The sequence below is a fragment of the Trachypithecus francoisi genome, unplaced genomic scaffold, assembly GCF_009764315.1.
Source record: "Trachypithecus francoisi isolate TF-2019V2 unplaced genomic scaffold, Tfra_2.0 Lachesis_group0, whole genome shotgun sequence".
Lineage (NCBI taxonomy): Eukaryota > Metazoa > Chordata > Mammalia > Primates > Cercopithecidae > Trachypithecus > Trachypithecus francoisi.
This window is the reverse complement of record NW_022681453.1, coordinates 11,614,740-11,686,828: the sequence shown is the minus strand read 5'-3', so window position 1 is coordinate 11,686,828 and position 72,089 is coordinate 11,614,740. Positions and strand designations below refer to the sequence as shown.

At 36.3% G+C, this 72,089-nt stretch overlaps 1 long non-coding RNA gene across 1 annotated transcript; it reads right to left on the bottom strand.

Moving 5' to 3' along the window:
* Nucleotides 1–20,829: 20,829 nt before the first annotated feature.
* LOC117079906 lies at nt 20,830–65,762 on the bottom strand. The gene is made up of 3 exons (XR_004435650.1): nt 65,706–65,762; nt 35,716–35,790; nt 20,830–20,987 (listed from the first exon to the last, which is right to left on the bottom strand). It is a non-coding gene; the product is annotated as an uncharacterized LOC117079906 (long non-coding RNA).
* Between the last annotated feature and the right edge of the window lie 6,327 nt (nt 65,763–72,089).

The following is a 72,089-nucleotide window of genomic DNA, read 5'->3' as shown; positions in this document are numbered from 1 at the left end:
CAATTACCAGGAGCTACAATATAGCTAGCTACAGGAATATAACTTATCAATATTTACTTTTGCTTAAAAAATAAAGATTCAAATATGAAAATTGTGTACATCCATTTTTATAAAAAGACTAATATAAAAACTGAATATTGAAGGAAATATCATTATAATACTCTTTGAGAAGAGTGAAAATAATTATTTGAAAATAAATTATCCTGAACTTCATTAGATTATATGCAAGATAAAAGCATCTCACATAAAATATCTCTTAAATACAAAAATGTTTGCACTTATACAGATAGCCAAGAATTCATTTTCTATGGTCATGTGTATCCTAGTGTATTATTGGAGACTTGGGGACATTTGGAGGACGTAACAGATTATTCATTCATTCATTCTTCATTCAACTCTCATTCAGTGATTACTGACAAAAGGCACTGCTCAAGGCCATAGATTTATGTGGTAAGCAAAACTAACAATGTCTGTACCCCAAGGCACCTATATTCTGGTAGAGGAGTCAGACAAGAAATAGATAAATATATCAAAATAGTGATATATGTAATTATGAAAAATAAAGCAGGATGAGCAATGTATAGACAGGGGATACCATTTTTAGTCAACACTTTTAATTACCTTCAATGTCCAGTTCCCTGAATGTTAGCAGGGAATGGGTAGCAACTGTATTTCTTAGCTTCCTTATAGCTACGATTGGCCATTTAACTGCATCTTAGCCAATAGGACATGAAGAGACATGCTTAATAAAAGTCACTCTTCCTTCTCTTTTCTCCCATGGCCTCCATGGAATGGCAGAGCCTCCACATAGACTGGATCTGTATCCCTGAGAGATGGCTTGAAGAAGGTGCCTCCCTGTCGTAGATCACCTATTTCTCAAATGTCATAAGAGAGAGAGAAAAATCCATTTCTTTTCTGAAACTCTCAATATTGGGTTGCTTTTTTTAAATAGCTAAGCCTGTACCTTATCAAACAAATATTTTAATTAACAGGAGTGTGGAAGGGCTTTCTGAGCAGAGACCAAATGAACTAAGGAGACAAAGACTGTGGAGAGGCAGTATAGTACGTTAAGGGCACAGCATCTGTCCTAGTTTATGTTGCTTCCAAAACAAGTCCTGACATAGGGACAGGTACAATTTATCAGAGGTGATCCCAGGAAGCACAGATGAAAGAGTGAGGAATGATAGAGAATAAAAGAGACAAAAGGGTGCCAATAAGTGGGTTACCCTGGAAAGCAACAGGAGCTCCATCCCATTCGGAGCCCTCTGAGGAACTCCGTAAAGCGTACCTCACAATAGTCCCCCTGGAAGATGAGGGACCAGGGTACTTATCCACCATACCCATCCCCCATAGAGAGTTTCCTTTGAGGCATTAAAGATCTGGCAATTCTGAGCTTCCCTGCATGAGAGCTGAGCAAGCCTCTAAACAATAGTGAGATAAAGTTCTCAGGCCAACTAGCATAGATATCCAAGTGCCTGTGGTGGGAAGTTATAAGCATTCTGGAAATTTACCACCTCCACTGCAGATAAAATCAGAGGTAAGCCAAAGGACAATGTGGCAGGACATTAATGATCTGATACAATATCTGAAGCCAGACAGCTAAGATTCCTGTGAGAACAAGGACATATTGTTTAACCTCTCTCTGTCTCTTTCCTCTACTTGTGAAGTGAAGATAATTATAGTAACCATCTCCTTATAGACTTTTTTGTTTGTTTGTTTGTTTGTTTGTTTGTTTGTTTGTTTTGAGATGGAGTCTTGCTCTGTTGCCCAGGCTGGAGTGCAGTGGCACGATCTCGGCTCACCACAAGCTCCGCTACCCGAGTTCACTCCATTCTCCTGCCTCAGCCTCGCAAGTAGCTGGGACTACAGGCGCCCACCACCACCACGCCTGGCTAATTTTTGTATTTTTACTAGAGATGGGATTTCACTGTGTTAGCCAGGATGGTCTCGATCTCCTGACCTCATGATCTGCCTACCTCGGCCTCCAAAGTACTGGGATTACAGGCGTGAGCCACCGCGCCTAGCCTAGGCTTGTTTTATTATATATTAAAAGAGTTATTATGTATAGCAATTAGAATAGTGCTTATCACATTGTAAGCATTATTTAAATATTAGATTATTATCTGAGGTCAGAGCTCAATATATGTATTAAGCCTAAAACCATAATCAACAGATTTACTGTTGAATCCTCAATGCTTATCACAACCAGTATCCTCAAAGGGCTACCCAGAAAAGGTTTAAGATTGTCCAAAGATGAAGTTTACTATCGGGACAGTGATTGAATTTGATTCATGAATGGCCTATGGTATAATTTAAAAGAGTTTCACCAGCCTATTTTCTTGGGTAAGTAACTTCCACATTTTCTTAGATAATTTTCACATTTCATAGAAAGCTTAGCTATAAATAAAATTAACAGAGTTTATTTGTAAGTAGAAGAACATCAAGGACTTAGGCAGTTAGTTTTTAAAGAAACCATAAGTGCCAAGAGATTGTGCTAGCAGTTAAAAATGGTGTCATTTGAGACAGGACACGGTGGCTTATGTCTATAATCCCAGTTCTTGGAGGCCAAGTTGGGAGGATTGCTTGATGGTAGGAGTTGGAGACTAGCCTGAACAACAGAGTGAGATTTTGTCTGTATAAAAAATTTTTAAAAATTAACGAGGCATGCTGGTATGCACCTGTAGTCCTACTTACTTGGGAGGCTAAGGTAGGAAGACCACTTGAGCCCAGGAGTCTGAGGTTACAGTAACCTATGATCACTATGGCACTCCAGCCAACATGACAGAATGAGACTCTGTCTCTAATACATTAAAATTTTTTAAAATGGTGTCCTTTGAAATCAAGAATTGAGGCTGAATTTGAAGATCTTCAGAATACTCCCCAGACAACTTAAATGTAAAGAAAGACCAGGGAACTTTTGCTATGCCTATGGGAAAGTTAGAGTACTAGGAATAAGAAATGAGAGAAGGAAAAGTCAGTACTCCACACCAGGCAATTAGAGCCATCAATGAACCATAGAGAAAAGAATCCACTGAAATGAGAAGGGGAATAAATTGAATGTTTATTGAATGTATGTCTCAAAGCCTTGCATTTAGAGTTACAGAAGCACTTTTACTTAATCCTTACAATAACGTATTGAATAACAGTTATTAACCACTAAGTCATGAAAGTCAATCTCACTCCAAAATCCATTCTCTTATCAGACAATGTAAAGAGAGAGAAGGTATCATAAAATCCCTAATCATGAGCTGTGTACTACATCCAGACTATCAGGACAAACCCTTGAAGAATTTGCAAAAGAGCAACAGGACAAGAAAGATCTAACTCCAGGGCTGCCAACTCTAGTAATTTTTTTTTTTTTTTTTTTTTTTTTTTTTTGAGACGGAGTCTTGCTCTGCCACCCAGGCTGGAGTGCAGTGGCCGGATCTCAGCTCACTGCAAGCTCCGCCTCCCGGGTTTACGCCATTCTCCTGCCTCAGCCTCCCGAGTAGCTGGGACTACAGGCGCCCGCCTCGTCGCCCGGCTAGTTTTTTGTATTTTTAAGTAGAGACAGGGTTTCACCGTATTAGCCAGGATGGTCTCGATCTCCTGACCTCGTGATCCGCCCGTCTCGGCCTCCCAAAGTGCTGGGATTACAGGCTTGAGCCACCGCGCCCGGCCTCTAGTAATTTCAATTGTTTGAAGCAAGGAAGGAAATACCAATTGCCTTAGTCCCTCTATAAACAACATGATTAAGATTTTATAGTATTCCACAAGACAGAGAAAATAATATTATCCAACCAAATTACCACATAGATTTCATGTTCCAGAAACCCATTATGAGATGTCCTGCCAAGTGACAAAATTAGAACTGAGGTTCTCAAAGAAAGATGAGGTGGTGAAAACTTTGAAACTATGACTAATTTCAAATAAAATAATGATGAGGATAATATACTCCACATTGGCCTGGTTTGGTTTTATATCTAACTTACTTCAACAAAATATCAGGCTTGAACCACAAAGGAAACCTTAATTTTTAAATTTAAGTAGACTGCATAATATGGGCAAGCATCTTGGCTTTTTGCTTTGTTTTATTTTGCTTTTGCTTTTCAGTCAAAGGTATGCTGCTGACATTTACAAATAAATCTACAAATACACATCTTTGACTGATGTGTTTGATTATTTAGAACTATAAAGGTAATTGTTTACTTTGTTTACACTTTTTATTGTTACTGAGGTTTTTTTAAATTTAATTTTACTATTTATATACACTATAAATTTATTTCCCATCAGTGGGAAAAACATACACATAAATGAGTGAAATCAAGGTCTAAACATCTCTGGTAAAATATCTTCAAAGATGCTAGAGTAGAGTGAAGCTCCTGTGTTTTGTGTTTAACTGTATCCAATAGCAATATGGATTATCTCAACAAGCACAAAGTATAAAAGGGAAGTAATTTCCTTTCATACACTACCTCTGGGAAATTTCTCTGGATGGTTTGTGTGTATGTTTTAATTTGGCAATAAATATCCTGTTGGCATAATTCTCATCATCTGAATTCACTTTGCAGAGGGCCTAGCCCAACCTAATAAATATAGTGAATTTATTTTAAAAAATAGTATTACCTGGGTTTCTATTAACAACAACGACAAAAGGTTTATTGAGTTGAACTATATAAAATCACTGATATTGAGCTACTTTTGTTTCAAAATTACATTTTCATATGCTTCAGCCTAACATACTCCTGGTATTTTTACTGGTATAAGAATACATGATGGCCAGGTGCGGCGGCTCATAACTGTAATTCCAGCACTTTGGGAGGCCGAGGCGGGTGGATCATTTGAAGTCAGGAGTTTAAGATCAGTCCAGCCAACATGGTGAAACCTCATCTCTACTAAAAATACAAAAATTAGTTGGGCAGTGGTGGCTCACGCCATAATCCCAGCTACTTGGGAGGGTGAGGAAGGGGAATCACTTGAACCTGGGAGGCAGAGGTTGTGGTGAGCCGAGATCACACCACTGCATTCCAGTTGGGGCAACAAAGCAAGACACTGTCTCAAAAAAAAAAAAAACACACACACACACACACACACATAAATGATGCCCCCATTAACATCTCTACAACCCTTTAAGACTTTGAAGTATATTCTTGATTATAAAAGATAAAACACAAATATAATATGAGATACCATTATCTAAATTTTTTGGACACAGTAATAATGTTATTATGAATATTCCTCACATTTGGAGGAGCCGTTATGGGGTAAGGATAGGTTTAAAAAAACAACTGGTTTGTCCTAGAAAGTCATTACAACATTTTTATATTTTTATCCTTTGATTTACCATTGTTTGTACTTTGTGTTAAACTTCTATAGAATTATCTAGCATAGAAATTAGCTGATGATTGGCCGAATTCATCAATTCAGACCAGTCATTTTCCATCAGTATTCATCCCGAGGAGGGTTAAATTCAGTTTCTTAATTTGATCATCCATATCAGTGCTATAATCTTTACCAACAATACTGTTGTTATATTCATAATACGGCAGTAGATATAACTTGTGAAATAAGAGTCAAAAGATACTGGCTCATTACAAGAGTTTCACTCGGTCATTAACAATTAGTCTAGTCCACCATCATATTGTAGGACCAAAGTGACCTACAGTGACGCCACTCAGGTTTGCAGGCTTCCATTCAACCTTGCTAGGTTCCAAAAGCAATTTTACCATCATCTGGTATAATCGAGCTAATAGACAGTATCAATTCTTTTACTGAACCTCCCTCAAGGTAGTAATGTAATATTTGATTTATCTCATTGCAAAATATATCCACTCATTCCCTTACTCAGCTACTGTTACACCCTGGCTCTATTAACTGTTTAGTTTTGTCCAAACTTTTTCACTTTTGGAAGAGACATGAGATTTGGCCACCGTGCAGGTCCATATTGCTAACAGCAATAGTAGTCTAGTAAGTGTTTCCCCCATCCCAGCCCCCTACCATCCACTCTTATTTATTTAGGGTGGGATTACATAGTTACATAACTAGTGGGTTATCTCAAACACTAGGCAATACAGCTACATTTTTTACTGACCTTAATTTTGTCCAATAGGGTAAAGGTACGGCCCACCCCGTTAGGGCCTTAGGAATTCTGACATAAAGGCTTAAAGGTAGAGTTATTGTTTTTTGTTTAGGGATCTTTCCCACTTCTGGCACTCACAGTCACAGGTCTGTATCAGGTAAGAAAAAGGAAAGTTGGGGTAATGGTGGGGAGGTGGGGGTGGGGTCGGAAATAGTGTAGTCACACCAGCATCCTCTCTCATATCTTTCTCTCCAGATTCCCCAGAAAAGTATAATTTGTCTAGTGGAAACCCTCTCTTGGAGCCCCTCATGTTGAATGTGAAAACACATTCATGAAGATGTGTAAACCAACCTCTCTTGCTTTTACCCACCCCATTTCAGACAACACATTGTCCAACTGTCCATTCTAATTCCCTATTAAACTGCTACTCAGAAGATTCTATCTCTTGACCTATTGTTGGACATTATGAGCTGTAAAATGTGTTCCTTGGTCTGAAGAAATGTAACTTAGCAGTCAAAATTGGCTCAGTATCTTCTGTTCCAGTCCTTTTATAGTATTTTGAGCATTTGCACCCACCACTAAGTATGCAAAGCCTAGCCAGAGTGTCTATTCCTGTCAGGACTCATTTGGAGTCTCCAGGGCCTACCAACATCAGTCCTACTTGCCAGCTATGTGCAGGGCCTTCTCTCTGGGGACTCTGGCCCATAGCTGTTAGCAGTCTCTGTCTTTCTTGTTGGCAGACTGGACAGTTCTTATGTCAATTTCTTCCTCAGAGTGTGTAAAAGGAATGTGTCTAAGATTTGGCGGACCTCTGCATTGCTGCAGCCCCTACTGTCCACACGTTTCATGGATCCAGGTGGCCTCCTCGAGCAAGTATATCTAGGATATGTATTTGCCAGTTCCAATCACCTTCTGATCCTGGCGGGATCTTCTGATTGGCATCGATACATCCCACTATAACACACCCCTCAAATTCCCATGGTGATTTCCTTAGGGCTATGCTCCATACGTGTATCCCTTTAATAGACTAGTTTTCTATTGCCTCTATGCCTAACTATATGGCCAGGATATTGGCCATCACATATGACTCAGTAAAAACTCAAATATAGAGACAAATAGCTTGCAATTCCGCCTGCTGGCCTGTTATTTTTACCTCTTTCAACTAGAATATCAGGCTTCCATATAAAGTGTTGTCCACTCACATTGGATCTGCCAACAATAAACCAAGGGGCTCTTTGTTGATCAATCAAGAGCTGTTAATAGGCACCATCTAAGTGGCAATAGGATTTGGCAGGTCTTCAGGTGGTTTCAAAGTCAGCTCTAGGGGGAAAGATATTCATGGCACCTCCTTGAATTCCCCCACTAGCAGCACATTCCCATATAAACCATTTTCATTTTATTATGGAATTTTTCTAGGCCTTGTCTTCTCCATCAGAATGTTTCTTTGATATCAGTAAAGACATATGGGTATTTCAGGTTGCAAGATTATTTCATGCTTTTCAGACATAGGAGGCTTTAATTCAATTTCCCAGTTTGACCACCAGTATAGGGCTGTCTTAAATGGCACACAATAGCAAGCTAGTTGTCTCTCAATGGATATTTTTCAGGTCCAAAATCTCAGTGGTCATTACTAGGAGGCACTTGCAGGCTTTTGCCATAAGCCCCAGTCTGTGTTCCACACAGGCCTATTGTACTGAGAATGTATCCATACCAGCACTCCAGTTTCTGTCTATATTTCAAATTAATCAATTTTCTGGGTTCCCAAAAACTTATTGTTCCTATTTGGTATGTCCAATCAATATAGGAAAATGGGCAGATTGACATACCTTCTGTTTTACAATAAGTAAGATAAATATCCCCCAGTGATACAGAATATCCGTCTTTAATAATACATTCAGATAAAGGAGATGCAATTGCTCCACTTAAAGTCCATTCAAACATTTCGATTCTTATCTAACTTTTCATCTTTAGTTTATGTATTTATTTATTTATTTATTTTGAGACAGTCTTGCTCCGTCACCTACGTTGGAGTGTAGCAGCTCAATCTCTGCCCACTTCAACCTCTGCCTTCCAAGTTCAAGAGATTTCTCCTGTGTCAGCCTCGCAAATATCTGGGATCACAGGCGTGCACCATCATGAATGGCTAATTTTCGTATGTTTAGTACAGCCGGGGTTTTGCCATGTTGGCCAGGCTGGTCTCAAACTCTTGACCTCAAGTGATCTGCCCACCTTCGCCTCCCAAAGTGTTGGGATTACAGGAGTGAGCCACTGCGCCCAGCCTCCAAAACTCTTGAGTTGTTGTTGAGTTATAGAAATTCATATCTTCTGGATAGTAATCCTGTGTTAGACGTGATTTGCAAATATTTTTTCCTATTCCGTGGGTGAGCTGTGTTTTCATTCTCTTAATAGTGTCCTTTTTTTTTCTTTTTCTTCTTCTTCTTCTTTTTTTCTTAATAGATAAAGACTTGCTTTATCACCCAGTCTAGAGTACAGTGGCACAATCTTGGCTCATTGCAACCTTGTATCCCAGGTTCAAGTGATTCCCCTGCCTCAACTTCATGAGTAGCTGGCTTTATAGGTGTACTGCCATGCCAGGCTAATAATTTGTATTTTTAGTACAGAGGGAGTTTCGCCATGTTGGCCAGGCTGGTCTTGAACTCCTGATCTCACGTGATCTACCCACCTCAGCCTCTCAAAGTTCTGGAATTACAGGCATGAGCCACTGCGCCTGGACCCATCTTTAGTTTATTAACCATTGCATTGCTATATCCTCCCAATCTAACTGTAGGCAGGGTTAACACTTCAACAACAGGCTTTTGACCTATAGTACATGGAGCTTCTATGTCAAGGAATTCTAGACACGTTTCTTTTCTACCCCCTGGCCATTTTACTCATTCAGGTGCATATGGCCTTTGTTCCCCAGCTGGGGGTTGGGCTAAGGAATCCAGGCCTTCTCAATAGTCTTTAATCTTGCTTAGATTGTAGAACCATCATTCCAGGCAATTGAAGGTTAGGTTTCTCATTGTGATTATTTTCTTGTGGCTTTTTATACTATTCCAAACTAGGGTGAACAAAGAAAATTTGTTTATGGTCCTTCAATGTTGGAGACCAGCAGGGGTTCCCACTGGTCCACCCCACTTCCAAGACTGTTGCATTAAAACTTTTATCTTCATCCCATCAATGTCTGATTTATTCATCTAATTTCTTCATAACTATTTAAATATTTCTTTTCTTTTCTTTTCTTTTTTTTTTTTTTGAGACAGAGTGTAGCTCTATCACCCAGGCTGGAGTACAGTGGCACAATCTCCACTTACTGCAACTCCCATGTCCAAGGCTGAAGCGATTCTCCTGCCTCAGCTTCCCAATTAGCAGGGACTGCAGGCACGTGCCACCACACCCGGCTAATTTTTGTATTTTTAGTAGAGTTGGGGTTTCATCATATTGGTCAAGCTGGTCTCAAACTCCTGACCTTAAGTGATCCACCCATCTTGGCCTCCCAAAGGGCTGGGATTACAGGTCCGAGCCAGTAATCAGGCCTATTTAAAGATTCACCCATCATTTTAAACAAACTAACACAGGAACAGTAAACCAAACACCACATGTTCTCACTCATAAGTGGGAGTTGGACAATGAGAATACATGGACACAGGGAGGGGAACATCACACACTGGAGCCTGTCAGGGGGTTGGAGGCTAGGAGAGGGATAGCATTAGGAGAAACAACTAATGTAGATGACGGGTTGATGGATGCAGCAAACCACCATGGCAAGTGTATACCTATAAAACAAACCTGCACATTCTGCACATGTATCCCAGAACTTAAAGTATAATTAAAAAAAAAAAAAAAAAAGATTTCTACCTAGCTGGAATGAGTCCCTTGTCTCTTACCCCTTTGTTTTGCTCATTCTCTTAAAAATCATTCTGATCTTGTTTGTGATCTGTTGTTTCAGCATAATTATTTTACTTTGAAAGTAGCTCTGAGGTTATTGGCTATAGGTTAGACCAGCCAGAATCTAAGCATAAGGATCTGCCCTAACATGTTCCTTCACTTTTATTTTTATTTTTTCCTATTAGTAGGGGCTCTGCAGCCAGAGGCTGTGTTTGGGCCAGCCAGAATCTAAGTTTGGCCTAGTGTTGAGACCCACTCCAAACATTCTCCCTTACTTTTGTTTTCACTATTACTGATAGTCATAACTAAGGGATGGTATAGTTGGCTTTTTTCCTACTTTGAATTTCCTCATGTATGCAATGAACCAACTGTCTGGGAGTTGGAGCTATTATTTCAAAATTCCATTAATAATTTTTATCTGCAATAATGAACTGAAGTACCTCAGTAGTTTCATACCATAGCTGACCCTGTAGTCATCCAAGAAGCAAAAGTTTATTATCATTTGCCCTTTCATTCTTTCCCTTCCCAAGCCACATATTTCAGTGACTCAGGATTATTCTAGTGAATCTCACTTCTTCTGACACCAAATATCTATAGTGAGCCAGACTTCAAGATTTGGGGACACAGTTCTCTAAACTGCCAATTGTATATAAGACTTCTGACAGGAGTTTCCCAAAACCACCACCAGTTTTGATAATTTGCTAGAAGGACACATAGGACTCACTGAGAGCTATTATGCATACAGCTATGGTTTGAAACCGGAAAGGGATGTATTAAAATCAAACAAGGAAAGAGACACCCATAGAGCACAGTCTAGAGAGATCCAAACACAAGACTTCCATTGCCCTGAGGAAACATTACCCTCCTGGTATAAATGTGTGACAATATGCTTAGAGAATTGACAACCCAGAAAGCCCACCTGTGCTTCAGTGCCCAGACTCTTTATTGGAGTTTCATGACTTGGGCATGATTGATGGATTAATTGGTTGCCCACATGGTTGCTCTCAGTCTCTATCCTCCTACTTCTCAGCGCTCAGGCTGATATCACATGGTCCAAGAGGCCCACCATGGGTCACCTCATTAGCCTAAGCTAACAGGTATGGTCAGAAGTATCCACCACCAGTCACTTTGTTAGCATAAATTAGCAGATGTGGTTAACAAGGCTCCCATGAATAACAAAGACACTCCTATCACTGGAGATATTCCTAAGAGTTTAGAAATTATTTTCCAAGGGCCGGGGCCAGGACAAATTCTCTACTAAAAAATATACAATTTTAAAATAGATAATCTATTGAATTTCACCTTTGAAATTGTGTTTTTATGAAATTTTCACTTTTCTTTAGCCCTCTAGGGTACAAAAATATACAATTTTAAAATAGATAATCTATTGAATTTCACCTTTGAAATTGTGATTTTATGAAATTTTCACTTTTCTTTAGCTCTCTAGGGTACATGAATGCAGTTTCCAATTGGGTGTGAGACACACTGCTAGTTGACCATGCAGTATACGTTCAACCTTTCATCTTTATGAGCAGAAGAGAAAATGGAGAAATTAACACAGAAAAGAAAAATGCATAGAAAGAATAAACAAAGCCAAAAACATATTACTATTTTTTTGGGAAAACTATGGCAACTTTAACAAAGAAGAAAGAGAAGGAGAAGGAGGAGAAGGAAAGGGAGATGGAGGAGGTAGTGAGAAAGAGAGATAGGGAAGCTTAAATAATTAACTTTAACAATAAAAGAGAGACACAACAGATGCAGAAATTTTTAAAGATAATATAAAGATGTTATGAAGAGTTTTATGCCAGTAAATTTGAAAACTTACATAAATTGGTCAAATTCCTGGGAACTGAATTAAAAAAGAAAAGTGTTTGAACCCCTAGTGAAAAATCTGAAAAAACAAAAACAAAACTAAAACAAATTCAGATATGGCTTTTCCAGCAAATTCTACCAAACACTTTAAAAAAAGAATGAAAGAAAGAAAACCTACAATCTTAGACACACTGTGTCAACGTATATAGAAAAGAAGGAAACATTTCAGTAAGGCCAGCCCGGGTTCAAGGAAACAGGAATTTAGCTCTACCTCCTGTGCAAGGGACAGTAAAAAATCTGTAGCTCATCTTTAATCTACCACAAAGTGGTTTTCTAAAGCATTGTTACAAGGAGGAGAGTGTTACTGGATCCCTTCACGTCTAAGAAAAGAGCAAAGTAGACGTATGCTTATATACAGCAGTAGAAATTTAAACTCATGGTGTAATTTATTTTATTAATGGTGTTCTAAAATGAAATATTCAAACAAATGAAATGGCTAATATATAGCTTATGGAGGGTAAGGGGCCAAACTATACGTATATAGGAGGGAATTCAGTCTCATTCTACACGTCTTAACTTGTACTCTTATCATAATGGATTCTTTCTGTGCTTTGCTATCTTTGCCTTTGCTAAGTTAGCAAATTCTTTTTGGAAAAAAATGTGTGCATTTCCACATAAGAATACTTTTTATGTAAGTCTTTAACACGTTTACACAGATTTTTATTTTCTGTTTTAGACATTGTCTTACACACAATAGACATTCAGTATTTCTTACACACATTCAGACATTCAGAGAAACATGAAAGGGTCTGAGAAGACAATAATCTGCTTTGTAATTTATAGACAGCAATTAGGTCAAATAATTATAATAATGATGACAAAGAACAGTATCTGAGGTACACTCAAAACCTTATGAGGGTTATTTGCCAGTTTTCCTGTCTATTTCTATACCCCTTGATCTCCAGTGAATGTTTCTACTTAAAACTACACATTGTAAGCTCCACCTGCTGTATTTCGATCAACACTGTAAAAAATGAAGAGAGTCTTTTTGCTTCAAATTTGGTTTTTAGTTAATTATATGTATATGTATATGATTTTTGTTACCTTTTCTGTATAGAAATCAGGAGAATCGAAAATACGATGATGGTGGAATTGTGGTATGACATTTTTACTGACTACTACTCATAAAAGTTTTATCTGTGAGCTCTATGGGTTGTTCCTGGCTTTTGAAAATTTACTTTGAGGAAGTGTTTTTGGAAATGAATTGTAAGTATACAAGTATGCAATCTTACATATTTGCAACTGTCTAAAATGTTAGGATACTTTCCTTCCTCCTTGCAGTCTGGCATTCATCCATTCAAGACATTTTAATTGAACTCTTACAATATTCTTAATACTATGATAAGCCCTGAAGGTAAACTGTGACTAAAAATGTTGCCGGATAAAATATAGGATTCCCAATTAAATTTGAATTTTAAATAAACAGCATTTTGATACTAAAAATTATTCTATATTTATCTGAAATTCAAATTTAACTGAGTGTCCTGTAATTTTTTTATTTTATTTGCTTACTTGTTTGTGATAAATATGGCAGCCCTAGTAAAAATAAATATAGCCCCGATGTATTCTAATTAACTCTCCAGTTGGCAAGGAAGGCACTAATCAAATAATCCTCCAGATAAGTGAAAACTTGCAACTGAGATAAGTATGAACAAGAATAAATTCAAAGCTGAAGAAGAAGAAAATAATTGGAAGAGAAAACTGGTCAGAAAGGGGACTTCAAAGGAGACTTCTCTGTGGAAGCGTCAATGGATCCCCAATACAGCCGGAAGGAAAGAGATGCTCTGGCAGTTTTTCTTTAAATGACAGTTTTATATTCAACTTTAATGGTACAAGCAGTAGAAAGCCTAGCTGCTCACAGAGATGCAGAAAAGATTCAAAGCCTTGTTTCAGGACCCATCCACTGTCTTTCCCATTTGCCATCTGACTCATAATGAAGCCAGAGGCTGCAAGTTTTAGATGTATGCAAAAGTAGTACATTTCAATAGTCAATTCCAATTAATGTGGTTATTTTCTGGGGTCGGAGAAGGAAAGGTTATTTGTCCTATTAGGCCTCTGGCCTTTATACCTACCAGAAGTGAGAGGAACCATGCCTGTTCTTAAATAGCAGGGAAGACTTCTTCAGCACAGGCTGGTGGGAAAGATGCAAATCTATCTACGCACCTGGGAGTTGTCAGACAGGACTGTTGCAAGTGACTACACGCTGCAGTGCCTCTGGCAGGATTAGGGCTCTCAAACTTTCCCAGTGGCCCAGCTTGTGATTCCTTTTTGCTTTCCGAGTTTCCATATGCATGCAATATTTTAAAATGGTCTTGGGCAGTTTGTATTAATTACTCAGCTTTTGAATATGCTCATTGTTTATCATCACTATAATAACAGTCCTACCTCAGGTTTATATGTTTATGTCCATATATTTGAGTTTCCTTTAATTATCTTATTTATCTTTACGATGGCTGCAAAATAAAAGGGGAATGAGTGTTACTATACCAATTTTTATGGACGCAGGAACCTGAGCATAGTCTCTCTACATGAGTTGCCAAAGTCATTTTTCTGACACAATCCACAACTGGACTGACTGCTTACCTAGACTCTTAGCTTTGTCTGGAGCTGTATCAAGTTAGTTAGAAGTGCACAGTCCAAATTTATTGACTGAAAAAAAGAACCTTGAAAAGATAGCACTGACTGGCCACGGTGGCTCACACTTGTAATCCCAGCACTTTGGGAGGCCAAAGTGGGCGGATCACAAGGTCAGGAGTTCGAGACCAGCCTGGCCAACACAGTGAAATCCCATCTCTACTAAAAATACAATAATTAGCTGGGCTTGGTGGTGGGTGCCTGTAATCCCAGCTACTCAGGAGGCTGAGACAGGAGAATTGCTTGAACTGGGGGGCGGAGGTTGCAGTGAGCCGAGATCACACCACCACACTCCAGCCTGGGCAACAGGGTGAGACTCTGTCTCACACCAGTTAGAATGGCAATCATTAAGAAGTCAGGAAACAACAGGTGTTGGAGAGGATGTGGAGAAATAGGAACACTTTTACACTGTTGGTGGGATTGTAAACTAGTTCAACCATTATGGAAAACAGTATGGCAATTCCTCAAGGATCTAGAACTAGATGTACCATATGACCCAGCCATCCCACTACTGGGTATATACCCAAAGGATTATAAATTACTCTACTACAAAGACACATGCACACGTATGTTTATTGCGGCACTATTCACAATAGCAAAGACTTAGAATCAACCCAAATGTCCATCTGTGACAGACTGGATTAAGAAAATGTGGCATATATACACCATGGAATACTATGCAGCCATCAAAAAGGATGAGTTTGCATCCTTTGTAGGGACATGGATGCAGCTGGAAACCATCATTCTTAGCAAACTATCACAAGAAGAGAAAACCAAACACCGCATGTTCTCACTCATAGGTGGGAACTGAACAATGAGATCACTTGGACTCGGGAAGGGGAACATCACACACTGGGGCCTATCATGGGGAGGGGGGAGAAGGGAGGGATTGCATTGGGGAGTTATACATGATATAAATGATGAATTGATGGGTGCTGACGAGTTGATGGGTGCAGCACACCAACATGGCACAAGTATACATATGTAACAAACCTGCACGTTATGCACATGTACCCTAGAACTTAAAGTATAATAAAAAAGAAAAAGAAAAAGAAAAAGAAAAAGAAAAGAAAAGATGGTACTAAATACAGATAAGTAAGTCATAAAATATGCAGCCAATTACATTAAACTCATCAAAAATAAACTGACACATAAAACTATTTTTTAGATCCCACCTATTAAATTGTAAAGTTACATGATTGTCATTATCATGGTAAACAGAATTATTATTAACTGCAACACTTTAGATCCCAAAAGTGTCATATGCTCTCAATTTCACCAATAAATTACATGTATTAAAAATCTGCAAGTGTGGAAATAAGCAGGTTTTTCCTCCAAAGATTATTAAGTATTTTTAATTAGAATAGAACAGTGTATACCTTCACATTAACCCATGCCTGAGGAGATAGAAAATGAAAAAGAGGTGTATCTTTAATATCTCAGCCTCTTTTTATAGCACTTTATTTCTGAATAACATTATTTTTTATAATTATATATATCGTATTTTATTGTGGCTTAATTTATGTGCATTTGGCTTAGAACTGATGTACATATCAAACGTATAAACGATCTATGGATTTCATAGTTATATAATGCTGCATTTTTTTAAGCAAAGGCTTTATTTTTTCTAGGAAACTTTAGAAACAGTAATATATGTGGTCTTTCAAAAAAGCAAGATTTAATTTATTCCATTTTTTAAAGGCTAGAGAATTTCCTGCTTATTACTGGAAACTCTGCTATTGAAAGCCCCTCTTCGTATGTAGGTTTCTATCTTGTTTCTGAGGAAAATAAACAGGTGATTTCAAAAAAGAATGATTATTTGCAGGGCACTAAATGTCAAAAATGATTTTACACTTTTTAAAACTACCTATGTTCTTCAGTACTGCTCCAGACACTGGAGCAGAAGGAGCTCCAGGGCCTCCTCTGCAGTCAAAGCGACCCCACTTTTATCTGTACCAAGAAAGATTTCAAATAAAAAGTGTTCCCCTAAAAGAAGCGCCATTAAAAATTTCAGGGCAGAGGTATATCTCGCAGGTGCTATCAGATCACATGTGTGGCTTTTTCAATCTGCTCATGAGATAGGCCTACCAGACTTTGAAATTACTTCAAACTTGAGGATCCTTTTGATAATGAACACATCTGTGATTTATGAGAATGTGGTTGTACTTCAGATAGACTGTGATTTTTTTCAAAGCATAGTGTAGCGCTACTACCCACCATCTCTGCAGATTTTACAGAATTATCTGTGGCAGGATGCGGAAGATGCAGAGCACCTCAGCCCTAACTTTGTGACCAGCTAAAAGGGTTCCAGAAACTTTACATAAGCAATTCCAGTCAATCCTTACTGTTATCCTGTAACATATTTTGTTAATAATCCTATTACTATTTTCAGATCCTTCTAGAATTAAACCACTTCTGTGACTGGATGGTCGTGGAATCTGTGATATTTAACACTACTTCTCTCTTCCTACCACTTACACTCATTGCAAAGAACAGAGAAAGTGACTCAATTCTGAATAATTAGCTCTTTATAAGATATGCTGTCACTTAGGAAGAATAATATTTTAGATGTTTTTACGAATTCATAAGACATTTCTAATAGGCAGCACTGGGGTAATATGCTTACTAAGTTCCGGTTTTGTTTGACCTGCCAGAAGTAAATTGTTCCTGTAAAGTTTTAATAATCCATGACATGTAATTCAGGATTTTTTCTAAAGGTTGTCATTATTAGCACTTACATAAATCCAGAAAACATTTTAATATAAGTTAAGAGCCATTAGGACCTAGGAGGAAAAATGACTCTTAGGGCATTCCTGACACTCAGTGAGGATCTTTTTAAACAATAATTCCTCAAGACTAAAAGGCAGAACCCACTGCAGCCCAATGCTGTAGTGTCTACAAAAATTCTTTTCATCAGTTCTGCAGATCACAACAGAAGAGGTCTTTCTCACACAGAGACATCTATTCAGCTTGCTTAGCTTTTGATCTCCTTTCTTCAATTCAGATAGATTTTGTAGGAACTTGCCGTGTGTCACACTTTACCTTATAAACAGTAATGTATCTTTGGAACAACTCCAAAGAAACTATGAGAACATGCGAAATAGACTAGAGTTTATTTCAAGAAAAGTGCTTTGTAATTATGAAGTATTATGATACGTTGTATGCTGTAAACATCTGAACACATTCTGAAGTTGCAGATGTTCATTTCTTTGGAGTATGAGACTGCCACACTCACCTTTATAACTCATAATAATCCTGTAGATGTTAATGTTTACCCTATTCCGTTGACTATTATCTTCATTGAAGGTGTGTTTTCAGTCTGAGAAAAAAATAAAGATGACAAACCAGACATTTCCATTTTATATAAAATCATGGTGTTAAAATGAATCAACCATAGAAAGACATTATTTATAAAACCTCTGAATTGTTCTAGATAGAGATCCAAAAAAATAATAATAATAAGACAAGTCATGAAACTAACACTCAACTAATATTCTGAGGCCCAAAGAGAATTAAGTTGAGTGATTTAGGGTGCTCTATATTACATTTCTGTATCCATTGGATTTAGGTTTTTTGCCAGAAGTATCTATTAGAGGCAACTCTTGTGATTTCTTAGTTTTAGTAACTTGGGAATAGGAAAGCAGTAAGAGTAGTGGGAGATAATGTCAGCCTTGCTTAGAAATTCTAAAACCTAATAAATGGAAACAAAACAGTTTTTGAAAATTATGCCTAAGGCCAATTTTTTGATTATGAATGAAATAAGTAACTTTAGTGAAAGTTTTGTAAAGTATTCAAAATATTTTCTTCATGTTGGCTTCTTGAGAATTTACGTATTTATTGTTATTGTTATTTTACTCTATTTTTTGATTGCTGGTTTGTTTGTTTCCTTTGAATCAAGATTATATGCTGAATCTCAGTGATGGTAAGCCATGAGATTTAGAGAGCTATGCCACAAGCAATCTGATTTACCCAATTTACAGAATGTTTGCCTGTTTGCAGCAATCTGCCTCAATACTGAAGTTTAGCATACTTGAAAATTGTCAAAGAAATTGCAAACCTTTAGCTAAAAATAACCATTACACATTCTCATGTTGAAAGGTAAACCTGAGTATTGAAACAGTCAATAGTGCAGAGGAGTGTCTCAAAAATACTCAAACAGCCCATTCAAACAGTCCATTATTTCTAACTTTTCTATTCCTGTCATCACTACCAGTATCTCCCAGATGACAGAGCTTATAATGCAAAGGGTTAACTCCCTACATTGCTTGGTCTCTTAAGCAATCAGTTACTTTTCTTTTTTAGCTGTTTCCAAATTAGCTTAATCTTTATCACTTCTTTTTCATAATATTGTAATAGGCTAATTTTGTTCCCTGTCTATCCCTTTTGACCAAAGGGAAAAGTTTTGCTTGCTGATGTTACAGTAAATTTTCTAAAAAATAGATGAATAGATAAATGAAAGAAAGGAAAGAAAGAAAGAAAGATAGAAAGAAAAAAGAAAGAAAGAGAAAATGTTGTTTGAGGTCCTAATAATGTCCTCAGTCTAGTATTCGTACATTTTATCTATCCAAGCCTGACTCTGTGATCTTTACATTTATCATACCTCCTCATCTTACACTCATTTCTGTCTGATTTTTCTTGCTTTTGTTCTTACCTTCTACACCTTTGAATGTTCAGTTTCCCTCTATAATCAAAATTCTAAAATGCTAAGGTTCAAGTAGAGTTAATCTTCTCCCCGAAGCCTTCTTCAAAAATTTAAATTTACACTCAATAATCTTTTCTGTACTATTAGTAATTCCAGAACATTTTATGATATGGATAGTGTCAGTATACCTGATATTTACTAGTTTCTTGTATTTAAGTTAAATTGGGGATAAGCTGACTCTTGTATTTCTTTCTATTCCACAAATTAGTTTTCTAAATTACAGTTTATGACTTGTTTATAAAATCAGTTTCGTTCACCAAGAAGTTTATTTTTTCCAATGAAATAGATATGAATAGAAAATACCAGACAGTTATACATGGAGTAAAGATGAATATTGTTTTGCATCCCAATGTACAAATGTATTCTTTCACCATGAATCATATTCATAAATATTTTTTAAACTTTGCAAAAAGTACATCTACACTCATTCATTCATATGTACAGTTATTCATGCATTCAACATGTTGAGTATGCTGGAAAAATAAAACATAATAAAATAGTCTCTATCTTGGAGGACCTAGGATTCTCTTAGGATAAATTGATAGGTACACAAACAATTGGAGATGATGTGCCTAAATTCTGATGTACAGAGAACAGATAATTCTCTGGGAAGATGAAAGAAGTAATAACAGTTTCTTAAGTGTCTCCTGTTGGCACTTATTCTTCATTTTCCTAGTCAGAAATCAGCATAATACATTTTAATTAAAATACTGTAAAGATATTTGTTTAATGCCTAGTTTCTTCTCCTCTTTTAAATGAATTATACGGTTATTGACAAGTAATGAAGTTTAAATGAATTATATGGCTATAGACAAGTAACAAAGCTATAGTATGAAATTCTGTTTGGGCAGGTTGTAAAAATAACAAGCCTCTTCAACAGGCTTGAACTATTTTTTTAAATGATAGAGTCATACTTCAGACAAGCTGCATCTACTTAAAAGAAGCTTCTGTGGAAACAAACTGGGCTTCATAAAGTTCCTCTTTACACAAAATGAGAAAACTAACTCATAATAAATCAGCTGTCTTATTCTTTCCTCATATTACTGAAACAATATGCAAATATGTTGCAATATAATATAAAATTTAAACACTAGTATACATGTGAAATGCCATATTGATGCCTAAAAATCGTATAAATGAATAAAAAGTGATAAACACAACAGATTTAAAATAATTTAGACTGACATTCTATTTTAATATTTTCTTTCCCAAAATTCAGTGCTCTTTCGTTTGATTGGGTCCACATTAAGAGTTAAATAAAGAAAAGTTTTTATAAAAGGAATTTTAAAACACTTGAGAGTCTCTTCAACATAGCAAACATTAGAATCACAATCAAATTAAAAAAGAAAACAGTGGATTGTCATTCTGCAAATGTAAACAAAACATGCTACTGATTTCCAAATAGAGTGCTTTCTTGAAACCTGAAGAAATATGCCCCAAATGTGTAACGTATCTGTTCCTCTGAATTCTTACTACATGCATTTTAAGTAAGTGGCATTTTATTCTTTCTCCAGACTTAACTAATTTATGTCATTATTCTTCATTTGAATTCCATTAGAATTTTTTATATTTCCTACTTTCAATACATGGTTTTAAAGTTAAGGATCTTCACCAAACAGTTAAGTGTATATCCACATTGTGTTTCTCCACATGTTGCATTAACTGGAGCTTTTTTCTATGTTGTGCTGTATGACGCTTTTTTGTGCAACGCATTTCCAATGGCTTAATCACTCTATAAAGTCATGAGGAACTGTTTGCTTTATTTTGAGGAATCATGGTTCAGTGTCCAAGCCACTGGAGTCTATACCCATATTAGGAGGTTGATTGAATAACCTTAAAAAAAAAAAAAAAAAGAATTCTCTATTTTATTTAACTTTCTGAAACAACTTGAAATTTTATTAAATTTTCGGTACATTATGTTTAAGCTAATAATAGGTATAAGCTCTAGGAATGAAACTCCAGTTCATTCATTTTTCTTTCAAACAATCTAGTTTAATTTTCTGAGAAGTCCTGAGTTTCTCATAATTAATATTATTTGTGTGTGTATGTGAGTGTGTGTGCTACAGAATTATGAGAATTTTTTTTTTTTTTTTTTTTTTTTTTTTGAGGCGGAGTCTCGCTCTGTTGCCCGGACTGGAGTGCAGTGGCCGGATCTCAGCTCACTGCAAGCTCCGCCTCCCGGGTTTACGCCATTCTCCTGCCTCAGCCTCCCGAGTAGCTGGGACTACAGGCGCCCGCCATCTCGCCCGGCTAGTTTTTGTATTTTTTTTAGTAGAGACGGGGTTTCACCGTGTTAGCCAGGATGGTCTCGATCTCCTGACCTCGTGATCCGCCCGTCTCGGCCTCCCAAAGTGCTGGGATTACAGGCTTGAGCCACCGCGCCCGGCCGAGAATTTTTATATGATTGACATAAGCTGATTTTACAGATTGAAAGTATTTACTTCGTTGAGAATTATTTTCTTGGAGATTGTGTAGCACTTTTAAATGTAATTGATCTGTCTTAATTCTTATATCTCCTCTGACATACAATATATTGTTAGTTCACCCAGATCAAGACATGATAGCTAACAACTGTATAGGATTTTATACTTTCTTTTTTCTTTTTTACTTATTTATTTATTTATTTATTTATTTATTATTGGGTTTTATACTTTCAAAGGCTTATCTCATACATGAATACATTTTTTGATCTCCTAACAACCACGTGAAGTACACAAAGCATGAAATATTTTTGTTGACAATTTATAGATGAGAAAACTGAGGCCCAAAGAGGTCTTCTGACTCTAAATTCCATATTCTGCATATAACCTGAGTATATAAAATAGTGAAAAGTCAGGATTATTAGAACTGCCCATGATTACTGTCCATATGTTGAGATTTCTCTTTTGAAAATTCCATTAACTCAATCTCTCCCTTTAGAGCTAACCCTTATTTTCTCCTTTACCTCCCCACTCCTCCTTAGGCTGCCTGTCTTCGTGCTGCTCCATCCTGAATCCCGTTTCAGTAAACTTTGGGAACTCAGAGTAGTGAAAAACTCTGCAAAACTCAGTGTCAATCTAAAACCCGGAGTGCAAATCTAGTCAGGGAATGAATTATCTACAATGTAAAAATTCTAGGGACTGCACCAGGTGCTTTCCATCTGGTAATTCTTTTATTACATATAACAATCTCTGACAGATATTTTCAGCCCCACTTTAGGATGAGCTTAGATATAGAAATGTTAAATGACCTGTCAAAATTCCCCTGATATACAGGGAGGATTCTAGGATTCACCTCAAGGCCCATGTGACCTAAAACTTTGGATCATTCCACTACATCATTCGCTCAGAACATGCATGCAAGAGTGCTTGTTCTCGCAAGGGGGGTTTCTGAAGATAGCATAGCCTTTTGTTAGGTTGTTGTTTTGTTGACCTTTGTTCAAAAGCATAAAAACATTCAGCCTTTCTTTTAAAGCAAAAAGTTTACATCTGCTATTATTTTCACTTATGTAACTGGAAGACCTGACATATACAATGAGCTTTAGAAATTCCTGACTCAGACCATAGGAAAGGATTTGCTCTGAGAAGCTGTGCAAACTGTGGTTATCAAAGGGGATTGGATTGATATCAAAAGCAATTTGGATTACAACTGTCAAAAAAAGTCAAGGTTAAGCTGCATTACATGATATTGGCTTATAGATTGGCTATACTCCATAGATGACATATTTAATTCATGACAGTGTTTGCAACCCCTAAAATAAGAAAAGAGCATGCAAAACATAAACTCGTGGATAAGGACAATCAGGGAAATGTGAAGGCAGAGTAGAAAATGCTTGTTTAAAATTTCAGTAAGTATCTGTCTTTTGAAAAATGTTTTTCAAAATTTCGCACAATTAAAGCCACCTAAATTATTATTTAATTATATTTAGTTTTTAATGCCCAAAGTTTATAATTCATCTTTTTTAAAAGCAAATTATCTCCCCAATCTAAGAACACTCTTTAACTCCTATGTTTGTTTGATTTTCAGTCAGATATGTTCAATTCTAAAACAATTCAGAGTAATTTTGCTATAGATGAGTGTGGGAGATGGACTTGTCTACAACTAGTTGTGTTCACAAAATAAATGAACATTCCCAAGTTTACAGAGACACATATACAAGTAATTCTTACCTTAAGAAAATCAAATATATAAATGTTTGATTTAAAAAGCAGGCAAATCATGCCTTATGTTCACTATAGAAGGTTCTATTGCTAGTCTTTGTAACACAGATAACACAGATTTCAGTTATCAAGACAAGAGAGACATTTACAATGAAAACTGCCAGGTTCTAGGGAATTTTTTTTTTTTTTAAGAACATATATTCTTGATTATTGACTGCATTTTCTAGTTGCTTTAAATGAATCCTCTTCTATCCTTCTCCCCGCAAAAGTCGTATTCCTACCTAAAGTTCTAAGTAAATTTGGAAGGTATCTTTATATATGTGGCATTAAAATATGCACCAATTCTTCAAACTTAAAGTGTCAGAGAAAATGTTCTTTTCCACATAACAACAAAACCAAGAATGGGCTACTTTGGGTGCCAATCTTTAAAATGCATGGAACTTTTATAGTAGCCAAGAGGAATTTCCCTGAGTCAGACTGTTTCTCTCAGTTAATTGCCTTGGAATTATGAGCCTGCTTTTCCCTGCAGTGTAGAAATATTAACCCTTGCAATGACATGCTCATAAGCCAATTAATAACAACATCTTGACTCTTTGTGTTTTGTGATTAACCTTCACAAACCTAAAGGGGTTGAATAAATCTTTGAGATAAAGTAGTTTCCATCAAACATCTTAATCTACTGACAAATGGGAACTAAAAATAACTCTGGCATAAAAGTGTTGGGGGGAAAGCCAAATTGAGTCATGTTCACTAACCACTACAGATACCTTCAAAAAGATAACACACTTCCATATAGGATGCAACCAGAACAGCCCTACTGGTAAGGGCTGGGTGTTGTGGCTCAACCTGTAATCCCAGCACTTCGAGAGGCCAAAGTGGGCATATCAACTGAGGTCAGGAGTTCGAGACCAGCCTGGCCAAAATGGCAAATCCCTGTCTCTACTAAAAATACAAAATTAGCCAGGTGTGGTGGCAGGTGCCTATAATCCCAGCTACTAGGAAGTCTGAGGCAGGAGAATCGCTGAAACTCAGGAGGCAGAGATTGCAGTGAGCTGAGGAGGTCACTCCATTGCACTCCAGTCTCGGTGACAAAGTGAGATTCTGTCTCAAAAAAAAAAAAAAATAGACTGGTAAGAAAAAAATTTGCCATAAAGTTAGAAAATCATTTAAATATTCTAATTATAATACTATCAAAGCTTTTTTTCTATCTTTAGGTTTATTTGCGGATAAAATATGATTATAAGGGTTTGGTGCCAAGAATCTTACAGCAAAAGATTATAAAGAATCTTCTATGCAGACAAAAAACATAATGATCATTTTTTTCATTATTTTTGAATTTGCAATTTCAAAAACAATGTTGAGAAAACCAGTGTAAGATTTGTTTAAAAGAAAAGTTAGACTCCTGCCTCACACAAGATATAGTTTTTAAATCCAAATGGATAAAAGAGCTAAATGTTAAAACAAAATAAAAGATACATGCTATAATTATAAAAATATTAAAATGAAATATAGGTACACATATCTATAACTAGGGCTGAGAAAGGCTTTAAAACATAAATGCTAGAATTCATCATAAATATTTATCTTAAATTCATCATAAACTATAAAACGTTTGCTTCAAATAATGATTTCTTAAACAAAATTAAGACAAATTATAAATTGGGAAACAATATGTAAAACAAACATAAGAAAGGATAAATACTCATATGAAGAGCTCGTATGAATCAATATTATATAAAATAACAAAAAATAGAAAAATTTCAAAAGAACAAAAATGCAAATTGCCAATAAATGTATGAAAAGATGTTTAACCTCTTCGATAATAATGGGGATAAAATTAAAATAATGTCATATCTTTTTTGTTCCCACTAGATTAGCAACATGTAAAGTTGATAATATCCAACACTGGAGAGAAAAATGGACACTCTTACAAACTGTTGCTGGGAGTATCATTTGGTAAAACCTTTTTAGAAGGCAATTTAGGCCAGGTGTGGTGGTTCATGCCTTCAATCACAACACTGTGGGAGGCAAAGGCAGGAGGATAGCTTGAGCCTAAGAATTTGAGACCAACCTGGGCAACATAGTGAGACTCCATTTCTATATAAGAAAAGGCTTAAAAAAAAAAAAAATTAGCCACAAATGGTGACATCTGCCTGTAGTCCCAGCTGCTTGGGAGGCTGAGGTGGGAGGATCTCTTGATCCCAGGAGTGCAAGAGACCTTGTCTCCAAATATAAAAAGTAAAAATTTTAAAATAATGTAACTTAGCTAGAACATTGGACTTAAATTAAATTTAAGACCTGAAACTATACACGTCAAAGAAAACATAGAGACACATTTGCCTTTATGTATTTGGCAATGTATTTTTAAATATAACACAAAGACAAGTAACAAAAGAAAAAATAAATTGGACTTCATGAAAATTTAAAACTTTTGTTCATCAAAGGACACTATTGGCCAGGTGTGGTGGTTCATGCCTTTAATCCTAGCTCTTTGGGAGGCCAAGGTGGAAGTATCACTTGAGGCCAGGAGTTCGAGACCAGCCTGGCCAACATAGCGAAAACCCGTCTCTACTAAAAATATGAAATATTCACCAGGCGTGATGACACCCACCTGTAATCCCAGCAACTCAGGAGGCTGAGGCAGGAATACGTCTTGAACCTGGGAGATGAAGGTTGCAATGAGCTGAGATTGCACCACTGCACTCCAGCCTGGGTGACAGAACAAGACTATATCTCAAAAAAAGAAGGAAAAAAAGGACACTATTAAGAAAATGAAAAGACAACCCACCCACAGAATAGGAAAAAATATTTGTAAATCACATCTAGTGCAGTATTGTTGTCTAGAAGATATGAATTCCTATAACTCAACAACAAAGTAACAAAAAAAAAATTTAACAGGCAAAGGATTTGAATAGACATTTTCCAAAGAAGATATACAAATGTGCAAATGGCCAATAAGCACATGAAAAGATATTCAATATCATTAGTCTTTAGGGAAAGGCAAATCAAAACCACAATGAGATTCCATTTCATACTTACTAGGATGGCAATAATTAAAAATGAAAAATAGCTATTGATTGGCAAAGATTTGGAAAAATTGGAAACCTTGTGCACTGCTGGTAGAATTGTACATGACTACTGCAGCCACTGTAAAAAAAAAAAAATAGTATGTGTTTAACTAAAAAAGTTAAACGCAGAATTACCATATGACCCAGAAATTTCATCCCCAGGTAAATAGCCAAAAGAAATACTTGTATGCCAATGTTCACAGCAGAATTATTCACAATAGTCAAAAGATGGAAACAATACAATGTCCCTTAACAGATGAATGTATGAACAAAATGTGGTACATAGATACAATGAAATATTACTCAACCATAAAGAGGAATGTTTTGATACATGTGACAAAATAAATAAATCTTGAAAATGTTATGCTAAGTGAAATAGGCCAAACATGAAAGGACAAATATTATATTATTTCACTTATATAAAATATGTGAAATAGGTAAATTCATAGAGACAGAAAGTATAATATAATTGACCAGAGATTTAGAGAGAACAGAATGGGGTGTTATTTAATGGGTACAAAGTTTCTGTTTGGAGTGATAAAAACTTTGGAAATTGAGAGTGATGATGCTTGTACAATATTGAGGATGTAATTAGTGTCACTGAATTATACACTTAAAGGGGACTACAATTGGAAATTTTATATTATATATACCTTAGCATAATAAAAATAGTAAAAACTGTTTCACAAAAGACACTGTTAAAAGAATGGAAAGTCAAACTACAAAACCGGGAGAAAATGTTGGCATAACATATATCTGATAAAAGATGAGTATCCAAAATATAAAAATAATTCTTAAAACTCAGCCAAAAGAAAACAAATAAGCCAATTTAGAAATAGGCAAAAAATCTGAACAGATACATCACCAAATAATATATGAAGATAGAAAATAAACATACGAAAAGGCGCTCAGCATTATTTATCATTAGGGAATCACAAATTGAGAAAACAATGAGGCCAGGAGCAGTGGCTCATGCCTGTAATCCCAGCACTTTGGGAGGCCAAGGCTGGCGGATCACAAGGTCGGGAGATCGAGACCATCCTGACTAACATGGTGAAACCCCGTCTCTACTAAAAATACAAAAAATTGGCCAGGTGTGGTGGCGGACACCTGTAGTCCCAGTTACCAGGGAGGCTGAGGCAGGAGAATGGCGTGAACCCGTGAGGTGGAGCTTGCAGTAAGCCAAGATTGTGCCATTGCACTCTAGCCTGGGCGACAGAGCGAGACTCCATCTCACAAAAAAAAAAAAAAAAAGAAAGAAAGAAAAAGAAAAGAAAACAATGAGCTATCACTAGACATTTATTAAAATGACGAAAATCCAAAACCCTGGCAACACCAAATGTTTGCAAGGATGTGGAGCAGCAGGAACTCTTTTTCATTGCTGATGGGAATGCAAAATAGTACAACTACTTTGGAAGACATTTTGAGAGGTTTTTACAAAACTAAACATAGGTTTAACATAAAATCCAGCAATTGCACTCCTAGGTATTTAGAGAAATGAGTTGAAAACTTCACAGAAACCTTCACACAAACATTTATGGGAATTTTATTCACCAAAAGCAGAGCAAAACCAAGTGTTTCTTGAATAGATGATTAAACAAACTTGACACATCATACAATGAAATATTATTCAGCAATGAAAACCAATCAGCTATCAAGCCATGAAAAAATATAAATGAAACTTAAATGCATATTGCTAAGTGAAGGAAGCCAGCCTAAAAAGCCTGCATATTATTATTCCAATTATATGAAAGTCTAAAAAAAGCAAAACTCTAGCAGTGGTAAGCAGATCAGTGGTTGCCAGATGTTCAGTGAGTGGTGGAGAAGGACCAGCTAAATATATAAAACACAGTGGAATTTTTAGGGTGGTGAAAATATTTTGTACAATACAGTAGTGGTGAATACAAGATATTAAGTATTATCAAAATCCATAGGATTTTATGGCAAAAAATAAACCTTAACAGGTACAAATTTTAAAAAAATAGTTTGGAGAATATGAGGATGGAATGCAGAAAGTGAAAAAGAGTCTAAGTATATGACAAATTTATAAAACAACTTCAGCAAACGTGGTTAGGGAATAAGGTGCTGACCCACTTAACATTGGGAATGAGTGTAATCTGTAAGGTTAAAGGGAAATAAATTGTACATACACTGTACTGTAGCTGCTAAAGTTGTTTCCCTTAATGGTACAGATTAGCAATTTTGAAGTCACTAATCATACATACTAGAATTGAACAATTAGACAAATTGATGGCAAATGGTTGGAATCAGACTTCTCACTGCTAAAATGAAAGGCTCAACTTAGCAAGGAAGAAGACTAGAAGGATCCATATGGTAATGGATTAGAGTTGGATATATCAATAAGAACATATATTTGGTTTGATATATCTACTGATGTTTACCTCTAGAAATATTTATAGATCAATACGTAGAATTTTTTATTTATTTATTTTTATTTTTATTTTTTGAGACAGAGACTCGCTTTGTCACCCAGGCTGGAGTGCAGTGGTGCGACCTCGGCTCTGTAGATGGATTCACATGGATACATATTTCTCCTTGCTCTGTCTGCTGAAAGAGCCTGGAAACAATGGCACTTTAATAGCAAAGAGCACACCTAGTGCTCAGATGTTGGTTTTTAATACCATTAGAAAAGTGTAAAAGAAACCAAGACTCCTTGGAGAATTGGTTGAATCTAGGCACAGCACAAGACATAGACAAGAGAGGTCCATACTGATATATACAAATGATTAAATAAATAAATACATGGGAGAGAAGGGACAGGTCTGCTACGGAGAAGAATTTTCAATACCTTATACAGATATACTACCTTAAGAAGGCAGAGCGTAACTTTTCACTCCTTTAGTGTAAACTATACATGGTAGCTATAAAGAGGGTTATATAAAAAGAGAAAAAGGAATGAGTGATAAAGGTTAACATCAAGAGTGGTGAGTCATACTGATAGTATGCATGCTTAAAGAATATTGTGAGAATGACATTATATCTTGGTGGGCTTGCTCCCAAAAATAATTACCATAATTTAATTATGAGAAAAACATCACAAAAATCCTAAGTGGGAGACAGTCTATGAAATACCTGACCAATAATTGGCAACACTGTGAAAGTCACCTAAAACAAAAAGTCTGAGAAACTGTGAAAGCCAAAGGAGCCTAAGGAGAAATGACTATTAAATTTAATGTGATATCCTGAATGGTATCCTGGAACAAAAAAAAAGAGGCATATTCGGGCACAGTTAAAAAAGAAAAGAAAAGACAAACCACAGACTGAAAGAAAATATCTGCAAAACATATGTCTGGTGAAGGACTAGTATCTAAAATATACAAATAACTCTTAAGACGACAGTGATAAAAGCAAAAACTGGATGTGGGATACACTGGAACTCTCTTTACTGTCTTTGCAATAATTCTATAAATCTAAAATTCTCCTGATATAAAAGTATATTTTGAATGCAGTTAGAAATCATATCCATTTTGAAACAATTTAAAATTTTATCTCGGAAAAGACAAGTTGGAACAAAGCAGTGAAGTTCATTTATGATGCATTATTCCTGAAGAATTCATAAGAGGTTCTGGTTTATTTTACTTTTCACCTAAAGCCAAGGTGTGTGTGTGTGTGTGTGTTGGGGGTAAGTGAGGTGGGCAGAGGAGATGATGATATAAAACGTTTCTTCCATTCTATGATACAGCTTTTTCACTTTTTAAATTCCTAAAGTCAGAATACAGTCCAAAATTTATGGGAATATTGAATATCCTAGGGATTTTTGATTTTATTAAGTTCACTTTGGTTTCTTCTCTGAAAAGTGGTTGTCAAATCAGTTGTGCATCTTACAATCTATGGTGTTTTATGATTGAAGAAAAATGGTATATGAACTCCATACAAGTGTAGAGAACAACACTGTTCTTCCCAAAAGAATCATTCAGTTCTTTCAGTTCATATGACAAAATAACTTTCCCCGAGGAAAAAGTTTTATTTCTTTACTTTTATATTCATAATTCAACTTTGTGAATACATAGGTCAAGGTTTACTGATTTCAGTTTTAAACATTACCTTTAAATACAATCTTACCTATATATACCAAGGCCTTCTGATTGTCACCAACCAGGTTAAAAAATACTTCAGGAAAGGGGTAGTTGAGCGCTCTATCACTTTTTTTGTTTCATATTAAACTTCTAGAGAATTGAGTGTTATACATGGATAATCTCAATACTGAACCCTGTCCCAAATCACAGCAACAGTGCAAAATAGGTAAAATTTCATGTGTTGTTTGGCACACTCTCTGTCTTAGTCAGTTGGGGCTGCTAGAAAAAAAATTACCATAGACCAGGTGACTAAAACAACAAGCACTTATTTCTCAAAGATCTGGAGACTGGGAATTCCAAGTTCAAGGTGCTGGCAGACCCCGTGTCTGGTGAGGACCCTAGTTTTCATTTGCAGATGACCACCATCTTCTCATTGTATCCTCAAATGGTAGAGAACAGAAAGAGAAAGCAAGCTTTCTCATAATTTTTCATGAGGGCACTAATCCCATTTGTGAGGCTTCCCCTTCATGTCCTAATCACCTCCCAATAGCCCCATTTTCTAATATCATCATATTGGGGGTTAAGATTTTAACATATGAATTTTGTGGGACACAAACATTGAGTCCATTGCGCTCCCTTATGGCATATTAGCATCCATTCTCTCATCCTTAAAGGCCTTCAGCTGTGCATGTGACTTTTTGAACATAGTCACGATAATTCTCCTCAAGGAAAGATTTTAATTTCCAAATTCCCTCCCTGAGTTTTTTTATCCATAGTTCCCATTCTTGTAGAGACTTCTTCATCCTTTCAGATGATATATATATATATGAGATAACTGACAATGTGTTAACGATAGTATATTAATACAAGGGTCAGCAAACTATTGTATGGCCCAAATCCAGCCTGAACCTTTCTGTGAATAAAGTTTTATTGGAGTCCAGCCACACTCATTTGTTTAAGCATTGCCTATCACTGCTTTTTCTCTACAATGGCCATCTTAAATTCTGGGACACAGAACATACAGGCCACAAAGTTGAAAATATTTATTATCTAGCTCTTTATATGAAAAGTTTTCTGGCCCATATTTTATACAGTTGACTCAGGCAACACACGTTTGAACTGCACAGGTCCACCTATATGTGGATTTTTTCAATAAATATACTGGAAGATTTTTTTGAAGATTTGTGACAAGTTGAAAAAATATACATATAAACCTGTAGCCTAGAAATATTTTTTTAAAAGTTTAAAAAAGGTCAGGTATGTTCTAGATGCAAAAATATATGTACATACTATTCATCATTTACTAAAATAAAATGTGTACAAATCTATTATAAAAAGTGAAAATTTATCAAAACTTATGCACACTTACAGACTATACATGGAACCATTTACAGTTGAGAAAAATATAAACAAATGTAAAGGTGTAGCATTAAATCAAAACTGCATAAATTAACTTTAGTATGTACTGTATTACTATAATAATTTCATAGCAGCTCCCATTGCTATTGCAGTGAGCTCAAGTGTTGTATCTGCTTAAAATACCATTTTACACTAATCATCTCTGTATGAGCAATTTGTCTCTCCAGTAAACTGCATATTGTAGTAAAAGATGATCTCTTGCAGTTCTCATAGTGTTAGTGTCTCATGCAATACCGTAAATCTTGACTAACACTATGGAACCAATACAAAGTGCCACTAGTGAGGAAGGAAGTGCTCCCAAAAAGCTGAGACTAGTCATGACATTACAAGAAAAAGTTAAATTATTGATATGTATCATAGGTTAAGGTCTGCAGCTGCAGTTGCCTGCCATTTCAAGATAAATGAATCCACTGTCAGGATCACTGTAAAAAAAAGAAAGGGAAATATATAAAGCCATCACTGCAGCTATACTAGCAAGTGACACAACCTTACGGTTTTTGTGAAATATCTTTTTACTCATATTGAAGATGCAGATTTTATGTGGGTTCAGGATTGCTATAAGAAAGGCATACCTATAGACACTACTATAATTCAAGAAAAAGTAGTCATTGTATGACAACTTAAAGCAAAATAAAATTATAAAATCTAGAGCTAGAGGATTTAATGCCAGCAAAGGGTGGTTTGATAATTTTAGAATGAGATTTGGCTTTAAAAATGTCAAGATAACAGGAAAGCATCTTCTGCTGAACTAGAGGTAACAGACAAGTTCCCAGACACCATTAAGAAAATAATGGAGGAGAAATAATATCTGCCTAAACAGGTTTTTAATGAACACATAAGTTTCGTATTCTGGGCCGGGTATAGTTGCTCATGCCTGTAATCCCAGCACTTTGGGATGCTGAGGTGAGTGGATCACTTGAGGTCAGGAGTTCGAGACCAGCCTGGACAACATGGTAAAACCCCATCTCTACCAAAAATACAAAAATTGGCTAGGCATGGTGGCACATGTCTGTATTCCCAGCTACTAAGGAGACTGAGACAAGAGAATCACTTGAACCCAGGAGGCCGAGGTTACAGTGAGCTGAGGTCGCACCCCTGCACTCCAGCCTAGGTGACAGAGTGAGACTCTGTCTCAAAAAAAAAAGTTTCCCATTCTGAAAAAACAAAGCTATAATAAATGTACTAGTAAGGAAGAGAAGTGAGCACCAGAAATTAAGACAAGAAGAGACAGGCTAACTCTACTGATTTTTTGCAAGTGCGGTTGAGTTTATGATCAAGACTGCCCTTATCTAAAAGCTGCTAAACTCTGAGCCTGAAGGAAAAAAATAAACACTAGCATTCAGTCTTTTGGTTGTACACCAACATGACCTGGCTAATGAGAACCCCTATTCTGGATCAGTTCAATCAATGCTTTGTCCCTGAAATCAGAAGGGACATTAAATCAGAAGCACATTACCAGTAAGGAGCTGCCTTTTAAAGTTATTTTGATATTGGACAATGCCCTTGGTCACAGAACCTCATGAATTTAACACTAAAGGCATCAAAATGGTCTACTTGCCCCCAAACACATCTCTAAATCAGCTTCTGATAAGGGGGTCATAAAGACATTTAAGGCTCATTGCACATGGTATACGAAAAGGATTGTCAATGTTGTGGAAGAGAACTCCAAAGGAGAGAACATAACGAAGGTCTGGAAAGATTACATCACTGAAAATGCCATTGTAGTTATAGAAAAGGCTGTGCAAGCCGTCAAGGCAAAAACGAGAAATTCCTACTGGAGAAAATTGTGTCCAGATGTTATGCATGACTTCACAGAACTTGTGACAGCCAATCAAGAAAATAATGAAAGAGACTGTAGATACCGTATTTTAAAAAGGAGGAGGGAAGGTGAAGGGTTTCAAGATTTGAATCTTGGAGAAATTCAAGAGCTATTATACACCGTACCAGAGGAAGTAACAGAAAATGACTTGATAGAGATGACTGCTTCCAAATGTGCTGGACAATGAGAAAGAAGACATAGAAGAAGCAGTGCCAGAAAAAGAAATTGATATTAGACAATCTGGCCAGAAGGTTTCAGTTATCAAGACTGCTCTTGACTTCTGTTATGACATGGACCCTTCTATCATATAGGCACTGAATAGAAAGCAAATGGTGGCAAAAAGATTGGTAACATATAGAAATGTTTTTAGAGAAATGAAAAAGCAAAAAGTCAGACAGAAATTAAAATATATTTCCATAAAGTTACACCAAGTGTGCCTTCCACTCCTGCCTCCCTTTCCACCTCCTCCACCTCTTCTGCCTCTGCCACCACTGAGACAGCAAGACCAACTCCTCTTGATCTTTTTCAGCATACTGAACATCAGGATAAACATATTTATGATGATCCATTTCTACTTAATGAATAGTCAATATATTTTCTTTCTTATAATTATTTTCTTAATAATATTTTCTTTTGCTTACTTAATTGTAAAAATACAGTATATGATGCATATAACATACAAAATGTGTGTTAACTGACTGTTTCTGTTATCATAAGGCTTCTGGTCAACAGTAGGCTATTAGTAGATAAGTTTTGGGGGATTGAAAAGTTATATGTGAATTTTCAACTGCAAGGGGGATCAGTGCCCCGAGTGCCCACACTGTTCAAAGGTCAACTATTTATTATTTGCATTGAGATATAGAGATAATTCAGTAGGTAATTAATTTGAAAGTGACCTGCTGTGTAATAAGAGATGGCCATTATATTCCACTTCACTTTTGCTTCACAAAGGTATTGTAGAAACAACTCATTAAGTAAAAGTTGTGGTGATCATGTTGAGATAAAGCTTGAGATGGAGAACGCTGCAAGCACAGGTGTTCAGTATTTTCTCAAGATATCTGACAAATATATTATGTTCTACTTATGATCAAGATTGAGAAATATTGACCAAATTGCAGTGAGGTCAGATAAACTTCACAACTAATTTTTTCTAAATAGTTAATACGAATGTGAATAGTCATCTAGGAGTGTACGTCAGGTTCTGGCCTTATTCAACAATTGTATTAATGCCTATTATAAGGTCATTTGCTGCATGCTGATCAAACCTGTATATAAACAATTTGGGAGTAATAGATAATATGTTAATTGAAAGAAGAGCAATATCAACAGATTAAAACAAGAGGCTAATTATACCCAGATGTTATTTAACAGGGATGCAATGAAAAGTTCTAACTGTGGTACACAAAACCATTTACACAAATATAAAATATGGGTCTGATGTCTTAGAAGCCTGGTGGGAAATATTTGAGTTTAGTTGACAGTAAACTCAATATGATTTCCTGTTGTATAGCAATTGCTAAGAAAAGTGAATTACATTATTATGTATTAATCAAAATGTGTGTCCAGAAGGGAGGAAAAACAGTCATACAATATCCAGTTAATATCTTGTGTTGTGCTTAGTGTTGAACTTACAGAGAAACTTTCATAAATTGGAATTTGTCTAAAGCAGACCACCTAGAATAATGAGGGACTTGACATTAAGTTACAAGAATAAAAGCAATAAGAAAGGGACAATTTAAGCTGTTGTCTTCAAATTTGAAGAGAGGACTGGAAGTTTTAAACTTGCCTGTATCACTAATCTTCAGATCAACATTAAATAAATAAGCAAGTAGAGTTGACTCAAAAGATAATCAACTTAGTTAGCTATATACTCATTATCACTGGGACCATTAAAACAGATGATAAAGATAATTCAGGAATCAGAAGTCAAACTAAGATTTTCCTAAGACACTTAGAAGATTCTAAGATTTATAATTCTTTAGGTTTTGGTTGCTATGTTGTTGATGATGTTTAAATGAAATGCCTCACTCCAAGTACCTTGCCATGACAGTCTCAATTTTTTCATTATCTGTTACCTACCCACATATCCACCTTTGTCTTCTACTATGCCATTCTTGAGTCTTGTGCACTTGGTGATATTTGACCATTTCTTACCTATAAAAACAGCAGTTTCATATGGGTAAATCCAATAATCTAAATTTTCTCCAAAGATGCCTTAAACTTTCCAGCCTCTATGTATATAAAATTCCATTTCTGTAATATAACAGTCCAGAACACTCTCCACCTCCACCTATCCAAATACTACTTTGTGTTTAAAGTTCAATTTGTCAACTCATCCATGAAGACTTCTTTAGTCATTTCAACAGTCTGATTGTCCACTTCTGCACATCTTTAGGACTTCTCACCCAGGACAAAGGATATTGCTTTATGTGGTTATTTGCCTTTTGCTACTAAGCCCTGGCTCTCACAAGTGCCATACCCAGTGTATACCTAGCTACAGTATGACTTTCTAAACAGTAGGGGCTCAATATCCAGCGGCTGATGATACAGTTGCAAAGTTCAGAAGTGGCCAGCCACTCTGTGTCTGAATAGAGCTGATCCTGAATGAAAGGCTACCATAATTTCTCACAGGGTCTGACCCATGATTCACTGGAAAATGTAATTATCATACAGTTCTCATCCTTTGTAATCGGTAGAAACAAAACCGAACATTTGTCAGTATATGCATATTAGGAAGGCTTTGGGCAGTGCAGTTACCAGGGTTGTTTGTGCAGAACTATGAGCTAAAGAGCTTTGCAAAGGCAGATCTAATATTCTTTTCTGCACAATGAGGTAAATCTTCCACTTGTACATTCACTCCCATCTTCATCTCTTTCTCTCCTTGAAATTTGTTTTGCAAGAACATTTTAATGCACTTATCTCTTTCCCTCAGCTTGTGAAATTACTCATGCCTGGGATGCATAATTGAGAGGTATCCTCTTACACCCATGGGATTTGAGGCTTTATGAATCACTCCAACATCAGAAGAATGTTTGTATAAGAAGAAATAGATTTATATGAAAAAATGTATAAAGAAATTTTAACAACCCTGGCTCTTGGTTTGGGTAGGCTTACAAGGGAGAATTTCTATATATGCAGGCAGCAAATATATATAGTTGGCAACATTTAAGTATTAAAATAGCTTCATGCAGGCAGGTGCTTTTTCACTGGGAATTTGCAGTGTACATTTTCATCAATTTCTCCTCCTCATTTTTACATTTTGGAAAGGAATGTCTTTAATCCTCCGATTAGCACATGGCAGACCTTTAAAACTGGAATTACAATTTCTCCAAGCACAGGGACATACCTGGTATGGAAAAGGGATAATTATCTTTACAGAAAACCTACTAGGATGATTTGCCTGAGGGTGGATATGAAATCCTCTGGACATATTTCAGCGAAACAGCAATTTTTAAAAACATGATAGTTAGCTACTCTCTACTTGAAATAATGAGGTTTGCTTTTATTAATGAGAAGTTCTAGAGTTCTGTGTTCATAATGGTCGAGACATTGTATGTGTGTGTGCGTGTGTGTGTGTGTGAGATTTCTAAAATTTTATTTATCCTTATTAAAATTAGTTTTAGGCTATCAAGAATTTTTGAGAACAGTAGAGGCTCCTTGTTACATCCAGAATCATCAGAATTTCAGTAAATGTTATTTAGTCTAGGGAAGCCCTTTCAAATGAAATGGCTAACACTGGAAATAATGCTGGGCATAGGAAGAGTGTGGTTTGTGGTTAGAAAGCCTGCAACTTCTAGTTCTCTAAAAGATCCTTTTTGTTGTATTCCTCTTCTCTTCATTTTTTGAAGTTTCCTAGCATATTTGCTTTTCAGAAGCTTTTCATAAAAATAACTGAAATTCTTTCACATACATGAAAATGAATCATTAAATGTAAAACAAAGTATTTGAATTGTAATGGAGACCTGGGTCCCATCAAATCCAACTCCTTTATAATTCTATAGCAATAAAGCACACTCTAAAGAAGTTAAGTATACAGCTGAATTATTGAAAAGCTGGACACACAGACAGTGTGTTCATTCCTTTTCATCATTGTCCTTTTAAGTCTGTTTTATCAAATACTTCTTTCCTGACCTGGGATAAAATCTTGGGCTTTTCCAACTACTCTCAGGTATTAATGAATAGTGTGAATGAATAGTCTAATTTTCCAAGCATTGAAAAGTTTAATATCTGTATCAGGTAGCTCTGGGGGCCATAACAAACTACCACAGACTAAATGGCTTAAAATTTATGTATCACAATTCTGGAGGCTGGGAATTCCAAGATCAGGGTGACAGCTGATTTAGTTCTTGATGGGGTATCTCTTCCTGACTTACAGGTGGCCACCTTCTTAATGTGTCCTCACATGGTGGGGAAAGAGAGGGAGAGATCTTTCTCTCTCTTCCCCTTCTTATGAGGCCACTTATCAAATTAGCACTCTCTCCCTTTCATGACCTCATTCAGGCTTTACAGTCTCCTAAAAGCCCTATCTCCAAATATAGTCACGTTGGTGGTTAGGGCTTCAACATCAAAATCTGGGGGAAGGGGACACAATTCCAACAATAACAATATCAAAGCTTCTCTTTCTCCTCTAATTCATAGCTGAGGCCTAACTAAGCCAGTTTTGGAAAATGGTCACCTTTTCCCACTTTTATGTTATTATTCATCCTAGCTTTTTGTAGTCCTCCTCTGTCACAAAGTTGCTTCTTTCTTATGTGATGTGGAAGAAAGATGGGGCAAGAAAGAAGGGGAATTGGTATCATGTAGTTCTCCTTTCACTATTCATGCGCTTGAGCAGATCTCAAAAAGTCTGTATTTTTAGCATGTCCTTGGGGGCTTTTCAGACAAACCCATCATTACCAGGGTTCTCTTCTGCTAAAGACCCCAATGCTACAGGATGTCTCCTCTAGTTGACTGTGTATGACACCTTCATCAGTCCCTGCTTCTGAGTTTCCTACAGAGACTTCCTTAGTTGTGTTGCTTTGTTCCTTTAGTGACCTCCATAGTCAGGCTCTCCTTCCAGTTAACTCAAATCCAGCTACCTTCTGGGAGCCATGCAAATGTCTACTTTAACTTCTCAGGAAGAAATAGCAATCAAAGCTAGCACTCACTATGTGCCAAACCCAGTGCCAAGCACTCACCACACTTCAACTCATTTCATTCACACAACACTCATTTGAATTATTTCTACAAAGTCACAGAAAACTTAATTACACAACCATGAACACTCAGTTAATAAGTGGTGGATGTGAAATATGGACTTAACCAGTAGAGACACAAAAACTACACTTTGAACCACTGCACCACACTGAGAGGATGACCAAGAGTATTTCTTTTCCTCCAAATCTGTCTCATCACTCTGTCATCATAGGCAGCTCCAGCCTCAGTTTCTATGTATAAGTCAAGGACACTTTCTCATTTTTTCCCAACTCAAGGCGCACACACTAAGTCCTTCACGGGTTTCGTGGAAGTCTGTCTCATCCAATTTATATGAAAAGCACCACCTGCTCTCCTTTATAATGAGAAGGAGAATAATCAGAACCATAATGTCTTTGGACAAGCTCACCGGATCCTTTTAATGAGCTCATATTGTATTGTTTGGCTAAAGATGGAAGATCCAATTCTAAGGCCCCACTCAGATGGCCTAGAACTTCCCACTAGAACATAGGGGTATTTCATACCTGGTGCTTTAATCTTTGAGGCCCCACTGAAATTTGCCAGGGGAGGGAGCATACCATTTTGACATTCTATTTAATGAATTGCTCACTATCACACAATTATCTAGTTGCTAAGCCAGAAAGAAAGTAGTCACATAGCTACTAACAAAGTTAATAAATATCCAGGAAAACTTGAATTTTCTCAGGAATCAAAGCTAAAGGATACAATGGCAATGTATGTGGGTATATTTCTGGGATGTGTTTGTGTGTGTTTAATCTGCTATCCATTCTGTCTTCTAACAATAGCAACCGTATTTTCTTCTAATGAAGTACTCCACTTATACCTCAGGCTATGTGATCCAGGCAAAGTTTACTCAGCTCCCATAGTTCTAGGGGTAGGTATATGAACTCAGCCCAGACAAATTTCATAGCCAGAATAATCAGTTAAGGGATGTACAAGGGACCCAATTTAGTACAATGAGAGTTCCCTTAGACTTATTCTGGAACTACTATAAAACAGAGGCCTTATTTCTTCTGGGCTTGCTAAAACTGGTAGCCAATTTTTCTACCAATGGAGATGACCTACCTAGGTATGAAGTCCAAATATAGGAAAACAGCCTGAAAAGAAAGTGAGAGAATCATGATGGTATATCAGAAACTCTAGATCCAGTCGTATCTGAAGTTACATACCTAAAATCTTCAATTATATTGAATCAATACATCCATTCATCAATCAACTTGAAAATAAAATATCACAATAGAGTATTAATGGATGGTAAAGAGTTTTTACAGGGCCCATCATGGGGTGTGGACTGATCCTGTTGACACTCCTGAAATTATATTTCATATGTAGTTGATTTTCCTGCATCTCTACCCCAGTCATTGTCAATGTCCTATCTGCATCACTTTGCAGTCACCTTTTTGCAGAGTCACGGGATTTTAAATTCAAACACTTGAGACTCTGCTTGAAGGCTTCTGGCCGTGAAAGACCTTTCTGCTTATGCATTTGTAGGCCAGAATTTCTCAGAAGTTTATGCATCCTTGAAGTAGCCTTCAACGAATGACCTTAAAAAATTGGTAGATAAATACCCTAGTTCCTTCACACCTTATTTGAGATGACACGCAGCCTACCAGAGGTCCCTAGCAGAACTGAGCCACTATTTCCACAGAAATAGCCCACTCAATTGTACATTTAATTGGCTTTCTTCCCTTACTCTAACTCATCACTTTCCACTTTCCTAGTGACTTCGTGAGATCACCTCCTAAGTAAACTATTTGCATTCAGAGTTTGCTTTTAGGGAAACTCAATCAAGACACCTTGCACTGGTTATGTGTCCTCTGACACACTTATAGGTGCAGTGGTGATGATTAGCACTGTCATTGTACATAAAATCTCTTGGACAAGGGAATTTTTGGACAAGGAAGAATTTCTATATATGCAAGCAGTAAATATATACAGTTGGCAACATTTAAATATTAAAATAGCTTTATGCAGACAGGGGCTTTTTCACTGGGAATTTACAGTGTACATTTTCATCAGTTTTGTCTGCTCATTTCCACACACTGGAAATAAATGTCTTTAATCCTCAAATTAGCACATGGCAGACCTTTAAAACTGGAATTACAATTTCTCCAAGCAAAGGGACATGCCTGGTATGGAAAAGGGATAATTATCACTACCCCTGAACTTTCAAAAACACTTCAACTACCACTTAACCCAGGATCTAGCTCACTGAGACAAGTGAAAGGCAGCATTGTATCCTTTTTCAATTCTGAGGTTTTCAACCATTCAATGCATAGGAAAACCTTGTCCCAAGACAACACATTGTCCCATTTCCCACAAACGCACCAACTTTTCCGAAGCACCAAGATAGAGGAGCGAGCTCTCCTATAGAAAAAGATCACAGGGTTACCTTGAATTTCTGAACAGCAGAGGCCCCCCTTTCTTCTTATCTAAAGGAAGAGAAATGATATAAGAATTGATTTTCCATAAAATGCATTATGCATTCTGGGATAATTTTCAATATAAAATAATTACTCCAGGACAACTGGTGTGAACTGAGACTGTCACATACAACCTGGGATATAAAGAGTTACCCTAGGTAAGACCCAAGCTAAAAAGCAAAGAAGCAGAACTCTCCTTAAGTGAAAGGATTTCACAAGTTTCCCCCAAATACCTCTGCTAAGCAAGACTTTAATACTTTCAAAGTGGCCTGCCCTTTTTTGTCAAATCTTGTATCTTAAAATTACTTTTCCATGAGCCAACGTGCTGCCAATACTACTATTTTCACTTTCCTCAAACAAAATGTATGCTCCCTGAGAATATAACTACTTCACCCATCCTCCAGGAACATTTACATTTTAAAAGGTAATTTTGTTAAATTATGGAATATACTATTTAGAAGAAACAGATTAATGTGGTAATATTTTTAACTTTTAAAGTAAAAAAACTTTCATATATTCTGGCAGAGAGAAAGTAAGCTTTTAGCACTAGATTTCTTGTGTAGAGATTTTCAGTGGAGTCTCAAAATAGTTTCCTGCCTCATGTGGACTTCTTATTCCAAGCCCTACTATGTGAAGAGTACACCCTGGAGATTACCAGGGAGAAGGCCCTACCTGGGTTCTTGGTTCTTGTCTCCAAGATTGGGAAGGCAAGCATGGGTGGGAGTATATCTACACAGTTTTTGCTTTAGGAGTTCAGTACCACCCTTCCCCAAACATTAATTAATATTATTCTAATATGGTCAGATTTCAGAGTCATGGAGTTCCTTTATTTACTCTTGATCAGAGTGTCCATGCCTCTGCAGTTTTTCATAAATTACATGCGGCAATTCTATCTTTGTATCCATTATATTGCCTTAATATCTTCCAAGTGTTGTTTTTCTTTACATTTTATTGGACCAAGACAACAGAAGCATACACATGTGAGTACATGAACACACATACTCTATGTCATTTAAGCTAAGTTTTCAAAAAGCTATGCAGTTTACTTTGACTTTCGGTCATACACAATTGTTCAGATAATGTTTTGAAAATTTCTAATGTGTTCTTTTGCATCTCTGAAAAGAATAACTTTTGCCTTGAGTACATAACATGTGTATAGGGGGAAATCATAAATTCTTAACTGAAGAAATTCAGAGAAAAAAGCACACTATATCACTAAGAAATTGACTCTGGCTGCTAGGAACAAAGAACTGACTATAGTGACTTAAAATGTGGGTATTCTATTCTTTCATTAATGAAAGTCCAGAAGTAGGCCCTCCAGGATTGGTATGGCGACCCCAGAAAGTCACTGAGGGCCTAGGCTCCTATTATTTTTGCTCCACCATCTTAAATACATGACTTAAATTTTCAAAGTCAAAAGATGGCTCATGAAGTGTTACCACCACAGTGGCATTCCAAGAAGAAAACAAAAAAAAGGTAGGGACCTCTTTTGAGTTTAGTGTTCTTCTGATAGAAAGAGTGTGATATGACCAATCTCTCTTAAATCTTTGTCTAATATGGCTATTCGCTAAACAATCCCTTTAGTTAACACTCAGCCTTGTCTTGGGGAAAAACTGCTTAGTTTCTACTGTAATTTATCTCTCCCTTGTCTTCTACCTCTAAAGTGATATGTAATATCTGGAAGAAGAAGTGTGTGGCTTGGGTGACTTGGTGTCTTTAGCAAGAGAGTGCAATCACCTGGCTTCTTGGTGGGCCTTCAATGACATCCATGGGTCTCCAGTGCCCAGTCTTTGACTTCCTACAACCTAAGTGTCTTGCAAAAGTTAGTAATTTTTTGGCTACAGTGATGCATGCTATTTCTTTACCTGCTTGATTCAGTTTTCTTCTTGATTCAGTTTCCTCTTGATTAAGCTTTTCCTGTATATAGACCCATGTACTATTTATACATCCTAAAATAGCCTCCTACATGGCAACCCACCCATCTCCTTTTCTCTCAACACAATGTCCACAGTACATAGGAAATGAAAGAGCCTCTGGGATGACCCTACAAATTCTGTATGCATGACCATGCCACTGTGCCCTCATAATTGCACTAGACTCCCCTGCATTGGTCTAGGATACCCTACACAGCAATTTCTTCCTTAAGTACCCATAAAGGAAATAGAACAAGTGTGTACTGATTTGGTATTGTTATCATTTATCAAACATGTTGCTTCTCTGGATCAAAGCTGGAAAACAGGAGTCTAGATATAGCACCTGACCTCTTGGAAATATTAACAAGACAAATACTAATTTGTCTTTCTAAATACATGAATTCAACTCATCAACTTTGCACTAATAGGCCTAAACTATCCACCTGCTGAAGGAAGACTAAAATGCATTACAAAAAGAAACCATTTATTGTAGTGGGAAACAAAAGAGATATTTCACTGCTGATATGCAAATAAGATAATGCGGTAAGAAAAGTGTCTTGCAAGCCACTACACTGTCTTGAAAAATGATCCAATAAACTTTTTTAAAACTCTGTTTTTCTTACCCTTTTGTATTTCAATAATCAAGCCTGGAAGTATCAGAGTTTTCTCCAGTGTAGAGAAAATGCCCCTTTCTCCATAAAGTTTGAGAGGAGATCAGAGTCATAAAAGAGTTTGGAACAGAGGGAGAAATGCCTAGAAGATGGCACAAAGAAGGGGAGATAGGAAGATAGAAGAGGAGGGAAAAAAATATGTTGATTAACTGGAGAGCAAGACTATCAGAAACGTTTCCAAATCTTGAGCCTTTGATTATCCATACCAATCTGTGATCTTGTCAGGTGGAAGGAAGTCCTAAGATTTACCTTTCCCAGACACCTTTGCTTTCCATACAACTTAAACAGGTTGTATAGAAAACATCTCTTAAAGTGGTTGAGAATCGGGTGTGGACTTCGACAGATGGGATGGTTTTGGCAGGGACAAAGTGGCTTTATGGAAAGAGCAGCAGAGTAGACCACCAGATGGAGCCCAAGTGAGCATTACAACTTGACATCGAGGGGCCTATAGCAGCATCAGGAAATGAACGGGGTTATCCATTTCTTTATCCATCCACTAGATTTTTACCAAGCTGTCGGAGAGACTAGAGTGTGCACCACTCCGCTCCAGCCACAAATCCATACAAAGTGCCAAATGAACAAGTAGTGACAAGGCAGAAAGAAGACACTGCTCTGTAGATACATTTAGGAAGAAAAGCTGACTCAAACTAAGCTTTCTCTTTTTCCAGAGAAACAGTATTAATGACGTAGAGAAATCATATTAATTATCTAGTTGAGCTAAGTTTTAAAATTCGGCTTGGTATTTAGTAGTCTCTTCCCAATCCCTGGTGAGTATTGATTGTCTTTGCCTCTCTGAGTTACAGTAAAGTTTTTGACTCCTGTTATATTAGGATTCCCTCTCCTGAATTAGACTCAAAATCCCATCCTATCACCTGCTTCCCGCATTTCAACGTCCTGGGAAAAGAAATTAAAAGGACATTTTTACAGTAAACCTACTTTGCTTCCTAATTTTTGAAATAATCAAATCTCTTCCAACTCCTCATTAGGTGTATTGATGAGCTAAACCAAACAATGAGAAAAACTTCACAGCTATACCCGAATTTTTAGCGTGGTCCCACTAGGAGAAATCTTTTTGCTTCTCTGTCCTTACAGTCTCATATTCACTTGCTCTATTCATACCTCCTAAGTGGTGGGTTATATAATCTTTTAAAATACACATGTAGAACAATCCAACCTCTATGTTAGAGGAAAGTAAACTGATGTCCTCACAAAGGTCTAGTTATATCCTCTTTATTCTTCCTATTAAAGACTCAGTCTGTTTAGACCCCTGAGTTCTCCTAATGGAGTGAGAGTATTATTGTAAATACCAGATAGGAGTGGCCCCACTCTACCACCCTCCTCCTTCCACCTTTTTTTCAACACATAACCAAGAGCCTTTCCTGCAGATTTTGTTTGTTAGGGCAGGTTGGTAATACGTTGACTACCTAATAACACTTGCAAGAAAATTGCATAAAACTTGAGTCCTACATATGATTTTACTTTATAGTTATGAAAGACTTTCCATGAAGTCAATTCTCACTGCCCCTGACTCTTTTCCATGCTTTTTAAATGGGATATGAGTACTCACATATGTGGGAGTGGGCCAGCGATTTTAAAGAAATAGCTGAGTAACATTTTCCCAAAGAATCAATTATACTTAAAGACTTGAATAAAAACTATTCTTAAAATCCTGTGAACTTATTCCTAAGCAAGACTTTCAAAGAAAGTTCATCTTTGAAACAGAAGACTTTGAACTATAGTCCCAAAACATCCCATACCCTCCCCATGCCCTCAAGACACATGCTGTCTCCATCCACTGCCAAACTTCTTCATTTCATACAGATAAGAAGCTTTGGATTTTTTTTTTTTTCTGCATAAGTCCTTGTAAAATTCAAGAGTTATCATATTTAAGAGTGAAATTGTCCTAAGGAAACTTTCCACTATTATAGCTTAGTAGTGAGTAAGGAGAGTAGGGAGGTAAGAAAAGTCCGAATTTGGGGCAGTGTATGACTATATATTTAAGATAATCTGGTATACAGGTTCTTGACACAAATTCTCAAAGGCAATTAGAGTTTTTGACTATTTAAATATGAATTATCAATATTAAATAAGCTAAGAAATACCAATTGGGTTTTGAAAAAAGTAAAATTGGGAGATTATATTCATATAAATTATGCTATTATTTGGCCCTGATTTTGTGTGTGTGAGTGCATACGTGTGTGTGAGTGCATGCACATGTGCTTGTGTGCGTGTGTGCATGCCTGGGTGTGTATGTGTGTACACATGTGTGTGTGCATGCATATGTGTGTGTACATGTGTGTTCTACACTAGAGTGCAGTTTGTTCTGCAAGTTACTGACTTGATTAAAAAGCTTTGGAAACATGAGTGCAGTTCCAGTCATAACAGTTAGACCTTCATTTCAATCCCATAATAGTTAGCTTAAGTAATGTCTAAATATTTCTTTAAGCCACAATATCCTATTTTCAGCAACGGACTCTAAATCATAACGCACTCTATTTGCCTCTTTCTGGCTTGGAATAAGTTCCCATGTGGAACAGTTGTAAGCTCCTTTGAGATTTATCAACTGCACCAAGCTATAAAGTAAGACTGGCAAAAGGAAATTTGTTTGAATCCCTGCTCTGATGAAATAATTCAGAAAAATTTTATCTATATGCTCTGCATCTGATTTAGTTCTGTGTTGGCATCTGCTTCTCATTGAGCAGAATCACCTCTGTTACTATTAAAAGGCCAGGAGCTGTCTTTGAAATTACAATGACATGCAATTAAGTTATTTCAGTTATCAGCATACAGTAACTCAACTAGCCATAGTTAAGAAAGTATATAAATTCCAAAGACATTCAAAACATCTGGCTTTGGATGCTTCTCCCTTTCCATAATTGATGTGTTAGCTGCTCATGGGTGAAAGAACATACAGCACATTTTAGGGACATCTGTTTCAAGTTAGGGTTAATTGATTTCCATTCATGTCTTTCTCTTTTTTTGGCCAAAATGTATCAAAAAATACAGATCAGGAAAAACAAATGCATTTCAAACAAGCTTTTTTATTTAAATGCACGTATTAAGAGAGAAATATATAATTAATATAAAACTTTCTGGAGTTTTTCACTATGCTATGACCCAATTGTGATAATTGTCCCTAAAATCATACCTAAGACATTGAGTAATTAGTATGTCATCATCACTGTGTTTAGTAATTTACAATCATTATCCTTCTATTTTTCTTCTTCTTCTTTCTTTTTTCTTTTAGACAGAGTCTCACTCTATCACCCAGGCTGGAATGTAGTGTGTATCTCGGTTCACTGTAATCTCTGCCTCCTTGGTCCACACGATTCTCATGCCTCAGTCTCCTGAGTAGCTAGAATTACAGGTGCACCCCACCACGCCTGGCTAATTTTTGCATTTTTTTGTAGAGACAGGGTTTCTCCATGTTGGCCAGGCTGGTCTTGGACTCCTGACCTCAACTGACATGATTTTCCAAATGAAGAAATGTAGTCAGGGATGGAAAGTAATTTGCCCAAGGACACAACTCCAGCAAAAGGAACAACTGGAATTCTCACCTAAATGATTTGCTACCAAAGTCCACATCATATAATTGCACTAATGGGTTATAAAATGCAGTAGTGACAAAACCATTATATGGCACTAATCCTGCTGTGTGCAAAGCCTTACATGAAGTATGTTCAGAAATTTTTAAACTTACAGAACTGACCACTTCACAGTCTGCAAACCATTTCATGACAAATTTTAACAAGGAACTGGGACTGAATTTTTTCCCAGTAGTGTACATGACTTGGTAAATCTGTAAACCTCTCTGAATCTGGGTTTCCTAAGGTAAACTGGCTGTATCTATAATAGTAGGATTGCTATGAAGATATGGAGTATTAATCAATATTAAAATGGTTTGCATATACTAAATAATAATCTCCTGAAGTGTTAAGTCAGGAACTTACTTCCCCAGAAATTGTAACAGATGTTTTGAGTGAAAAGAGTTCCAGGTCAAATTTGTTTGGGAAACCCTGCATTTTGCTGTAACTATTCCACACCTACTACCCACCCATCCAACCCACATAGAAGACATGTGTTATCTTGTTTAGAACTTCTGCCATCCTTTTCCGGTAATGGGATTCATGCTATTGGGATATTGCTTCTCCTCTGACTCCACAGGCTGCTGGTGGAGCTGCTACCCACCCAGGAACTAGAGCAGAGCAAATGACCTTATGCCCTGGAACATTTTACCTTGCTACAAGAATTGTGGCATATAGCCAGGAGCAGTAGTTCACACCTGTAATCCCAACACTTTAGGAGGCCAAGGCAGGTGGATTACTTGAGTCTAGGAATTCAAGACCATCCTGGGCAACATGGCGAAAACCCATCTCTACTAAAAAATACAAAAAATTAACCAGGCATGGTGGCAAGCACCTTTAGTCCCAGGGACTCAGGAGGGTAAGGTGCGAGGATCGCTTGAGGAGGAGGCAGAGGTTCAGGAGGCAGATGTTGCAGTGAGCTAAGATTGCATCACTGCACTCCAGCCTAGGAAACAAAGTGAGACTATGCCTCAAAAGAAAAAAAAAAAGGAAAAAGAATTGAAGTTTAAGACTGTGAACCCAGACCTGTTGGTGGCCATGCTCTGTCACTGCTGTAGAAATAAATTCATCTAATTTGCTTTTTGGCTTAAGCCTCTTTGACTTTGAGATATGTTGAATATACTCTTCGTAGAGATTCACTACGAGAAACACTAGAAAATATTAGCAGATTTCAACAAAGTGTGGGTTTGAAAAATCAGACATCTGTCTCTAGGGGTATGTTATAAAAGAAGAAAAGAAAAATCAAACATATGAAGTGGAAATAAAGTATTATTAATAATAAGGAAATTGACAAAGTATTCTATAATAATCTTTTTTAAATTTGTTATTGATACATAACATTTGTACATTTGTATAGGGTACATGTGATATGTTGTTACATGTATAGAATGTGTATAGAATCAAGTTAAGGTATTTAGGGTACTCATCATCCCAAGTACTTACCATTTCTATATGTTGGGATCATCAAGTCCTCTCATCCAGCTATTTGAAATATACAATACATTGTTTTAAACTATAGTCACCTTACTCTGTTATCATGCATTAGAACTTATTTCTTCTAACTCTATATTTGTACCCAATTACCAGCCTTTCTTCATCTCCCCTACTGCCCCTACCTCATCTCAATTCACATTCTTCCCAGCCTCTGGTAACTATCGTTTTACTCGCTGCCTCCATGAGATTAAACTTAGTGAGGAAGGCATTTTAAAAACTGACATAGGCCAAAAGCGAGGCCTCTTACACCAAGCAATTAGCCAAGTTGTGAATGCAAAAAAAGTTGTTGAAGAAAATTAAAAGTGCTACTCCAGTGAACCCACAAATTATAAGAAAGTGAAACAGCGTTTTATTTCTGGTAGAGAGAAAGTTTTAGTGGTCTGGATGAAAGATCAAAGCAGCCACAACATTCCCTTAAACCCAAATCTAATCCAGAAGAAGATCTTAATCGCTTCAATTCTATCAAGGCTGAAAGAGGTAAGGAAGCTTCCGAAGAAAAGCTTAAGCCTAGCAGAAGTTCATTCATGAAGCTTAAGGAAAGAAGCCATCTCCACAACATAAAAGTGCAAGGTGAAGCAGTGAATGCTGGTGTAGAAGCTTCAGCAAGTTACCCAGAAGATCTAGCTAAAATAATTGATGAAGGTGGCTACAATAAATAACAGATTTTCAATGCAGATGAAACAGCTTTAAATTGAAAGAAGACACCATCTAAAATTGTCATAGCTAGAGACAAGTCACTGCCTGGTTTCAAAGCTTCAAAAGACAGGTTGACCCTACTTTTAGGTGCTAACTTTAAGTTAAAGCCAATGCCCATGCATCATTCCAAAAATCCTACAACCGGTAAGAATTACGCTAAATCCACTCTCCCTGAAAAACAAAGCCTAGATGAGAGCAATTCTGTTTATAGTATAGTTTACTGGATATTTTAAGCCCACTATGGAGACCTACAGCTCAGAAAAAAAAGATTCCTTATAAAATGTTACTGTTTATTGACAATGCACCTGGTGATCCAAGAGCTCTGATGGAGATATGCAAGGAGATTAATGTTTCCATCCCTGCTAACACAATATACATTCTGTAACCCACAGATCAAGGAGCAATTTGAAGCCTTATTGTTAAGAAATACACTTTGAAAGCCTGTAGCTGCCATAGATAATTATTCCCTTGGTGGATCTGGGCAAAGCAAATCAAAAACCTTCTGGAAAGGATCCACCATTTTAGATGCCATTAATAAAATGTGTGATTCGTGGGAGGAGGTCAAAATAGTAACATTAACAGGAGTTTGGACAAAGTTGATTCCAGATTTCATGGATGACTTTGAACAGTCCAATATTTCTACGGAGAAAGTAACTGCAGGCATGATACAAATAGCAAGAGAACTAGAATTAGATGTGGAGCCTGAAGATGTCACTGAATTGCTGTAATCTCATTATAAAACTTGAACAGATAAAGTAGTCACTTCTTATGAATGGGCAAAGGAAGTATTTTCTTGAGATGCAGTCTACTCCTGATGATTCTGTGAACATTATTGAAATGACAACAAATGATTTAGAATATTCCAAAATCTTAGTTGATAAAGCAGCAGCAAGGTTTGAGAGGATTGACTCCAATTTTGAAAAAAAAAATGTGCTATGGGTAAAGTGCTATCAAACAATATCATATGCTACAGAGAAATCTTTCATGAAAGGAAAAGTCAAACAATGTAGCAAACTTCATTGTTGTCTTCTTTTTAAAAATTGCTACAGCTACCCCAAACTTCAGCAACCACCACTCTGATAGGTCAGCAGCCATCAACATTGAGGCAAGAGCCTCCATTAGCAAAAAAGATTATGACTCTCTAAAAGTTCAGATGAATGCTAGCATTTTTCAGCAATAAAACATTTTAAATTAATGTGTGTAAATTGCTTTTTAGATATAATGTTATTGAATGCTTAACAGACTACAGTATAATGTACACATAATTTTTATTTGCACTGAGAAACCAAAAGAAAACTCGTGTGACTTGTTTTATTGTGATATTTGCTTTATTGCAGTGATCTGGAACTGAATCCACAAGAGCCCAGAGATATGCCTGAATATAATCTTAAACCTTAAAGTAATTCCAGAAATATGGATATTTGGAATGATAGCATTTCATCCTAAGCCTAACTTGGTCTTCATCTAATATCCCATGTATCAAATTATAAAGCTTAATTGGTAGAGTCTGCACTTTCAATAAGGAATATTAAACTCAATGGCATCTTCTGGTATTAACTCACATCCCCATTATCAGTAGGAACCATGAGTTTCCAGAACTGGTGATGTCTGTTAACATGCTTTTAATGAAAGCCACAGAGGATGCTACTCAAAATAGCTCTAAACATTAGACAATGTATAACTTTGCATATCCAGAGGATTTTATCATTGACCCAGGAAATATTCAACTTTTCTTTCTAATTCCTCAACTTTGCCCTCAGGCTTGCTCTTCCACCTAATTGCAAGTGGCTGTAGCAGCTCCAAATATTGCAGTCTCACCCCTCAAAAAGACTACAAAACTCCATATCTTTCCCTTGTCCCTCTTATTAAGTAATGACAGTTTTTCCAAGTGCCTCCCAGCAGGCTTTCCTTTGTGTCTCATCAGCTGAGTTACATCATGTGACCATTTCCATTTCTATTACTGGAAAGATAAATAACTGGTTTAAACTAACCACTATTTACCCTCCTATGGTGAGAGAAGCCAGACTTAAAGCAAATGGTCTCCCATTACTTCAACAACTCACAGTTCTGTGTGTACATGGAAGGAGCAGAAACAGGGGAGAGCAATGTCTATCACAAGTACCTACAAAATAAATGTATTGGGTGCACAATTACAAAAAGAAAAAAAATTCAAAAAAAGGAAATGTGAGTTTAAAATAATCTCAGAGGAAAATTAAAATAAAATAGAAATTACTTTAAGATTGTCAATAAACGAATATATTGCATTTTATATTGTCACTGGAAATTATGTTAAGAGAAAACTGGTGCAGCTAAAAAGAAAAATTTTTTTTAAAAATGTCTTACAACACAATTTAGTTAATATTCTTCTATCCTGCCCATTAAAATGGGCCTCCAATTGACATTCAAACAACATGCTTGATTGGATTCACAGATTAAATCTTTCTATTACAGTTAATTTAACTACTTTCTACATAGATTAGATATATATATGCACACATATGCATGTATATATATGTGTATATATACACTTTTATTAAGAACTGATCCTGGTTCTATGGAAGGAGAGAAGTAGAATCCAATCTAGATTGATTTTGTTTATTAAAAAAAAATTTTACAAGATGTCTTTTATACACACACCTGTGAAATATTTCTCTCTCTGTAAATGAATGTGTTGGCACTCTGCCCCACACAATTTTATATATTTTAAAACTAAAATGTCTTCCTAATTTTTTTCAATAGGTAAAACGTTTCCATGCTATAACAACAACAAAAAAATTGTCAGGGGTATAATTGTGCTTCTCCATGCCCCCTCCTAAAGCCTATATTTTGGGAGCAGAAATTTAAAAAATGAGTGCCTCCTTTCAGACGTCAGAGCAAAAGCCAGACATCTCAGAGAGCAACTCCCCACAAGGGTCAGGATGTGGTTCATTGTGTGTACAGGGCATCAAAGCAATCTCTGTGCTGTTTGCTTTCTTCTCAAACCCTGCCTCTCTCTGCTCCTCAATCTAGATACTCATGTCCCGCAGAATTAGAAAACACTCTGCTTTCTAATTAGAATTAGAAAACACTCTGCCCATCACATATGGGCACACTCTCATGTGTGCTTAAAACTTTTGAGCCTGGTGTATATTTTCTATGGACTCAGGCTGCCTTCCATAGACTTGATAGCTACCTAAGTGTCAGGACTAAGAAGATACATATAACCATGGTATGATTTAAAACAAGAATGATCCAAGCCCTCTTTCATTATTATTTAATAAGCATTTATTATCTGCCAGGAACTATGGATAAAGATATTAAGAACAGGTGTTCTTAATTAGCCAGGCATGATGGCATGTGCCTGTAATCCAAGCTACATAGGAGGTTGCGGTGGGAGAATTGCTTGAACCTGGAGGCGGAGGTGGCAATGAGTGGAGATGGTGCCACTGCACTCTAGCTTGGGCAACTCCATCTCAAAATAAATAAATAAGTAAGTAAATAAATAAAGTGATCTTTATACTCAAGGAGCATTTGGCTAGAGAGAGAGAAAATGATAAAAATAATTTAAAAATTTAAAAAATTAAATAATTTTACAAATTAAAAAAATTTTTAAATAAAATAATAAAAATAAAAGTGATTTTTTAAAAAGCACAGGAAGAGAATGAAGTGTCATGAAAGATGTACAATGTATAAGTAGGCCACCAAAGAGGAATTTTTTCTGAAGAGTTCAGAAAAAAAGATTGAGGGATGATATTTGGTTCATAAATAATATAGGTTTACTATATCCCATCATTACAAAATGAATGCACTCTCCTAACAAATGCATAATTCCACATCTGTAAATAATCACCAAATAGACTTACTACTGGATTTACTCAGTCCTGCTTGGTTTCATAAGTTTGAAATTCACCTACTTTCAAAGCAGTATTTTTAGTCACTAATTTCACAATCTGTTAATAGCTTATCTGAAAGATAATAATGTTCTGCAATTGTTATTAATGAAAAGAGTTTTCTGTCACTATTTGTTGAACAGGGAGAGATGACCCAAACCCAGGTACAGTACATGCATGAGGTAGTCCACTGAGATCCTTAAAAGGCTTTCTTGAAATAAACTTGGAATCTGTACACTTTACCAACAGGCAATGAATTGAAGGGTATGTCGTTTAAAGTCCTATTTACTCTGCAGGCACCTTTTTGGCTCACTGCTAAAAGTACCCATAAAAACTCCTTTTGAGCTACAATAGTTTAAGTTGTCAACTGCACTAAGGAGGCCGTAATCCATGGATCATGATCCAAACAGATAAAATGAGAGCTCAGCCAGTCATATTGAAGCTTAGTAAGATAATTTTGATTGTAGCTTGGTAAACTGATTAATGAACTAAAAAAGAATTTCTTCTGAATTCTTTTTTTTTTTTTTTTTTTTTTGAGACAGAGTCTCGCTCTGTCGCCTGGGCTGGAGTGCAGTGGCCGGATCTCAGCTCACTGCACTGCAAGCTCCGCCTCCCGGGTTTACGCCATTCTCCTGCCTCAGCCTCCCGAGTATCTGGGACTACAGGCGCCCGCCACCTCGCCCGGCTAGTTTTTTTTGTATTTTTTAGTAGAGACGGGGTTTCACCGTGTTAGCCAGGATGGTCTCGATCTCCTGACCTCGTGATCCGCCCGTCTCGGCCTCCCAAAGTGCTGGGATTACAGGCTTGAGCCACCGCGCCCGGCCTCTTCTGAATTCTTAAAGGGGTTTCTCATACTCTGAAAAGATTGATTCAGTCAATAATTTTCAATATTTACCCCAGCTTCTCATAAATATTTTTTAGCACTCTTCTTACCTAGACTAAAAACTAAACTAGTTCTTCCAGGCACCCAAAGCCACAAACCTTCAGCTGTAGAAGGTCCAATTCACTCGTTCATTACCAGGCGCACATATAATGTGGTTAATCCTTCCTAATTGCTTTTTCTGCAAACTTCCATGGACTCATCAGCATGGTCCTGAATGAAATGTATTTCTCCACATTGATATGTCTCTTTCATATTGCGATAGGCAACAAGTGGCAAATAATTTACAAAACGCCAAGAGATCTGTTGCCTAGTAAACAATGCGTTGGACTTTGACTTATTCATTTCCTAGTGTTGGGAATGTAGATTTGAGAAGTAATTACCCACAAAAGAATTCTGCTTCATTGAGAGGGTTCCAGTACTACCTGAATAAGTCACAAGTGACCACATCAATATAGAGCTTAATGCGTTATTTAAGAAATAGTACACTTGAGAGGTCAGGCGCGGTGGCTCACGCCTGTAATCCCAGCACTTGGGGAGGCCGAGGCGGGCGGATCACAAGGTCAGGACATCGAAACCATCCTGGCCAACACGGTGAAACCCCGTCTCTACTAAAAATACAAAAAAAAAAAAAAAAAAAAAATTAGCCGGGCGTAGTGGCGGGCTCCCATAGTCCCAGCTACTCCGGAGGCTGAGGCAGGAGAATGGTGTGAACCAGGGAGGCGGAGTTTGCAGTGAGCCAAGATCGCGCCACTGCACTCCAGCCTGGGTGACAGAGCGAGATTTTGTCTCAAAAAAAAAAAAAAGAAAGAAAGAAAGAAAGAAAGAAAGAAAAAGAACTCATTGAGAACTGAGGACGTTTCTTAAAGGAAAACTTTGCTCATTTCTAAGCCACCCATCACATAACTAGTATGAGATTCATATGGTGTGCCTGAAGTATAATAGACCTTAGTAAAAAAATGACCTGTAGAACTATTCCAATTAGATCCTGTTGGCCCTTAAATCATTAATTCACTCAGCAAGTTTACATTCATTCAAGATTGGCTACATAATTTTGGGTGGCTGAATTCAAAATGAAAATTCAGATTCCTTTTTAAAAAAGTATTAAGAAATTCAGGACAATGACATCTGAGCATTAAAGCAAGAGTGTACCCTTCTAAGTGCAGGGTCCTGTGTAATTAATTACACAAGTCCCACTCAGAAACCCAGTCTTATATTCATTACCCATGGTGCATTGTGTTGAATAATGCATGGAACAAAAATATGAATAAGAAATAGTCAATGGCCAAGCATGGTGGCTCACACCTGTAATTCCAACACTTTGGGAGGCTGAGTCAGGAGGATCACCTGAGCCCAGGAGTTTGAGACCATCCTGGGCAACATTGGGAGATCCCATTTCTACAAAAGATGAATAAGTTATCTTTATTAACAAAAATAAACATTTAAAAAGTTAAAAATAAATAGGTCTTGTCTCCAAGCAGTTTACAATCTAGGGTCATACCTAAAATCTATAAGTGTTGTTAATTACATTAAAAATATTCATTACTCAGGTTAGAGGAAGAAATGAAGGAGTACATCCACTTTGGCTACCTGGGAAGTGTATTGACTCTATGGGCAATTCCCTCTCTCACACTATGTAATGCACACACTTGTGTTTTTTATAAACTTCTTCAGTGCATTTGAAAATGCTGTTCTTTATGACTGAACTGATTTCCATCGAATCTTTGCTTGGCTAATCCTGCCCATGCTTCAGGTCTCACAGTTTTACCAACTGAAAGATTAAATTAGATCGCCGGTTTCACTCTCACAGCTCTCCAGATCTTGCCTTCCAGGTGTCTATCACAAGTTTTTAGTTTTATATTTAAGTTGATGTTTTTTGTTTTTTGTTTTATTTTGTTTTCAGACAGAGCCTCGCTCTGTTGCCCAGGCTGTAGTGCAGTGGCGTGATCTCAGTTCACTGCAGCCTCCGCCTCCTGGGTTCAAGTGATTCTCCTGCCTCAGCCTCCTGAGTAGCTGGGATTACTGGCGCGTGCCACCACACCCAGGTAATGTTTTGTAGTTTTAGTAGAGATGGGGTTTCACCGTGTTAGCCAGGATGGTCTCGATCTCCTGACCTCGTAATCCACCTTGGCCTCCCAAAGTGCTGGAATTACAGGCGTGAGCCACCATGCCTGGCCGGTGTTTTGTTTTCATTTACTAAAAACTCCATGAATGCAGGGAAGCATCCTTCATTGTTGTTCACTGGCATCTCCCCACTTCCTATTTTATGACTAGGCCCAGGGTGGCACTTAATAGGTACTTGTTAAATAAATATCTTTAAATGAAAATCCTAATGGAAGTGGACATAAGCAATAAGAAGTTAAAGGGGAGTAAGTGTAAATAAAAATACTGAACGAACCTATAAGTTATTAGAAAATAGCAAAGAGTCCAATTAGGCTGGAAAGTGGGTTTTGACTTATACTAGGAAATAGAAGGAACTGAAGTGCTTGATGAGGAAGCCATACTGTAGAAGGAATTAAATAGAAGGAATTAAAGTGCTTGATGAAGGAAGCTATATTGTAGAAATACTTGAGACCCTAATTGGGGAGTTTATATGTCATTTAGTAAGTAATGAATGGAGATGGTTGTTGTGAGACATTTTTAACCAGGTAACTGTTTAAAAAATATATATGAGAAAATACAAAATTGTATTCTGAACAGAAGTGCTTCTAAGCAACTTATGGGCTTGACTGAAGTGCTGTATGGGAGAGATAATTGTCTAGGTAGTATATTTAAATAAAGTTAAGGCATGAATTTCAATTGAGAGAGAAGATTTGGGGAGGAGATATAGGAACAAAGATGAAGACAAGAAAAATACTTGAAATTTTGTTAATAGAGTGATTTAATTTAGTCATCTAACTTGTCAGTTTTGGGGAAAATTTAAAAAAACAACCCTTCCCCTTTTTTCTAATCTTCTGTTGAATTAATAAACTATTAACTACAGTATATTTGCCTAAAACAGGAACTTAAAAGTTGAGAAACATGCTTAAGTTCGGGCTACACTAACCACATGCCAAGTTTCATTTTCAGTCATGTTAGCTAACAGAACTGCAAAGAGAGACTAAACTTTTGATAATGTGTTTTTTGGAGTGATTTTTTTAATCGATTATACAAACATTACCATTCACTTGAATTCATATTACTTGAAGGCACCTGAGCACATTTTGAAATGAAGTGTTTCAGTAGAAAAAGAAAATCTCACCTCCACCAACAAGAAAAATAATTGGGGATTTAACAAAAAGTTATAAAAATAAAATATGTCCACCCTTGGAAAAGGCTTATTTAAATAAATTATATGTATGAAACAGAAACCAATGAAACAATTTTTTTTTGTATTTAATCAGCATCTAACAGGTTTACTAAATTGCCTTCTAATGTTGATGTAAGGCAAAAGTGCAACCAGTACTTCCATTAAAGGGAGACAAAATGCTAGAAGAACGTAGAAAAGAAATTATTTCTGTGCACTCTCTATGACAGGCTGATCATTTCACATCTTGGCATATTGCTAATGAATGTGGCATGTGAAGTTGGACGATAGTAAAAAGATCGCTGAAACTCAACGATTACAGCACATGCTTTAAAACTCAAGGGTTTCTATTGCTGGGTTTGTGACTCAGATGTCATTCCTAATAGGGTTATTTTGTGTTGCTGTTCAGTTTTTAAACTCTTACTATTGAATCTCTGAAGATGAATAACAGTCTACTTCAGATCCTTCATCCATTTTGAGACTTTCTTTCAAACAAACTACACAAATTACAAATCAAACTAATGTATATTAGTAATCATTTATGATTTCAACATGTATCCTATAACTATGCTGAGTGCTGATGATAAAAATAATAAGAAAATATACCTGTCACAAGACACAAGACAAAATTAGCACAAATTTAATTAAGATCTTAATTACTTTTACTTGTGATTCTAGCATCAGGCAACATGTTGTTTTATAAAATAGAATGGATGTTTTGATGAGCCAAGCAGAGAAATTTGCCTTGATAAACAGAAAGGGGCTAAGGAAAGCAGAAACAGAACAAAAAAAAATGGATTGGTTGCTTCAAAGTTAAAGTGAAGGGGACTTCCTTCTCATGCCCACTAAAACTGGCCTGTCTGGGGGTTTGAATATTTTCTCTCTCTCTCCTGATTGCTCATAAGGTTAGATAAACAACTGGGTTTCAGCCTGGTAATATGGCGCTTTAACGTGAGTAATTCCATTTTGGTTTGGTCTCGTGGGCCTAGTACAGGAGCTCATTTCAAACCAATGCCCTCCCATAAATTGTATTTGACAAGCCCCAAAAATAACTTTTAGTGCTTTATCCTCTACTTTGATAATTTTTCAGAAGAACACTGAATGCATGAACCTAACTATGTAAAGCAGCAGTGATCCAAAAATATTTTTTTTCTCATGCCAAGCATATTATGGACACTATTCCTGAGGTTTGAAAAAAAGAAACATATGTGCCACAGGTAATGTAAACAATATTCCTAGATATTGTTTGTTATCTCTTGGTGGAAAAAAAATTGGCTTTGCTGCAAGCTGATTAGGAGATGAAGAACAAATATTCTTTTGCAAAGAAATTCTGTTTATCTATCATAGTAATTGCATTACATTCACTTCTTTTTGTATTAAACTTTTCTTCCTTATATTAAAAAATCTATTTGCAAAATGTTCCTAACTTTTCCCTTGCTTTCACATAAATAATTGAAACACAGAAGGCGTATGGTCTGATTGACTTTAGGAAAAATGTCTACCCTTAGATAAATGAGAAAAATCGTTGAAACGGCTCCTCACATTGAATAGGTTGAGTACGCAGTCAACAAACACATTTTAGCTAGTGCTAGCATCAGTGAGGGCACCATCAAGCTTTGGACAAGGTAACACAATTTAGATTCTGACTGCCTGGCCCACAGTTTCCCATGTCTTGAAGAAGCAAACAGGACTTTCAATCAGTAATGTTAACAGCTTCCTTGACTTGGAAAAAAAAAAAAAAAAAAAAAACTGTGGAAGAGAATATCAAGTGAACCAAAGCAACATTTATAAATGTGAATCTAAAGAAAATTTTGCTCTGTTTTATTTCCTATTGTTTTACAAGCATATTTGCTTTATGCACTGTTTAAATCTCTGTTACCTTAAGAACTTGGTTTTGAGGTTTTCTGTTTTGGTTGGTTGGTTTTGATTGTCTTGGTTGAGTTTTTGTTTTTATTTTTTAATCTGTAAAATGAGTCACAGCTTCCTGACAAAAAAAGAAGGAAAGACTAAAGTGTTAATATTTAAAAGGTAAGTACTCTTCTTACCTCCCTGTAAGTCTTATGGGTATTGTAAACAGCAAATGGATTAAGAAGATGACTAGAAAGGCATAAAGACATGCTTTGTATGTGGTTTTATGAGATTATTGCAAAAATGAACCCTCCATACACAGGCTAATCAGAGACATTACAGGGTTGCTGAAAATGCTCGGAAGAAAGCAATGATGTCACATGGTGCAGTAAACAAATGCTGGACTTGTGGAGGTTTGGGGGTTGGGTTATTGTCAAGAAAGTAGAGTGCTTGCTGGCATTGATGTAACTGTAATTATATATAATAGAGCTTCCCAAAAATTAGCTAGTATTCCTGGATGATAAAATATAGACTGTTGGGCCCTATGTACAAAGTTTCTGATTCACTGGGTATGGGGTTAGGTCCTAGAATTTCTAATATGTCTCTAAGTGATGCTGGTGTTTCTCTAAGTGATGCTGGTGTTTCTCTAAGTGATGCTGGTGTTTTTCTAAATGATGCTGGTGTTTCTCTAAGTAATGCCGGTGTTTCTCTAAGTGATGCTGGTATTCCTGATGAGACCGTTCAAAGAGGAGTTTAAACTAAATCAAAAGCAGGTAAAGAATGTAAATATGAGAAGCTGTCACAGTAGAATGTAGAGAATGTAGTGAAGCTTTGACCAGAGAAGTATGCTCTGCCTAAAGTATTCAAGTTGAAAATAAAATAATACTAACAAAAATTATAATAAATGCAGTTTTAAACAAAATTAAAGGACATGAGCCTGATTCATCCTGTCTGCTTGTTGAATTTCCAGAGTTTTTAGGGTCCTTCTCTAAATTTTTATATACTCCAAGTACAAACTTGATTATGATTTATTGAATTTGATCTCTATATTTTCATAGTGGAAAACTGAGGCTCATGAAGAAAATTAGAAAATTTAATGAGAAAGCCACAATAAAAAATCTCAAAGAGAGGGACTTTTCAGAAATAATTACAGACACCTAGGAATTTAAGAGGTAGGCTGCCACTTGCTGCAGGAAACTCAGGAGAAACTGATAAAAGTCCTGGACAACAAGTAGTAATAGCTTGTTGTAAAAAGTATCCAAGGGCTGGCACTTAAGGGAAAGAAAACCAACATTTATTGGAGGTCTATGATATGCTGTAATTTCTTCTAGGCATCCTTTGAATGTTTTTCTCAATTATCCTCACAATTATTCTATAAGATGGTATTGTTAGTACATTTTACAGATAAGGAATCTAAAACTCAGAAACATTTAGAAGCTTGCCTGATGTCACATATCTAGTAAATGTGAGATCTGGGAGCTGAACAGAGGCCTTTCTCCAATGACCATTTGGTTTTTGTTATATCACTGGCTTTTGCTCAGCCGCAAAATTGAGAACATGAGAGGACTGTCTCTACATGAAACCCCTCCCTAAGTCTATTTTGCAATCTGAAAAAAAACTAACAAATTATTTTCAGATAGTCAAATAATAGAACCATTATCATCCTGGAAGACAAACAGTACTTTTAATTATTTTATCAAAATACTCGGGAGAAAGGAGAGTAAAATGCAAAGAGCATAAGTTTTAGCTGCCAACTAAGCTAAATTTAAATCATGGTTTCATTACTTCTTGTCATTCTGCTTTTCCCAGTAACATACCAGGGTGAGGTAAATTATATCTAAGTAATATGAGAATAAACAGACCTATATGACCCAACTTAAATTTAAATGATATAAATAAAATGTTCAAGCATAACTCCTGCCATATTACAGATGTTATAGAAATATTATTTCCTTCTACCTTTGTCTAAGTTAATATAACAAGCCAAAACACTCAGAAAATGCTCTTACTACTTGTTAGCAACTTACTTTTGTTTTTCTCAGCAGTCCCTTATCTGAACTCTTTTACTTTTGTTTCCTGTTCCATTGGTCTCTTCCGCTTTGCAATGCTTCTAATGCTTCTAATCTTTTAGTGAGCAAAAATGCCTTTGTCTCATACTGTCTTATAAAAGACATACTAGCCCAGATCCTAACTTTCTCTAAAGAAAAGATGCTACTGAATGCAATGTTTAAGTAGCCTGAAATTGCACATGCATCATCATATTTCATACTTTCATATTTTTATTTATATTTCTTTGAAATTAGTTTTAGTCTTTCCTGTGTATAAAAATAAATATGCTCATCGTAGAAAATACTAAAAATGCACAATTTTTTTAAAGTCCTCGAAAATTCTGCAACTCAGAAAAACTTCTACATTTTTAGTATTCTCATTTTTTTTTTATTTTTTTACAGGCTTCCTTTCACCAGCTTCCTTTCACTGTGTGTGTGTGTGAGTGTGTGTATGTGTGTGTGATCATAATTGGATTCTAAATGGGTTATTTCATTTGAAAAATATCATATTATTTTTCTTTTGTCATTAGAAAATAATTTAATAATAGTTGTTAATGCTTGCATAATACTTCATCAGGTAACCATCCCTGCTTTATTTGTTTATAATCTCTCCTGGGAAAAGTGTTGCAATGCAAATATCTATTTAAATTGCCATTGCTTAAAAAATAGAACTGATGAGAAAAGACACAATTACAATGCATATTCAATCTCATAATTACAGAATTTGTACAGCTGTGGCTTTGGCCACAGAAGAATTAATTAAAATACCAAAAATTCACTATCATTCACTAAGTGACTCATGAATAGTTTTACAAGTTTATATTGTATATTGTTATTATGAAAATGTTCATTGATACACCATTTTATTTAGGAAGGAAATAATTTTCTATAAATATTTGTTGAGTAAACAGAAATATAAAAGACTTTTCTATTTTTATATTCCTATGGTACTGAAAATATTTTCCAAGAAAGGAAATACCATTTCCTAACATTACACAAAATACATATGATAGATGGATAGAGGTTTATATAGTCATTGAAAGAATATTTCATATTTTAAATTTTAATTACTTTTTTCATATTCAAATTCCTCTTATCAATTCTTTATTCACAGCTGCTATGTGAATCCAAACAAATTTTTCATCTAGGGACCCTCTCCTGAAAAATCTTTAAAAACAGTTGAACTAAACAATTCTTATGTCCATTTCAGCCCTAAAATCCTACATTTCTGTGTTCTAAAAGGTTAATTAATATGGTTTCTAAATCAAAGCATAATAACATTACACAAGGTACCTTGTTTTTGAGGATGAAAGAGAATATGCTAAAAAAAAGTTTTATAAACATTTTTCAGGTATACTGCTATATGTCAACTAAAACTTTGGAAATTAAATGATTACATAAAGTATGACGATTATAAGTATTGATTATGTAGAACATGTGTAGGCACAAAGCATGCATCTAAAAAAGATCTTGCTTAGTTAAAAACAATCTTGTTTTTAGAGCACTATTAGTTTTGATAAGATAAATCATTTGTGTAAGGCACAATGAAAGGAAAAATTATTTTATCTTATCAAATAGAGGTTACATAGGAAAGGATGCATTCTCCAGAATTTTGATAGTTTAAAATATTTAATACTGTAAGAGTTCTTAGTGGATCAGTAAAAACATACCATGAAAAGTACTTTTGAGGAGTACTTAAACAGTTACAGTGTTATCATGTGAAGGCAAATTATAATGTTCCTTCTTACTAACCGGGCCTCTGTGTACTTTTTGATCTTTTGCCTAAATGCGTTTCATATTCCTTGGTTATATCTAAAGAAAGCCAATACATTTAGTCCAAACATAGGAGAAAAGTAATCGGGGCTTTCATTGGAATCCAGTAGATGAATACATCATTTACTGATAACCTTTGTTACGTGTACACAGCTGGATCTGGAGGTGTGGTCAACGTGGTAATAGAGATCACCAGAGGATACTTCAGACACCACTAAGACTGGTATGGCTTTCTGCTCTTCACTCCTGTTTTAAAGATTGCTCAGACGTTTTCAAGAAATGTGTAGAAATATGTTTGAGGCTCAGCGTGCTTCTCTTATTTTGCTGATAAAGAGTCTCTGGCATTAGCGAGACTTCTTGGAATAGTAATCTTTTTTAACAGCAAGCTAACATATCTTCTAACAAAAAACCTTCCCTTCCCACTTTTTTTAACCAGTTTGCTGAGTTCCATGTCAGTATTCATTTATTTCTTCATAAGAGCCTAAAATGCCTTGCATTTTGGCAAAGTAAATTTATTTTAATTTTTAGCTTCTAAATTATTTAAAACAAAAAGTGTCGACTGCTTGAACTTTCATTTTTATATCAACCAATATTTCCTGGTCTCCTTTTCAAACAAGCTAACTTTTCTGAAGATTTTTAAGAGGCCACCTGATTTCAGGAGTAAAAATAAGTAAATGAGAAGAAAATATTTACCATTTTCAACTACATCTGTGGCAAATAATCAAAATGTGCATATACCCAAACTACAAAGTATCTCTAGTTAAAATATAAGCTGTTTAACATTATCTTTAATGTTAGCAACCTCACAAATGCCTTCTCTACAAGTCAGGGCCTCACAGAAAGCCATAAAAGGAGAGGAATATAATTTCGCTTGCTGGCACTTACTGAAAAGCTAAAATAGAATAGTAACAGAAATCATATTTGCCAGCCCTAACCGAAGGAGTTGTGAAACATCTAAGAAGATTGTAAGTTATTATAAAAATGTTGTAATGACCATGCTATTAACTATGCCTTATAGGAGCTGAAACTTTTGTTTAACCAAAAATTATTTCAAGAACAGGCAGCTAATTACTTACATTTAGAAAATATATTGCATACAAAGATATGGAGCATTTTAAAATGTAGCTTTAAGTTGAAATGCAATAGTCCATTTTTTTACTCCCTAATAGGAACTAGATAGGAACTAGGATTTTTGAAATGATATTTTCAAGTATAGTGATAATATCTTTGAAATAATTCACTTATTTTTCCAGTTGTTGGACTCAAAAGATTTTTTAAAACTGTGTCATTTATTTCATAAATCGTGAATTCTGTAAAGCAAACATGAGTGTGTAAAGTTAAAGCACATCTGCAGTAAGAAATTACGTGATTCTTACAATGAGTTATTGCTCTTTTTAAAAGTGATTCATTGGCCATGGCTTGGGTAGTTTAACCCTTTGAAGTATGCATATCTGTGTATTCAGATTACACATGTTTTGAAAAATTCATAAGTTTTGAATTACCGGTATGCATGTGGAATTGTGAGGTCAATACAGAAAGTTTGGATGAAATGCCACTTTGGCAGAACCCTAAAGATTAGTGTCAGCTATGGGATCTTTTTGCTGATGTAGTAATGCACACTTCAGTTCACCTTAAACAATGACTCTCTATCTTGACTACTGCATTATGTCATTACATACTGTATTTATGGCTTTTTCAGGTATAACTGTGAAAGCTTTATTGAATTATTTTTCATGTCTTTTCTAATTACGATTTTCAATTTGTGTCATATCCAAGGGAACATAACAAGAAACTAAATCAATTTATTTCTCTGTGTTTCTTGTTTAATAAAAAGAAAACTAAACTTTTCTGATTTTTTTCTGAAATTGCTTTTTCATGCTTTCTTAAAAACAAATTTGTCTTTAAATTTAAATTCAAATATGAAACCCTTTGCCAAGATACATGTTTAGCATTTTTTTTTTCCTTCAGAGAACTTTGTTCCCGGTAAGAATAATTTATCCTGGTCCCCAAACAGTTTTAAACTGGAAAAAGAAGTCGCTTTTAAGAAACCAAAATGGCCATTTTTGTCTTAAATGAATCTACCAATTCCTTCTTTCTCCTTTTCTCCACTATTCTCACTCACACACACTTCAACAAGTCTACCCATACCCTATTTTCCACACTGTTTCTTCCCTAGAGTAAGTCCTTTTCAGGCTACTTCGTGGTTTGTCCACAGCCTAGGCAATGCAAATATCACCCAAATGAGTCCCTGAGCTCCATGTTAATAGAAGCTATACAATGTAGTGATAAGAACCAGTTGGCTTCTCTGTCTCCAAATACCCACCTAATACATGTTTGCAGATTAGATTTATAATAGATGAATTTCCATACAGTTCTGTGCTCTGTAGAGAAATGTAGTTGCTTTAGAGTCAGAACGGCAAAATGTGGCTCCTCTGAACTTAGAAGAGAAAATTCTGACCCCTCCTCCTTCCCCATTTTAATGGTTTGACTAACCATAGACACACACCCTTAGCATATGTGGGGAAGTAAGTTGTTATTTTATTGGTTTGAGGACTTCTCTAAACTTATCTTTTCTATGCTCTCCAGCCCTGGGCTGTGATGTTTTCTGGTTGTCTTCAAACATCTGAAAAGGCAAAAGCTCTTGCTCTCAGTTCTTATTAACTTCTTGTCACAACAGGAATAGTCTGTTAATCTCATTGGCCTATAAACTTATTTTTTTTCTTTCCTTGATTTTCTCCCCAAAACATTCCCCAACTTAATTTACTGCTTGAACTTCTATATTGAAGACCACCCATTTCCTTATCTATTTCCCTGCTCATTCTTCACTGTATCTATGGATACATCTGATGCTCTTTATTCTTAAAAGGATGAGAAAATAAGAAATAGGAAGAAACTGAGGGGTTGTTTTAAATCTCAACCAATAGAATTATTAACATTACACCCAGCTGATATAAATCTATACACTCAAGTGTTCAAGAAATTTCATTTTCTTTTACTATCACAATTTTAAAAGTTTAATTCTAACTCTGATACATCTTCCCATTGGGATGACAGGAAATTCAATCCCAGGCACTCTCAGTTCTCCCCATCTTCTCTCCCTCCCCTTCCCCCAGGCCCAGAGTTGTTAAGGAATAGATGTCAAATGGTGATGTGGAAACAGTAAAAGGTGGCACCTTTTCAAGAATGTGCCCTTCCTCTACATAGGTCCATCTGATTGCTGTTCTTGCTTTGACAGATCTTCTGTATTTTCAACAGAAGGCATAAATGTTAATTTGCATGTGAATTCTTTCACATTGTAAATATTTATTTAAATGATGCCATTTAAAAATATATAGTTTTAAGCCAATTCAGCCCATTGGCCACCATTTTACAACTTCTATCTTTGACATGGTAAGTGCCATAAGTGCACTTGCCATCAGGCTGCTTCGGCCTTTGTGCCCTGCGTGAAGACCAGGGTCAGCCTGGCTATCTGTCTGATAACTTTTCAGAGCCCAGGGGCTCAGGGGAGATGCTCACTTAGATAGCTTCTACCCTAACATTTGGTGATTATCATTTATTACAGAGTACTTTGTGCTTCAAGAGTTCTATAGTTCTAAAAGGTTGTTTGCACAAACACAACAATAAGAAATTAATTACACCAAATAGTAGGCATTGCATGGTTCTTATCAGGTGAAACTAGAGGAAGTATTTGGCATGTTGCTTTATTCTTTGCAGAGATTCCACAATTCCAACACTATGAGGAATATGTTGGTAAAAGGAGAGATGCTGGTGTCTGGCCCCCTAATACATGATGGGCTTCAAAAGTCCAGGCATGAGCAAATAGAAGATGTGTGAATCTGGACATGGATAAGGGAAAGAATGGAAAATAAAATTGCAAGAGATGATGTAGAGTAAACTGGATAGGATTTGGTACCAAAGATATAGAGAGTGATTCGAGGAGGGCATAGTAGACACAGATGTCTACAGTTTAAGGACTCTATGGGTAAGAGGATGAATTTTTCCCTTCAACAAAATATTGACTAATGAAAAATTAGTTTCAGATTATCTATAATCAGTTCTATTTTCGACAAATCAGATCATGACACTCCACATCTGAAAAGTTTCCATTGGCTCTCTGATATAAACAGGACATATTTTAGCCTCTTCTACTTGGTCTAAAAAGTCCTTTAACATACAACCTCAAACTGCCTCTCTAGTCCTTACATAGCACCCTGAATACTCAATATTCTACATCTACTCAAACACACTCTTTTTTTCTTTGCTGTTTCTAAAACATGCCAGGCAAATGTCACAAGTATGTTGTATTTGCTGTTAAACTGGCAGAATAAGTTTATTCAAATCAGTTTGTGCCTAAACCAGCTCTCATTTTAGCTCTTGTCTATCTTTCCCCTACCCAAATCCTTTGAAAACAACTTGAGATTGTGTACAGAATTATGATAATTCAATAGGTTTTTACTTTCTTAAGACTGATTACTTCCGTGAAAATAAAAATTCTCTACCATTCTTACTAGTTAAGCCACTTTGAATAAGTGACTAAACTGTTTTTCTTTTTTTTTCTTATTTTGGGGTGCTAATAGTGAACATTAAATAAGACCATGTTTGTACATTAGATAGTTAAAAAATGTTAGATTCCAATTAACTGGTCAACAATTTGGCCAAAAGGAAATTTAGGCCACAAAAATACAGGACATGGGAATGGGGAGTAAAGGGTAGAAGAAAAAAAGAGGAAATATTGATAGTTGTGTCCCTCCAATAAAATCCCTTTAGATACTGTTTACTGGTAGACAGTAAATAGGCTCTTCCTAGAAAATTTAAAACATATATTTGTTAATTTATCAAGTGCTAGAAGTATAAATTTACTTAGTAAAATACTACTTCTATTAAAAAATTGGATAGTTTTGTAGATAGCTTATAAAAATACTTGAAAAAAATAAAAAATAAGAATAAATAAAAATACTTGATTCTTACTATCTATTGTGTCAACGAATATTTAAAATAAGTACCATTCCCTGTCAAAATCACACTAATGCCATATTTTTACATAAAGTAAACATTCCTGATGACAGATAGAGGGCAATAAATATGCTTGAGAAAATACCTTATATTTCATCCGGCCACGGTGGCTCACACCTGTAATCCCAGCACTTCAGGAGGTTGAGGCAGGCAGATCATGAGGTCAGGAGATGGAGATCATCCTGGCCAACTTGGTAAAACCCCATCGCTACTGAAAACACAAAAATGAGCTGGCTGTGGTGGCACTTGCCTGTAATCCCAGCTACTCGGGAGGTTGAGGCATGAGAATCGCTTGAACTTGAGAGGCGGAGGTTGCAATGAGTCGAGATCATGCCACTGCACTCCAGCTTGGTGACAGAGCAAGACTAGGTCTAAAAGAAAGAAAGAAAGAAAGAAAAGAAAGAAAGAAAGAAAGAAAGAAAGAAGGAAGGAAGGAAGGAAGGAAGGAAGGAAGGAAGGAAGGAAGGAAGGAAGGAAGGAAGGAAAGAAAGAAAATACCTTATATTTCTATTCTTCCCAAAAGACATCTCAAAGGTGAACTGTGAATGAAAATCATTTTCTGCAGCATTGATGTGGTCTGGCCCTGTGACCCCATCCAAATCTCATCTCCATTAGTAATCCCCACATGTGGAGAGAAGGACCTGATGGGAGGTGATCGGCTCATGGGGATGGTCTCCCCCGTGCTATTCTCATGGTAGTGAATGAGTTCTCACAAGATCTGATGGTTTAAAAATGTGGAACTTCTCTCTTTCTCTCTCTCATGCTGCCATGTAAGACCTGCTTTGCTTCGCCTTTACCTTTTGACATGATTGTAAGTTTCTTGAGGCCTCCAGAGACATATAGAACTGTGAGCCAGTTAAACTTTTTTTCTTTATAAATTATTCAGTCTCAAGTAGTTTTTTATAGCAGTGTGAAAATGAACTAATAGAAGCAGTAAGCTGGATTTTGAGAGAATTGACAGGAAGAAGTTTGCCTGAGATAATGAACCCTGTGCTTCTGATTCCCTTGGTTGTTTTCAGCTACCATCAATTAGTTACAAGAGGTCAGACAGGTCTTGTTTGTGCCTGTCTTCAGAAAAAAAATAAAGAAAAGAAAAGATGGAAAGAAAGACAGGAAGGAAAAAGATAGGCTATATTGCCTTTGGTCTGGAATTTCAGCCACAATTTCAGCCTTGTATTTGCTAACCACCTGTTTCTGGCCCTCTAGTTTAATTCTCCTGCTCTCCTAACCACTTAGTGCTAGATGCATCTTTGTTCTCCCATCTCTGACATTGAACTTGGCTAAAATTTGTCATACTCTATTCTCTTTCCCATAAAGGTAGTCTATGTTCATTCCTAGCAAATGACTGTCTTGTGCCAAAGGTCATCACCCCACCTCAACGGAGTCTAGAGAATTAGATTCACAAATCCTCCCACTTATACCTCTATCACTACTGTGCAACTCCTCATTCTATTCATAAAACTGGCTACTCATAAGAAGAATATCTTTAGGAAATAGTTTGTGGCTGTGGAAAGTTCAGAGATAGCCCTCTGGCTCAAAGGAGGAGTTAATTTAAGTCACTCCAAACAGATTACATATCTGTTTTTTCCCTCTCTGTGTCTTCCCAGTCCGTTTTCTATGATTAGAAAATAACGTTTAAAAGTGATTTGTGATTCAGCTCTTGCTGCAAAGTGGGTATTTGTAGTTACAACTACAAATTGGCTTAATCCATTAAAGTCTTTGTGCAAAAAACCTTGGGATGAGAACGTGCTTACACTGACAAACCAGTCAAGATAAAGTTTTTCAAAGGGTCTGTCAGGAGGAAACATATGGAGTGAAGACTGCAAATGAGTACAGCTAACTTGTCCTTGTCCTTCTCCTGTCTTTTCACTTTTCAGAAAGGTTCAGAGAAAGAAGGTACACAACTTTCACTATAATCCATTCCAGTGATTCTCCTAACATTGCGGCTAGGAAGTTTAGTTCTTTTAAGTGTCCACATCCTTTTTTCCTATAGCCATTTAGGTCCATTTACCTTTCTGCTGAATTCAATGGCAGTTGTTCAGTCCTCCCGTGTACCTGTTTCATAGTCTTTGCTAGTGTTTGATGTACTTATTATGTCTAGTTTATATCAACTTGTTCCTTTTTACTCATTTCCTTAGGTACAGTCTCAAAATTTTAATCACTGCTCAGTTTTCAAGATGTTTGTTGTAGTGATCTGTATCCTTGTCTGTATCAGTGTAGGATTTAGTTTGCATACATTAACACAGGCTTAGAAAAACAATAAAGACATTTTTCCTTTCTAATGTTATAAGGAATCTGGTAATAGTAACTGCCGCTGGTTCATCAGCTCAAAAAATGTTAGGACTTGGCTCCCTCAGGTGCTCTGGATACTTGTGATTATATGATATCTACACTATCTTCAGTCAGCAGTCCAAATTCAAGGCAAGAGAAAGAAGGACAGGGAAAAAGTCAAGAGGCCCTACACCTGGTCAGGGCAACTGAATCTGCTAGCCCCTTTAAAGGACTTTCCCAGAACTGTATCCAATGACTTCACTTACATTTCTCCGGCCAACTATAATGGTAGGGAAGACTAGAAAGTTTCATATATTAGGTAGGCTCCTTGATCGTCATACAAAAATTTTATATTTTGTTAGGAAGGGAAAGGAGAGGAATTAATATTAGGTAAGCAGTTAACAGTCCATATTATAATGTCTTTCTCTTCTACAGTATCATAAACCCTTATTCATAATAGAAAAAGCACAAGATTTTAGATTAAGGACCCATGGTGGAATGGTTAAATTTATATGTCAACTTGACTAGGCCATAGTACCCTAATATTTGGCCCAACATTAGCCTATATGTCATTTTGAGGGTACTGTTTAGATGTGATTAACATTTAAATTAGTAGACTGTGAAAGCAGATAAAAATTTTTCATAATGTGTGTAGGTATCATCTAGTCAGTTGAAGGCCTTAATAGCAAAAGACTGAAAAAGGAAGAGAGAATTCTGCCTCCAAACTACCTTCAGACTCAAACTGTAGCATCAGCTCTTTCCTGGATTTTCAGCCTGCTGATCTGCCTTAGATTTCAGACTTCCCAGCCTCCACAATCAATTCCTTAAAATCTCTCTCTCTCTCTCTTTCTCTCTCTCTATATATTTGTAGAAAACATACACCCACATACATATTCACATTGTTCTGTTTCTCTAGGGAACTTTAATATACTGAGTTTGAGTTTGGGATCCCAGACTAAGTAGTTAGGTAAATGTGGATGGGTAGCTGAGATTCAGAATCAGTTGGTATAAACCAGGAATACCAGAAATGTTAAGGCTGTGCTCTAAAACCTTGAAAAGGTATGAGGATGGTGGATGGGAAGTATGTGGGAGGAATCCTGGGTCTTCTCATTTCATTGCTGTACTCTTGTTTCAACTGCACCTTCATTTCTATTTATTGGGATTTTAAAATTTGAGCTTCCCCATTAAATTCTATTTGAAGAAGTTGATCTGATTAAAATAACACGGCAACTGATTTTTAAGTTTCAGTCTAGTTCTGAAAATTAAGTGTTTTAATTAAACGGATTTAGATCAAAATATTCTGGGATCTCCAACTGGTAGGGCCAGTTGGGATTTTAAGTGTAGGAGCTGATCCAAAGTAGATGGGATTCCCTAAAGTATTCAATGCCCCAAATGACAGTGTCCTAAGAGGTGTTGCTAACCTGGACTCAGTTAGTATAAATATATGGGGGATTCAGTCTAGTGTGTAAA